Below are 72,089 nucleotides of genomic sequence, written 5' to 3'. Positions count from 1 at the left end.
GACATGTTTAGGATCATTATTAGTGATGAGCGAGCATGCTCGGCCGAATACCTGTTTGGCTCGAGCATCGCTATGCACGGTTCGCGGCTGCTAAGCAGCAAATAAACGTGCAGGTAAGTACTGCCATCACTGTAATGCCAGTAGCCATGTTGGCTGCTGGAATTACAGTGATTGGCTGGAAGGAACGCGTCATCGGGTGCTATATAGCACCCGATGATGCGGGTTCGGCTCCTTGCGAGTCAGGGAGAGCTGCGCTTAGGAAGGGGCAGATAGTGTAGGGAGATTGAGATCGCAATATATTCCAGTGAATAACGTTTCAAAGACCCAAAAGTCCTTTTAAGGACTACTGTGTGTGGTGGTAGCAATTTAATTGTGCAAAGTAGTACTCGATTTAGTTTTTTTATACTTTGCCAAATAGAGATTATTTTGCTATATAGAAGGTGTCTGCAGTGACTTGTGACATCTGTGCAGCAATATCTTCTGTGTGTCAGGGGCAGAGATAGGAAGAATATTAGTGAAAACAATAATTTTTTCACATAATCTGTCCACATTTTTGCTGTCAACGGTGTAATCCGTGAATTGTGTGATCTGTGCTTCAACACCTTGTGTGGTTGTCAGGCCCAGATATAGGGAAAAATAATAATACAGAAAACACTACTTTTCTCCCATGATCTACTGTATACACATTTTTGCTGTCAACGGTGTAAACCGTGAATTGTGTGATCTGCGCTTTAACACCTTGTTGTGTGGTTGTCAGGCCCAGATATAGGGAAAGAAATATAATACAGAAAACACAATTTTTTTCCCCATAATCTATCCACATTTTTGCTGTCAATGGTGTAATCCGTGAATTGCGTGATCTGTGCTTCAATAACTTGTGTGGTTGTCAGGCCCAGATATAGTGAAAAATATAAATATAAACTACATCAGAAAACAGTGTCTGTACTGCAGATTCCAATAATCTGGGCCTAAAATAGTGCCCATATTCTGTGGATTTCTGTGACATATACTGTCCTGCATCCGAGCACTAAGGGACGGGAAAGTGGGCGTCATGCTCATGGTGCACGCAGGGCCCAGTGCTGCCAGTGCACTAGAAAAATAAATCCACCGTACCCAGCTTCGTGTCCAACTTAGCTGGTCGGCACAGGACAACACTGTCCAAGTCGGACCAGTGCAAACAGTTGGTCGGTTGGATTGATGAAGATAATGCTTCCAGTCAGTTAAAGCACCACCTTCTCTTCCACCAAGTCCAGTCTCTGTAGCCAAGAGTCTGGTCAGCCGAATCCTCACTCTAATCATCCTTCCTCCCACCATGGAGAGGCTTGACAAACGAGTGATACCACACTCTGATATTCCGAGGAGCTCTTTCCAGCACCACTATTACATTTGGCCCTCACGCCCAGCACGCTTGAAGAGGGACCTGAGATATTGTGTCTTGATTCCAAACCTCTTGAGCCTTCACAGTCTCAAGAAGATGACGGTGGTGAACCGCAATCATTCATTCACGAGGTGGATGATGATGAGACACAGTTGTCAATCACTGAGGTTGTGGTTAGGTCAAGTCAGGAGGATGAGCAGAGTGAGGAAGTGGAAGAGGAGGTGGTTGATGATGAGGTCACTGACCCAACATGGGAAAGTGAAAAGCCGAGCGAGGACAGCAGTACAGAGGGGGAGGGATCTGCAGCACCGCAACAGGCTGGAAGAGGCAGTGAGGTTGCAAAAGGGAGAAGTCGACCCACACCAAACAGGCCCGCAACCGTTACACCGAGCACCCCTATGCATAAATCTACCTTGCCAAGGGGTAGGCGTTCTGCAGTATGGCGCTTTTTTGATGAAAGTGCAGATGACAAAAGAGTGGTAGTTTGCAACCTGTGCCGTACCAAAATGAGCCGGGGCGTGAACACTAGCAACATCACCAGCACCAGCATGATCCGCCACATGGCATCCAAACACCCTAATAAGTGGGCCGAACGCCTGGGTCACACCACTGCCTCCTCTTCCCCTGTGTTACGCACTGCTGGCCAATCCCCTGTAAAAGGCGCAGGCCCGGATGCCCCTCGCCCTGCACCTGGACCTTCGCATGAACCACCAGCAACAACATCCACTTCCCTGTCCCAGCGCAGCGTCCAAATGTCCATAACACAGTCATTTAAAAACAAGCGCAAATACCCACCCACCCACCCACAGGCCATAGCACTAAATGCGCAACTTTCGAAATTACTAGCCCTTGCAATGTTGCCATTTAGGCTTGTGGACACTGAGGCCTTCTGCAGTCTGATCTCGGCGGCCGTCCCTCGGTATGCAGTCCCCAGCCGCCACTATTTTTCACGGTGTGCCGTGCCCGCCTTACACCAGCATGTGTCCCAGAACATCACACATGCCCTGACCAACGCAGTTACTGGGAAGGTCCACTTAACCACAGACACATGGACAAGTGCTGGTGGCCAGGGACGCTACATTTCCCTGACCGCACACTGGGTGAATGTTGTGGAGGCTAGAAGTCGTACCCTGGGATGGCACAGGTGCTACCCACGGCTAGGATTGCGGGCCCTACATCCATCAGGGTCCTCACCAGCAGCTATGTTACTGGATCCAATCCCCACTTCTCCTCCTCCGCCACTTCCAACTCCCGCAGCAGTCAGCCATCAGTCGCTAGCTGGAAGCAGTGTAGCACTGATATGGGTAAGCGTCAACAGGCCGTGCTGAAGTTGATCTACTTAGGGGACAAACAGCACACCGCTGCAGAGATGTGGCAGGGTATAAGGGACCAGACCGAGCTGTGGCTCTCGCCACTCAACCTACAACCAGGTATGGTTGTGTCTGACAATGGCCGTAACTTGGTGGCAGCTTTGGAGCTCAGCAACCTGACACACATCCCATGCCTAGCCCACATCTTAAACTTAGTGGTTCAGCGGTTTATCAAAACCTACCCCAATTTGCCAGTGCTACTATTGAAGGCACGCCGCGTGTGCCCATTTTCGCGAATCGTCCACAGCTTCAGCCAGTCTGTCAACGCTGCAGCAGCGCTTGCGGCTTCCAGCTCACCGAATGTTGTGCTACGTGAGCGTGCGCTGGAACTCTACGTTCCACATGTTGGCCAGGCTTTGTGAGCAGCAGAGTGCAGTTGTGGAATACCAGCTGCAACATGGTCGTAGCCTTTCAAGTCAACTGCCACTATTCACAAGCGAGGAGTGGGCATTGATGTCAGACCTCTGTAAAGTTTAAAAAAAAATTGATGAATCCACACAGATGGTTAGTGGCGATAACACTATTATCAGCGTAACCATCCCACTGCTGTGTCTACTCAAACAATCCCTGCTCACAATTAAGGGCGACGATCTGAATGTGGCAGACAAGGAAATGGGGGAGGAAATTACACAGGGTGATAGCCAGACCACCCACAGTTCGTCTTCTCAGTACGAATTGGACCATTAAGAGGAGGAGAAGGAGCTGGAGACAGTTGCCTACAAAGGGTAGTACCCATGGAACTTTAATTCCATCTGTTCAGCGTGGATGGGCAGAGGAGGAGGATGAGGAGATGGAGAATCATCCTGATGTCGACATCGATGTCTTGCCTGTTGGTACTCTGACACACCTGGCTGACTTCATGTTAGGCTGCCCTTCCAGTGACGCTCGCGTTATACGCATTTTAGATAACACAGATTACTGGGTGTTCACCCTTTTTGACCCCCACTACAAAGAGAACTTCTCATCTCTCATTCCTGTGGTGGAGAGGACGAGTAAAACGGTGCAATACCAGAAGGTATTTGTTGAGAGATTGCTCCAAAATTTTCCATCTGACAACGAGGCCGGCAGAGTTCATACTTCCTTAGGCAACCGGGGAACACACAGCAGTTCCAACAAAGGCAGGGCAACACTCTCCAAGACATGGGACACTTTCATGACACCCCGCCAGCAACCTCACCCTGAAGCGTGGCCTAGTGCTACAAGGAGGGAAAAATTTTGGAAGATGGTGAAGGAATACATAGCAGACTGTGTCAGCGTCCTAAATGATCCCTCAGTGCCTTACAACTACTGGGTGTCCAAGCTGCACACGTGGCACGAACTTGCGTTCTACGCCTTGGAGGTGCTGGCCTGCCCTGCCGCCAGCATTTTGTCTGAGCATGTATTTAGTGATGCTGGTGGCATTATAACAGATAAGCGTATCCGCTTGTCCACTGGCAATGCTGACAGGTTGACTCAGATAAAAATAAACAAGGCCTGGGTTACCCCGGACTTCTCAACTCCACCAGAGGAGAGCTGAGCTGATGATGAACATAAAGGCAATTTCAATCTATCATTTCTAATGTACTCAATCTACTGTAGTGCATTCCCATGCACCTTTTACACCACAAAAAAAGAGTATATGGTTAAATCTTGTTTTCTCCTCCTCCTCATCCAGATTGTATATATTCCCTCTAATCTAATTTTTTTAATAGGGTCAGCTCAACTGCAGGCCCTCAACTCAAATTTTTTTATAGGGTCAGCTCAACTGCAGGCCCTCAACTCAAATTCTTTTATAGGGTCAGCTCAACTGCAGGCCCCCAACTCAAATTTTTTGATAGGGTCAGCTCAACTGCAGGTTCTTATCTTAATTTTTTTTATAGGGTCAGCTAAACAGCATGCACTAGCATATAATGTTTTAGAGCGTCAGCTCACCTGCAGGCACTCACATATAATGTTTTACAGCATCTGCTCAGCTGCAGGCACTAGCATATAATGTTTTAGAGCGTCAGCTCCCCAGCAAGCACTCGCATATAATGTTTTAGAGCGTCAGCTCCCCAGCAAGCACTCGCATATAATGTTTTAGAGTGTCAGCTCACCAGCAGGCACTCGCATATAATGTTTTAGAGCATCAGCTCAGCAGTAGGCCCTTGCATATAATGTTTTACAGGGTCAGCTCAACTGCAGACCCTCACCTAAAATCTTTTACAGGGTCAACTCACCTTCTGATGACGACAGCGAAGTCTTGCCTGTTGGTACTCTGGCACACATGGCTGACTTCATGTTAGACTGCCTTTCCCGCAACCCGCGCGTTATATGCATTTTAGACAACACGGATTACTGGTTGTTCACCCTTCTCGACCCCCGCTACAAAGAGAACTTGTCATCTCTCATTCCTCTGGTGCAGAGGATAAGCAAAACAGTGCTATACCAGAAGGTCCTTGTTGAAAAATTGCTCCAAAGTTGATAGGGCAGACATCCAAATGGATAGAGTCAACAAAGCAGCAGCAGGCCCTTACTTAGAAGTCCAGTCTCAGCAGCCAAGAGTCTGGTCAACACAATCCTCACCATGATGGCACACTGGGTGAACGTTGGGGAGGCCGGGAGCAAGTTGCCTGCTGGCACCAGACTTGCCCTCCAATGGATCCTCGTAAGTGTACTCATTCCAATAACAGGGCCGCTTAGGACTGCTGTATTGTTACTTATCTTCACTACCTCCTCGAGTCGGGAGTGGGTAATTACCGCGCGCCAGCTGCCTTCCTTTCATGCTTCTGCTTCAATAACTTGACCCACCCTCTCTGGGTGGTTCACAATTAGGAAAAAAAAGGGGCAAGGCAACAACAGCCAATCAGATTTCAGCCATTCACCTCCCTTGGATGTGGTATCCCTTTCTCAAACTCGGCATCGAACCCTGATTCCCCGTTACCCGTGATCACCATGGTAGGCGCAGAAAAGAAAATTGAAAGTTGATAGGGCAGAAATCCGAATCGATAGTCACCGTCACAGGGGTTATCTAGAGTCACCAATGCGGCAGTCTGTAAAAGTGACGTACTACTCAGACAACATGGTTCCAAGCAACTACCTGGGAGTCCAAGATGCATCCAGACATCGTCCCCATGCTGTTCCCTATCCATTTCGGTGGTGTTTCTGTCCCTTTCTGACCTTTTCCAATGGACCAGGCACCCTCCCCTCTTCAGAGCAGGGGGTGCCTGGTTGTCTCCCATTGACTTCCATTATACTCGGGTGCTCGGCCGAGCACACTAATATAGCAATGTGTTCGGGCCGAACACCTGAAAACTTTGGTGCTCAATCATCACTAATCGTTATCCATTTGTAGACGCCAAATGGAAAAGTCTTAGCAGTTAGCAGGTCGTTGGTGACTTCAGTAAGGGCAGTTTCAGTCGAGTGGTGGGATCGGAAGTTGGATTGTAGCTGGTAAAAATGGAGCAGGAAAAGGGGGGAGAGGACAGTTCTTTGATAACATGTTGTTCAAGTAGCTTGGAGTCATATGGGGCAATAGCTAGACAAAGAAAACTGGTCAATGGAAGGCTTTTTAAAGATTAGGTGTGATGGTAGCATGTTTAAAACAGGAGGGGAAGACACCAATAGTTATTGATATGTTGAAGAGATGAGTTACTGTAGGGCAGGAATAAACACTGTGTTGAGGTTGGGGGTGAGGTCAGATTGGATATGGTCAAGTGCACAGGTGGTGAGATGTTATCCGGAGATTAGGGTTGAAAGTTATTCTTCTTCGTCTTGCATGAACTGCTCTTTTGAGGTCTATCTGTAACATCCCAGAGTATGTCACTAAAACTCTTTTACCCTGCTTCATAATGTTAGGTGTACATGTGTATTTCCATCTGATGTGATATAACTGTGCATTGCCATTTCTATGCCTGTATTTTGTATATTTGCTGTAATTCTCAATGTACACCAGCAGGTGGCAGCAATATGTAAGCAGTCCATAGCTAGTTAATAGACCTAGACTGGAATAGTTCATTCCAGGCTAGCTTCCCCCTATCTGAGGAGGAGTGGAATGTTCCCATATCCTACTTCAGGGGGAGGAAGGAAAGTTCTAGGCAGTGTACCAGCCACCCCCTGTTGGGGTAGGCTGTGTGAATAGGAGCTCCCAGAAACAGGGACCCCAACCAGGGATCCAAGCCTCTGCTGAGGCCCAAGATTAACCTTCCCAGCCTTAATCCCTTACCTCAGCTGGTGGACAAGGAAGCAGCCAACTACAGAACTATCAGATCTCCAGGAAGCCACCATCATACCCTGCGAGCAGTCCTGTAAGTAAAGATTCCAAGACAAGGATAAGATAAGATAAGTACCTCCACAGCTAGTCAGACCCAAACCAAGCAGACTACAGACAGAGCAGAAGATAGATACCTGCCAGATTCTATAGGCGTATGTACCAGATGCAGAATAGATATAAATTCCTGCCACATATTGCCAATACCTGCTGGGACTCTAAGACTATTGCTGTAAATTGTATGGATCAAAAGCTGCATATCATAACATCAAGTAAAGACAAGTTGGACCCTATTATCTGTGTGGAATTCCATCATTCCTCATTTACTCCTATTAACAGCACTCATTTTGTTGCATGTGAGCCAGGATACAGGAGTCCAGCAGTACTACAGGTAGGAGACACCGTTGACACTATACAGAGACAATATCCCCCTCTGGCATTCCTCACCTGGTACGTAAGCTCATACCATCTTAAAGGGCCCTGCTACAGTACCTGCGCAAGCTGCAACTGGCGTCACAAACTTATACACACCTAAATCGGACCCACTGCATAGCATCCCCACTGACCCAGTGTCCTGCTCATTGCATATCCACAGATTTTCAGATGTTCAGATCAGGGGACTGTGAAGGCCATGGTAAAATCTTCAGCTTGTGCCTTTTGAGGTAGTCTATTATGGATTTTGAGACATGTTTAGGATCATTATTAGTGATGAGCGAGCATGCTCGGCCGAATACCTGTTTGGCTCGAGCATCGCTATGCACGGTTCGCGGCTGCTAAGCAGCAAATAAACGTGCAGGTAAGTACTGCCATCACTGTAATGCCAGTAGCCATGTTGGCTGCTGGAATTACAGTGATTGGCTGGAAGGAACGCGTCATCGGGTGCTATATAGCACCCGATGATGCGGGTTCGGCTCCTTGCGAGTCAGGGAGAGCTGCGCTTAGGAAGGGGCAGATAGTGTAGGGAGATTGAGATCGCAATATATTCCAGTGAATAACGTTTCAAAGACCCAAAAGTCCTTTTAAGGACTACTGTGTGTGGTGGTAGCAATTTAATTGTGCAAAGTAGTACTCGATTTAGTTTTTTTATACTTTGCCAAATAGAGATTATTTTGCTATATAGAAGGTGTCTGCAGTGACTTGTGACATCTGTGCAGCAATATCTTCTGTGTGTCAGGGGCAGAGATAGGAAGAATATTAGTGAAAACAATAATTTTTTCACATAATCTGTCCACATTTTTGCTGTCAACGGTGTAATCCGTGAATTGTGTGATCTGTGCTTCAACACCTTGTGTGGTTGTCAGGCCCAGATATAGGGAAAAATAATAATACAGAAAACACTACTTTTCTCCCATGATCTACTGTATACACATTTTTGCTGTCAACGGTGTAAACCGTGAATTGTGTGATCTGCGCTTTAACACCTTGTTGTGTGGTTGTCAGGCCCAGATATAGGGAAAGAAATATAATACAGAAAACACAATTTTTTTCCCCATAATCTATCCACATTTTTGCTGTCAATGGTGTAATCCGTGAATTGCGTGATCTGTGCTTCAATAACTTGTGTGGTTGTCAGGCCCAGATATAGTGAAAAATATAAATATAAACTACATCAGAAAACAGTGTCTGTACTGCAGATTCCAATAATCTGGGCCTAAAATAGTGCCCATATTCTGTGGATTTCTGTGACATATACTGTCCTGCATCCGAGCACTAAGGGACGGGAAAGTGGGCGTCATGCTCATGGTGCACGCAGGGCCCAGTGCTGCCAGTGCACTAGAAAAATAAATCCACCGTACCCAGCTTCGTGTCCAACTTAGCTGGTCGGCACAGGACAACACTGTCCAAGTCGGACCAGTGCAAACAGTTGGTCGGTTGGATTGATGAAGATAATGCTTCCAGTCAGTTAAAGCACCACCTTCTCTTCCACCAAGTCCAGTCTCTGTAGCCAAGAGTCTGGTCAGCCGAATCCTCACTCTAATCATCCTTCCTCCCACCATGGAGAGGCTTGACAAACGAGTGATACCACACTCTGATATTCCGAGGAGCTCTTTCCAGCACCACTATTACATTTGGCCCTCACGCCCAGCACGCTTGAAGAGGGACCTGAGATATTGTGTCTTGATTCCAAACCTCTTGAGCCTTCACAGTCTCAAGAAGATGACGGTGGTGAACCGCAATCATTCATTCACGAGGTGGATGATGATGAGACACAGTTGTCAATCACTGAGGTTGTGGTTAGGTCAAGTCAGGAGGATGAGCAGAGTGAGGAAGTGGAAGAGGAGGTGGTTGATGATGAGGTCACTGACCCAACATGGGAAAGTGAAAAGCCGAGCGAGGACAGCAGTACAGAGGGGGAGGGATCTGCAGCACCGCAACAGGCTGGAAGAGGCAGTGAGGTTGCAAAAGGGAGAAGTCGACCCACACCAAACAGGCCCGCAACCGTTACACCGAGCACCCCTATGCATAAATCTACCTTGCCAAGGGGTAGGCGTTCTGCAGTATGGCGCTTTTTTGATGAAAGTGCAGATGACAAAAGAGTGGTAGTTTGCAACCTGTGCCGTACCAAAATGAGCCGGGGCGTGAACACTAGCAACATCACCAGCACCAGCATGATCCGCCACATGGCATCCAAACACCCTAATAAGTGGGCCGAACGCCTGGGTCACACCACTGCCTCCTCTTCCCCTGTGTTACGCACTGCTGGCCAATCCCCTGTAAAAGGCGCAGGCCCGGATGCCCCTCGCCCTGCACCTGGACCTTCGCATGAACCACCAGCAACAACATCCACTTCCCTGTCCCAGCGCAGCGTCCAAATGTCCATAACACAGTCATTTAAAAACAAGCGCAAATACCCACCCACAGGCCATAGCACTAAATGCGCAACTTTCGAAATTACTAGCCCTTGCAATGTTGCCATTTAGGCTTGTGGACACTGAGGCCTTCTGCAGTCTGATCTCGGCGGCCGTCCCTCGGTATGCAGTCCCCAGCCGCCACTATTTTTCACGGTGTGCCGTGCCCGCCTTACACCAGCATGTGTCCCAGAACATCACACATGCCCTGACCAACGCAGTTACTGGGAAGGTCCACTTAACCACAGACACATGGACAAGTGCTGGTGGCCAGGGACGCTACATTTCCCTGACCGCACACTGGGTGAATGTTGTGGAGGCTAGAAGTCGTACCCTGGGATGGCACAGGTGCTACCCACGGCTAGGATTGCGGGCCCTACATCCATCAGGGTCCTCACCAGCAGCTATGTTACTGGATCCAATCCCCACTTCTCCTCCTCCGCCACTTCCAACTCCCGCAGCAGTCAGCCATCAGTCGCTAGCTGGAAGCAGTGTAGCACTGATATGGGTAAGCGTCAACAGGCCGTGCTGAAGTTGATCTACTTAGGGGACAAACAGCACACCGCTGCAGAGATGTGGCAGGGTATAAGGGACCAGACCGAGCTGTGGCTCTCGCCACTCAACCTACAACCAGGTATGGTTGTGTCTGACAATGGCCGTAACTTGGTGGCAGCTTTGGAGCTCAGCAACCTGACACACATCCCATGCCTAGCCCACATCTTAAACTTAGTGGTTCAGCGGTTTATCAAAACCTACCCCAATTTGCCAGTGCTACTATTGAAGGCACGCCGCGTGTGCCCATTTTCGCGAATCGTCCACAGCTTCAGCCAGTCTGTCAACGCTGCAGCAGCGCTTGCGGCTTCCAGCTCACCGAATGTTGTGCTACGTGAGCGTGCGCTGGAACTCTACGTTCCACATGTTGGCCAGGCTTTGTGAGCAGCAGAGTGCAGTTGTGGAATACCAGCTGCAACATGGTCGTAGCCTTTCAAGTCAACTGCCACTATTCACAAGCGAGGAGTGGGCATTGATGTCAGACCTCTGTAAAGTTTAAAAAAAAATTGATGAATCCACACAGATGGTTAGTGGCGATAACACTATTATCAGCGTAACCATCCCACTGCTGTGTCTACTCAAACAATCCCTGCTCACAATTAAGGGCGACGATCTGAATGTGGCAGACAAGGAAATGGGGGAGGAAATTACACAGGGTGATAGCCAGACCACCCACAGTTCGTCTTCTCAGTACGAATTGGACCATTAAGAGGAGGAGAAGGAGCTGGAGACAGTTGCCTACAAAGGGTAGTACCCATGGAACTTTAATTCCATCTGTTCAGCGTGGATGGGCAGAGGAGGAGGATGAGGAGATGGAGAATCATCCTGATGTCGACATCGATGTCTTGCCTGTTGGTACTCTGACACACCTGGCTGACTTCATGTTAGGCTGCCCTTCCAGTGACGCTCGCGTTATACGCATTTTAGATAACACAGATTACTGGGTGTTCACCCTTTTTGACCCCCACTACAAAGAGAACTTCTCATCTCTCATTCCTGTGGTGGAGAGGACGAGTAAAACGGTGCAATACCAGAAGGTATTTGTTGAGAGATTGCTCCAAAATTTTCCATCTGACAACGAGGCCGGCAGAGTTCATACTTCCTTAGGCAACCGGGGAACACACAGCAGTTCCAACAAAGGCAGGGCAACACTCTCCAAGACATGGGACACTTTCATGACACCCCGCAAGCAACCTCACCCTGAAGCGTGGCCTAGTGCTACAAGGAGGGAAAAATTTTGGAAGATGGTGAAGGAATACATAGCAGACTGTGTCAGCGTCCTAAATGATCCCTCAGTGCCTTACAACTACTGGGTGTCCAAGCTGCACACGTGGCACGAACTTGCGTTCTACGCCTTGAAGGTGCTGGCCTGCCCTGCCGCCAGCATTTTGTCTGAGCATGTATTTAGTGATGCTGGTGGCATTATAACAGATAAGCGTATCCGCTTGTCCACTGGCAATGCTGACAGGTTGACTCAGATAAAAATAAACAAGGCCTGGGTTACCCCGGACTTCTCAACTCCACCAGAGGAGAGCTGAGCTGATGATGAACATAAAGGCAATTTCAATCTATCATTTCTAATGTACTCAATCTACTGTAGTGCATTCCCATGCACCTTTTACACCACAAAAAAAGAGTATATGGTTAAATCTTGTTTTCTCCTCCTCCTCATCCAGATTGTATATATTCCCTCTAATCTAATTTTTTTAATAGGGTCAGCTCAACTGCAGGCCCTCAACTCAAATTTTTTTATAGGGTCAGCTCAACTGCAGGCCCTCAACTCAAATTCTTTTATAGGGTCAGCTCAACTGCAGGCCCCCAACTCAAATTTTTTGATAGGGTCAGCTCAACTGCAGGTTCTTATCTTAATTTTTTTTATAGGGTCAGCTAAACAGCATGCACTAGCATATAATGTTTTAGAGCGTCAGCTCACCTGCAGGCACTCACATATAATGTTTTACAGCATCTGCTCAGCTGCAGGCACTAGCATATAATGTTTTAGAGCGTCAGCTCCCCAGCAAGCACTCGCATATAATGTTTTAGAGCGTCAGCTCCCCAGCAAGCACTCGCATATAATGTTTTAGAGTGTCAGCTCACCAGCAGGCACTCGCATATAATGTTTTAGAGCATCAGCTCAGCAGTAGGCCCTTGCATATAATGTTTTACAGGGTCAGCTCAACTGCAGACCCTCACCTAAAATCTTTTACAGGGTCAACTCACCTTCTGATGACGACAGCGAAGTCTTGCCTGTTGGTACTCTGGCACACATGGCTGACTTCATGTTAGACTGCCTTTCCCGCAACCCGCGCGTTATATGCATTTTAGACAACACGGATTACTGGTTGTTCACCCTTCTCGACCCCCGCTACAAAGAGAACTTGTCATCTCTCATTCCTCTGGTGCAGAGGATAAGCAAAACAGTGCTATACCAGAAGGTCCTTGTTGAAAAATTGCTCCAAAGTTGATAGGGCAGACATCCAAATGGATAGAGTCAACAAAGCAGCAGCAGGCCCTTACTTAGAAGTCCAGTCTCAGCAGCCAAGAGTCTGGTCAACACAATCCTCACCATGATGGCACACTGGGTGAACGTTGGGGAGGCCGGGAGCAAGTTGCCTGCTGGCACCAGACTTGCCCTCCAATGGATCCTCGTAAGTGTACTCATTCCAATAACAGGGCCGCTTAGGACTGCTGTATTGTTACTTATCTTCACTACCTCCTCGAGTCGGGAGTGGGTAATTACCGCGCGCCAGCTGCCTTCCTTTCATGCTTCTGCTTCAATAACTTGACCCACCCTCTCTGGGTGGTTCACAATTAGGAAAAAAAAGGGGCAAGGCAACAACAGCCAATCAGATTTCAGCCATTCACCTCCCTTGGATGTGGTATCCCTTTCTCAAACTCGGCATCGAACCCTGATTCCCCGTTACCCGTGATCACCATGGTAGGCGCAGAAAAGAAAATTGAAAGTTGATAGGGCAGAAATCCGAATCGATAGTCACCGTCACAGGGGTTATCTAGAGTCACCAATGCGGCAGTCTGTAAAAGTGACGTACTACTCAGACAACATGGTTCCAAGCAACTACCTGGGAGTCCAAGATGCATCCAGACATCGTCCCCATGCTGTTCCCTATCCATTTCGGTGGTGTTTCTGTCCCTTTCTGACCTTTTCCAATGGACCAGGCACCCTCCCCTCTTCAGAGCAGGGGGTGCCTGGTTGTCTCCCATTGACTTCCATTATACTCGGGTGCTCGGCCGAGCACACTAATATAGCAATGTGTTCGGGCCGAACACCTGAAAACTTTGGTGCTCAATCATCACTAATCGTTATCCATTTGTAGACGCCAAATGGAAAAGTCTTAGCAGTTAGCAGGTCGTTGGTGACTTCAGTAAGGGCAGTTTCAGTCGAGTGGTGGGATCGGAAGTTGGATTGTAGCTGGTAAAAATGGAGCAGGAAAAGGGGGGAGAGGACAGTTCTTTGATAACATGTTGTTCAAGTAGCTTGGAGTCATATGGGGCAATAGCTAGACAAAGAAAACTGGTCAATGGAAGGCTTTTTAAAGATTAGGTGTGATGGTAGCATGTTTAAAACAGGAGGGGAAGACACCAATAGTTATTGATATGTTGAAGAGATGAGTTACTGTAGGGCAGGAATAAACACTGTGTTGAGGTTGGGGGTGAGGTCAGATTGGATATGGTCAAGTGCACAGGTGGTGAGATGTTATCCGGAGATTAGGGTTGAAAGTTATTCTTCTTCGTCTTGCATGAACTGCTCTTTTGAGGTCTATCTGTAACATCCCAGAGTATGTCACTAAAACTCTTTTACCCTGCTTCATAATGTTAGGTGTACATGTGTATTTCCATCTGATGTGATATAACTGTGCATTGCCATTTCTATGCCTGTATTTTGTATATTTGCTGTAATTCTCAATGTACACCAGCAGGTGGCTGCAATATGTAAGCAGTCCATAGCTAGTTAATAGACCTAGACTGGAATAGTTCATTCCAGGCTAGCTTCCCCCTATCTGAGGAGGAGTGGAATGTTCCCATATCCTACTTCAGGGGGAGGAAGGAAAGTTCTAGGCAGTGTACCAGCCACCCCCTGTTGGGGTAGGCTGTGTGAATAGGAGCTCCCAGAAACAGGGACCCCAACCAGGGATCCAAGCCTCTGCTGAGGCCCAAGATTAACCTTCCCAGCCTTAATCCCTTACCTCAGCTGGTGGACAAGGAAGCAGCCAACTACAGAACTATCAGATCTCCAGGAAGCCACCATCATACCCTGCGAGCAGTCCTGTAAGTAAAGATTCCAAGACAAGGAGAAGATAAGTACCTCCACAGCTAGTCAGACCCAAACCAAGCAGACTACAGACAGAGCAGAAGATAGATACCTGCCAGATTCTATAGGCGTATGTACCAGATGCAGAATAGATATAAATTCCTGCCACATATTGCCAATACCTGCTGGGACTCTAAGACTATTGCTGTAAATTGTATGGATCAAAAGCTGCATATCATAACATCAAGTAAAGACAAGTTGGACCCTATTATCTGTGTGGAATTCCATCATTCCTCATTTACTCCTATTAACAGCACTCATTTTGTTGCATGTGAGCCAGGATACAGGAGTCCAGCAGTACTACAGGTAGGAGACACCGTTGACACTATACAGAGACAATATCCCCCTCTGGCATTCCTCACCTGGTACGTAAGCTCATACCATCTTAAAGGGCCCTGCTACAGTACCTGCGCAAGCTGCAACTGGCGTCACAAACTTATACACACCTAAATCGGACCCACTGCATAGCATCCCCACTGACCCAGTGTCCTGCTCATTGCATATCCACAGATTTTCAGATGTTCAGATCAGTTGACTGTGAAGGCCATGGTGAAATCTTCAGCTTGTGCCTTTTGAGGTAGTCTATTATGGATTTTGAGACATGTTTAGGATCATTATTAGTGATGAGCGAGCATGCTCGGCCGAATACCTGTTTGGCTCGAGCATCGCTATGCACGGTTCGCGGCTGCTAAGCAGCAAATAAACGTGCAGGTAAGTACTGCCATCACTGTAATGCCAGTAGCCATGTTGGCTGCTGGAATTACAGTGATTGGCTGGAAGGAACGCGTCATCGGGTGCTATATAGCACCCGATGATGCGGGTTCGGCTCCTTGCGAGTCAGGGAGAGCTGCGCTTAGGAAGGGGCAGATAGTGTAGGGAGATTGAGATCGCAATATATTCCAGTGAATAACGTTTCAAAGACCCAAAAGTCCTTTTAAGGACTACTGTGTGTGGTGGTAGCAATTTAATTGTGCAAAGTAGTACTCGATTTAGTTTTTTTATACTTTGCCAAATAGAGATTATTTTGCTATATAGAAGGTGTCTGCAGTGACTTGTGACATCTGTGCAGCAATATCTTCTGTGTGTCAGGGGCAGAGATAGGAAGAATATTAGTGAAAACAATAATTTTTTCACATAATCTGTCCACATTTTTGCTGTCAACGGTGTAATCCGTGAATTGTGTGATCTGTGCTTCAACACCTTGTGTGGTTGTCAGGCCCAGATATAGGGAAAAATAATAATACAGAAAACACTACTTTTCTCCCATGATCTACTGTATACACATTTTTGCTGTCAACGGTGTAAACCGTGAATTGTGTGATCTGCGCTTTAACACCTTGTTGTGTGGTTGTCAGGCCCAGATATAGGGAAAGAAATATAATACAGAAAACACAATTTTTTTCCCCATAATCTATCCACATTTTTGCTGTCAATGGTGTAATCCGTGAATTGCGTGATCTGTGCTTCAATAACTTGTGTGGTTGTCAGGCCCAGATATAGTGAAAAATATAAATATAAACTACATCAGAAAACAGTGTCTGTACTGCAGATTCCAATAATCTGGGCCTAAAATAGTGCCCATATTCTGTGGATTTCTGTGACATATACTGTCCTGCATCCGAGCACTAAGGGACGGGAAAGTGGGCGTCATGCTCATGGTGCACGCAGGGCCCAGTGCTGCCAGTGCACTAGAAAAATAAATCCACCGTACCCAGCTTCGTGTCCAACTTAGCTGGTCGGCACAGGACAACACTGTCCAAGTCGGACCAGTGCAAACAGTTGGTCGGTTGGATTGATGAAGATAATGCTTCCAGTCAGTTAAAGCACCACCTTCTCTTCCACCAAGTCCAGTCTCTGTAGCCAAGAGTCTGGTCAGCCGAATCCTCACTCTAATCATCCTTCCTCCCACCATGGAGAGGCTTGACAAACGAGTGATACCACACTCTGATATTCCGAGGAGCTCTTTCCAGCACCACTATTACATTTGGCCCTCACGCCCAGCACGCTTGAAGAGGGACCTGAGATATTGTGTCTTGATTCCAAACCTCTTGAGCCTTCACAGTCTCAAGAAGATGACGTTGGTGAACCGCAATCATTCATTCACGAGGTGGATGATGATGAGACACAGTTGTCAATCACTGAGGTTGTGGTTAGGTCAAGTCAGGAGGATGAGCAGAGTGAGGAAGTGGAAGAGGAGGTGGTTGATGATGAGGTCACTGACCCAACATGGGAAAGTGAAAAGCCGAGCGAGGACAGCAGTACAGAGGGGGAGGGATCTGCAGCACCGCAACAGGCTGGAAGAGGCAGTGAGGTTGCAAAAGGGAGAAGTCGACCCACACCAAACAGGCCCGCAACCGTTACACCGAGCACCCCTATGCATAAATCTACCTTGCCAAGGGGTAGGCGTTCTGCAGTATGGCGCTTTTTTGATGAAAGTGCAGATGACAAAAGAGTGGTAGTTTGCAACCTGTGCCGTACCAAAATGAGCCGGGGCGTGAACACTAGCAACATCACCAGCACCAGCATGATCCGCCACATGGCATCCAAACACCCTAATAAGTGGGCCGAACGCCTGGGTCACACCACTGCCTCCTCTTCCCCTGTGTTACGCACTGCTGGCCAATCCCCTGTAAAAGGCGCAGGCCCGGATGCCCCTCGCCCTGCACCTGGACCTTCGCATGAACCACCAGCAACAACATCCACTTCCCTGTCCCAGCGCAGCGTCCAAATGTCCATAACACAGTCATTTAAAAACAAGCGCAAATACCCACCCACAGGCCATAGCACTAAATGCGCAACTTTCGAAATTACTAGCCCTTGCAATGTTGCCATTTAGGCTTGTGGACACTGAGGCCTTCTGCAGTCTGATCTCGGCGGCCGTCCCTCGGTATGCAGTCCCCAGCCGCCACTATTTTTCACGGTGTGCCGTGCCCGCCTTACACCAGCATGTGTCCCAGAACATCACACATGCCCTGACCAACGCAGTTACTGGGAAGGTCCACTTAACCACAGACACATGGACAAGTGCTGGTGGCCAGGGACGCTACATTTCCCTGACCGCACACTGGGTGAATGTTGTGGAGGCTAGAAGTCGTACCCTGGGATGGCACAGGTGCTACCCACGGCTAGGATTGCGGGCCCTACATCCATCAGGGTCCTCACCAGCAGCTATGTTACTGGATCCAATCCCCACTTCTCCTCCTCCGCCACTTCCAACTCCCGCAGCAGTCAGCCATCAGTCGCTAGCTGGAAGCAGTGTAGCACTGATATGGGTAAGCGTCAACAGGCCGTGCTGAAGTTGATCTACTTAGGGGACAAACAGCACACCGCTGCAGAGATGTGGCAGGGTATAAGGGACCAGACCGAGCTGTGGCTCTCGCCACTCAACCTACAACCAGGTATGGTTGTGTCTGACAATGGCCGTAACTTGGTGGCAGCTTTGGAGCTCAGCAACCTGACACACATCCCATGCCTAGCCCACATCTTAAACTTAGTGGTTCAGCGGTTTATCAAAACCTACCCCAATTTGCCAGTGCTACTATTGAAGGCACGCCGTGTGTGCCCATTTTCGCGAATCGTCCACAGCTTCAGCCAGTCTGTCAACGCTGCAGCAGCGCTTGCGGCTTCCAGCTCACCGAATGTTGTGCTACGTGAGCGTGCGCTGGAACTCTACGTTCCACATGTTGGCCAGGCTTTGTGAGCAGCAGAGTGCAGTTGTGGAATACCAGCTGCAACATGGTCGTAGCCTTTCAAGTCAACTGCCACTATTCACAAGCGAGGAGTGGGCATTGATGTCAGACCTCTGTAAAGTTTAAAAAAAAATTGATGAATCCACACAGATGGTTAGTGGCGATAACACTATTATCAGCGTAACCATCCCACTGCTGTGTCTACTCAAACAATCCCTGCTCACAATTAAGGGCGACGATCTGAATGTGGCAGACAAGGAAATGGGGGAGGAAATTACACAGGGTGATAGCCAGACCACCCACAGTTCGTCTTCTCAGTACGAATTGGACCATTAAGAGGAGGAGAAGGAGCTGGAGACAGTTGCCTACAAAGGGTAGTACCCATGGAACTTTAATTCCATCTGTTCAGCGTGGATGGGCAGAGGAGGAGGATGAGGAGATGGAGAATCATCCTGATGTCGACATCGATGTCTTGCCTGTTGGTACTCTGACACACCTGGCTGACTTCATGTTAGGCTGCCCTTCCAGTGACGCTCGCGTTATACGCATTTTAGATAACACAGATTACTGGGTGTTCACCCTTTTTGACCCCCACTACAAAGAGAACTTCTCATCTCTCATTCCTGTGGTGGAGAGGACGAGTAAAACGGTGCAATACCAGAAGGTATTTGTTGAGAGATTGCTCCAAAATTTTCCATCTGACAACGAGGCCGGCAGAGTTCATACTTCCTTAGGCAACCGGGGAACACACAGCAGTTCCAACAAAGGCAGGGCAACACTCTCCAAGACATGGGACACTTTCATGACACCCCGCCAGCAACCTCACCCTGAAGCGTGGCCTAGTGCTACAAGGAGGGAAAAATTTTGGAAGATGGTGAAGGAATACATAGCAGACTGTGTCAGCGTCCTAAATGATCCCTCAGTGCCTTACAACTACTGGGTGTCCAAGCTGCACACGTGGCACAAACTTGTGTTCTACGCCTTGGAGGTGCTGGCCTGCCCTGCCGCCAGCATTTTGTCTGAGCATGTATTTAGTGATGCTGGTGGCATTATAACAGATAAGCGTATCCGCTTGTCCACTGGCAATGCTGACAGGTTGACTCAGATAAAAATAAACAAGGCCTGGGTTACCCCGGGCTTCTCAACTCCACCAGAGGAGAGCTGAGCTGATGATGAACATAAAGGCAATTTCAATCTATCATTTCTAATGTACTCAATCTACTGTAGTGCATTCCCATGCACCTTTTACACCACAAAAAAAGAGTATATGGTTAAATCTTGTTTTCTCCTCCTCCTCATCCAGATTGTATATATTCCCTCTAATCTAATTTTTTTTAATAGGGTCAGCTCAACTGCAGGCCCTCAACTCAAATTTTTTTATAGGGTCAGCTCAACTGCAGGCCCTCAACTCAAATTCTTTTATAGGGTCAGCTCAACTGCAGGCCCCCAACTCAAATTTTTTGATAGGGTCAGCTCAACTGCAGGTTCTTATCTTAATTTTTTTTATAGGGTCAGCTAAACAGCATGCACTAGCATATAATGTTTTAGAGCGTCAGCTCACCTGCAGGCACTCACATATAATGTTTTACAGCATCTGCTCAGCTGCAGGCACTAGCATATAATGTTTTAGAGCGTCAGCTCCCCAGCAAGCACTCGCATATAATGTTTTAGAGCGTCAGCTCCCCAGCAAGCACTCGCATATAATGTTTTAGAGTGTCAGCTCACCAGCAGGCACTCGCATATAATGTTTTAGAGCATCAGCTCAGCAGTAGGCCCTTGCATATAATGTTTTACAGGGTCAGCTCAACTGCAGACCCTCACCTAAAATCTTTTACAGGGTCAACTCACCTTCTGATGACGACAGCGAAGTCTTGCCTGTTGGTACTCTGGCACACATGGCTGACTTCATGTTAGACTGCCTTTCCCGCAACCCGCGCGTTATATGCATTTTAGACAACACGGATTACTGGTTGTTCACCCTTCTCGACCCCCGCTACAAAGAGAACTTGTCATCTCTCATTCCTCTGGTGCAGAGGATAAGCAAAACAGTGCTATACCAGAAGGTCCTTGTTGAAAAATTGCTCCAAAGTTGATAGGGCAGACATCCAAATGGATAGAGTCAACAAAGCAGCAGCAGGCCCTTACTTAGAAGTCCAGTCTCAGCAGCCAAGAGTCTGGTCAACACAATCCTCACCATGATGGCACACTGGGTGAACGTTGGGGAGGCCGGGAGCAAGTTGCCTGCTGGCACCAGACTTGCCCTCCAATGGATCCTCGTAAGTGTACTCATTCCAATAACAGGGCCGCTTAGGACTGCTGTATTGTTACTTATCTTCACTACCTCCTCGAGTCGGGAGTGGGTAATTACCGCGCGCCAGCTGCCTTCCTTTCATGCTTCTGCTTCAATAACTTGACCCACCCTCTCTGGGTGGTTCACAATTAGGAAAAAAAAGGGGCAAGGCAACAACAGCCAATCAGATTTCAGCCATTCACCTCCCTTGGATGTGGTATCCCTTTCTCAAACTCGGCATCGAACCCTGATTCCCCGTTACCCGTGATCACCATGGTAGGCGCAGAAAAGAAAATTGAAAGTTGATAGGGCAGAAATCCGAATCGATAGTCACCGTCACAGGGGTTATCTAGAGTCACCAATGCGGCAGTCTGTAAAAGTGACGTACTACTCAGACAACATGGTTCCAAGCAACTACCTGGGAGTCCAAGATGCATCCAGACATCGTCCCCATGCTGTTCCCTATCCATTTCGGTGGTGTTTCTGTCCCTTTCTGACCTTTTCCAATGGACCAGGCACCCTCCCCTCTTCAGAGCAGGGGGTGCCTGGTTGTCTCCCATTGACTTCCATTATACTCGGGTGCTCGGCCGAGCACACTAATATAGCAATGTGTTCGGGCCGAACACCTGAAAACTTTGGTGCTCAATCATCACTAATCGTTATCCATTTGTAGACGCCAAATGGAAAAGTCTTAGCAGTTAGCAGGTCGTTGGTGACTTCAGTAAGGGCAGTTTCAGTCGAGTGGTGGGATCGGAAGTTGGATTGTAGCTGGTAAAAATGGAGCAGGAAAAGGGGGGAGAGGACAGTTCTTTGATAACATGTTGTTCAAGTAGCTTGGAGTCATATGGGGCAATAGCTAGACAAAGAAAACTGGTCAATGGAAGGCTTTTTAAAGATTAGGTGTGATGGTAGCATGTTTAAAACAGGAGGGGAAGACACCAATAGTTATTGATATGTTGAAGAGATGAGTTACTGTAGGGCAGGAATAAACACTGTGTTGAGGTTGGGGGTGAGGTCAGATTGGATATGGTCAAGTGCACAGGTGGTGAGATGTTATCCGGAGATTAGGGTTGAAAGTTATTCTTCTGTAACTTCTTGCATTAATGACGGTGTGGGGTCCTTGGAGTTGTTAGTAATTGTAGCTCTGGTATTGTGTGGAGGGAACCAAAAAGGTTCCGGGTTCTTCAAGTGCAAGAAAAAACTGTGTGATCTGCAGAGATCTGTCCAGGTTCTTTGGGCCATGGCCAATGGTTTGATTGTTCTGCCTCTGAGCTGGTGTTCATCGCCTACAGGTTATATTATAACAAGGTTCAAAAGGGCAAATTTTGTCAGATTTAGGGGCTCTAAGGACCCTCCCCTTTTTTATTTGTTGCACTCAGTGAAGGATTGTCATGCAGCCAGGGAGGCAAATGCAGTCTCGCCGGAAGCATGTCACCACGCAAAGATGTGTCTCGCATTCTCCCAGGGGGTCTCTGGCCCTCCGGCAGAACATCCCTCATCCCTCGCTGGCCACTAGGGGCGTGGTGTCACCTCCAGAGGCAGAGCTAATAAAGGTTTGCTCCTTAAGCGCGTGCGTCAGTCTGTGAGATCTATTCCAGATCTTGGTGCTGCTGGGAAATGGGATGCCGTCATGCCCAATGTTGACTCTGGTCAGAGGTCCCGGGATGCCAGAACCCCTAATGTCAGCTGTTGCCAGGGAACTTCTGTTGTCTTGTCTCCTGTGTTAGGTATGTGGTGGGAGGTTCCTTCCTCTGCACACTCTCAGCTTTCACCTGTGCTTCCCTGGTCTGAGGGTGGAGATTGGGTGTGACCTCAGCAGTGTCAGGTGATCTGTGGAGGGATGTTTACACCTGGTCTTTTCCCTCACTCACTGTTGATTATTCAGTTGCTTCCTTGGCTCTGGATCTGAAGCTATCTGGTGAGTGGTTTCTCTGGTTATTGACTCTGGTTTTGGTTGTCTTCTGGTTCTTGTGCCCTGCCTTAGGTTTACTGACCATTGTCATGTTTCCCTATTGAACATTGCCTTAGTGTCACGGTATTTACTCTTTTTTTTTGCCCAACTGCGGCCAGTGTGCCCAGCCACCAGCCGCCCTGCTATTTGACACCTGGGAGGGGTTCTGCCAATGTCCCTCTTCCTGCTGGAGGCGTGTGAATTGTACCCCGGCCCTCAAGGGTGTTCAGAGTGTGACGGCTTGTGCAAAGTGTGTCTGGTACACCGCTTTTGCTTGCCCTTAGTTTGGCTTTCCATTAAATTAGCATTACAAGGATGTTACCTTGTTCAATTGTTTTGCAGATTTTGGGTGGCCTCGTGGGTTAGAGGGCTGTATGTCATGTATATTATTTATGTTTATGTTTATTTATTAAATGGCTGCTGTGGCCAATTAAATCTACTCACTGGTGTTATGCTATTATTGGGTTTTGGATAGTATCATTTATTGGGGACTCAAGAATTGGTAGTGGCGAACAAGTCTACAATTCTCTATTCATGGAGAAAATTAGAAAGCCACTGATTTAAGTAGGAATGATGTTCTCACCCAGCAGAAGATAACAGTCCAATGGAGAACTAGAGTCTGTCGAGAATTAAGTTTGGATCTTGTCACGAATCAGAGGAGACAATCCAAATTCCTTCTCCCATGATTATTCAGGTGAATCTTTCCAATAACAAATCCAATTAGAGGTTGTAAAGTCCATGAGACAGAAAGTGAACCTCCGAACACGTCAAGTACACAGACTAATCAAACAGAAGCAGCTTTATTACTTTTGAAATCACGTAGACAGAGCAGGTTTCTCCGGTACAGCATAGCTGAGCTTTTCCTTGGCACAAAATCATGGCGTTATCATTATCGGCTACTTGGATATTTATTGGGACCCGCAAGAAAAGCTCGGGCTATACTGTGAATTTGGCCACTGTATTTCTGTTGAATTGCAAGGGGTGGTTGCAGCAACTTGGGAGCCGCACCATAACCAGTTTCACTTTTATTATGCTGCAAGTAGCATTACGATACTGTGATCTTTGGCTGCCGTGTATCCCTTGCCTACAGAAATATACAAAAATGCTTAAGGGGGTTATCCCATGACTAATGTGAAAAAAATGAAAATCAGGCATCATATACTGTACCATATTTTTTGACCTATAAGACATTTTTGTGTCAGTGGATCTTATGGAGCGAATACTAATGAGCGGTTCCATTATGGAAGGGCTCATTAGTACAGAAAACGGTCAATAGGGTCTTATTAATATGGGGGTCTGATTAGGGGTCCTAACATTGGGGGTCTGATTGGGGTCTTTTTAACATAGGGGTCTGATCTGAGGTCTGATTAGGTGTCTTAACATTAGGGGTATGATCTGAGGTCTGAATGGGGGTCTAATTAACGTGGGGGTCTGATATGAGGTCTGATTGGGGGTCTTATTAACATTGAGGGTCTGAGCTAAGGTCTGATTAGCATTGGGGGTCTCACTGGGGCTCTGAGCTGAGATCTGATGAAAAATATTTTTGCCGTATTTTCCTCCTCTAAAACCTAGGTGTTTCTTATGGGCAGGTGTTTTCTTATGGTAGTGCATGTCAATCTTGTTTTAACAAAGCTAGAAGCAGCCCTATACCTCACATAGATCCAGAGATCTCCCCTTTCATTGCTCTCTGATAGATTTATACTAAGCAGGCAGCTCAAGTGGCGTGTCCTTTCTGCTGCAGCTCTAGCACAACTCAGAAGGCAGTTAAAGGATGAAACTCAGCATGTGCGGCCATCTCAGTGAGCAGGACAAAGAAATAAGAAAAAACAAACAGCAGGTGGCGCCATATAGAACAATTCATTAAATAACTCAGTGGCTTTGCAGAATTGTTAATCACATGCAATTACAACAGTATTCAATTCCAGGTGCTGGTTTGAAAACTGTAGAATATTTTTCGACGGGGACAGCCCCTTTAACTAAATAATTCAGCTTGATATGATATTTTAAAACAAGGTGATACAGACCCGATCAACGACTGGATGTCAGATCCTCTACGTAAACAAATACTTAGGGGGAAATTTATCATTTCCCCATGCCAGTTTTCTGGAGTAAAAAAAAACCCTGTGTTTGTGACTTTTTAAATGCCCTTGTGACACAATTTTGTCGCAAGTGGCGTTTCAATGCCACCCATTCAAGTTTCCAAAAAAGGCGTTGGTGAGGGCAGGGTGGGCCCAGCATGTTTATCTTCATTCACAGCAGTTTTCTGGTAGACAGGAATCTAGAACAGCTATGAGGCTGCCATGGAGTTTAGTCTGGAGCATGGTCTGCTGGAAGATATGCCAAATCTAAGACGAGGCCTGCACCTCGCGATAAATTAGGTACATCCTCCGGCTGCAGAGAGGACATCATGACCAACCAAAAAAATTCCAGTCTTCATAAATGTCCCCCTGGTTTTTCCATGGTAACTGTAGTTTTTTTTTTTTTTATTTAAATAATTTTTATTTTATTTTAGAAGTCAAAATATTAATACATAAAAACAGTATTGAACACATTGACGTACAGTAATATATCAATCATATCATCATTATACATGGTAACTGTAGTTAACGGACCTTGTATTAGATGACAACAACCCATGACAACACTTCCTGCTCTAGCGATTTGACACTCCAAGTTTACCAAAAGAACTTTGATGATTATCTCTAGGAATTTTGGGACCCCAAACCCGAACCCGAACATTTCAGTAAAAGTTCGGGTTCGAGTTCGGTCTTCGGGAATTTAATGCCACTTTTTGAAAGGCTGCAGGGAAGCCAATCAACAAGCGTTTAATACGTGTGCCCTTAGAAGCCATCACAGCCATGCCTTCTAATGGCATGGCTGTGATTGGCCAGTGCAGCATGTGACCCAGCCTCTATATAAGCTGGAGTCATGTAGCGCCGCACGTCACTCTGCTGTGCTTAATGTAAGGATAGGATGTTGCTGCTGTGAGGGAGAGAATAGAAAAGAATCTATCTGATATCAGAACTTGCTGTTAACTCTACGATCTACAGCGATTATTATTATTATTTTTTGTGGGTGCAATGCAACATTCTTGTACCCTGCCCTGAGCCCAGTGCCACAGAAAAAGAAATTTTATCCGTCTGTTAGTTAGGTGGGAGTCGGTGGCCATTTTGTGCAAGTTCAGTGCACCAGCATACAGCATATGTGCCAGGGACAATAAGTTAATCCTGTTCTTTTAGTTCAGTGAGCGACATATACCCATTTTTTAAGTGCGCCTGCACTGCATATGTGCCAGGGGAAGGGAAAATAATATAGGTAATCCGTCTGTGAGTTCAGGGACCCAGGGGGTGACATATTCACATTTTTTTTTTTAAAGTACAATTCAAGTAAATCCATCTGTTAGATTCTGTGGGGACAAATTATTTTTTGCTAAAAAGTACATTTGCGCCCTGCATTGCATTTGTGACAGTGAAAGAAAATCAGTTAAATCCATCTGTTTAATTGTGGGTGAAAAAAAATCATATATTTTTTTCCATAAAGTACCTTTGCGGCCTGCACTGCAAATCTGATATTGAAATAAAATCAGCAAATCCATCTGTTTAACTGTGGGTAAAAAAAATATAATTTTTTTGGTCCAGAAAGTACCTTTGCGGCCTTTGCTGCATTTCTGACAGTTCAATACAAGCGTTAAATACTGCTGTTATATTCTGGTTTTAAAAAAACACCAATTTTGTGCTAAATACTACATTTGCGGCCTTTGCTGCACTTCTAACAGTCCAATACAACCATTGAATACTGCTGTTACATTGTTGGTTGACAAATTCAAATTTTTTGTGATCGTGAAGTAATTGTATAAAATTTGCCTGTCACACTGTTGTGTGACCTCAATAAATTTTTCCTCTTTATGACACCGGCACTGCCTTACTGTCAGTGAACTTAATTGTTGACTATTGGCGGTTACATTGTCGCTTGACATAAACCATCTGTTAGTTTGGTTGGTGAACGCAAAGAATGAGGAGAGCGTCATATAAGTGACGTGGCCCTGGTCGTGGTGCTGCTGGTGTTGGTGGAGCTCCTGTTGCAGGGAGAGGACATGGTCGATCTGTGCCAGCTACACGCCCAAGTGAAACACCTTCCTCAGGTGCGAGTAGGCGACAGAACCTTCAGCGGTATTTGGTCAGGCCGAATGCGGCTCTACGAATGGTGAGGCCAGAACAAGTACAGGCGATAGTAGATTGGGTTGCTGACAGTGCCTCCAGTTACTTCACATTGTCTCCCACCCAGTCTCCTGCTGAAAGATCAGAGTTGGCACCTGCAGCCAATGTCCATCAGTCTTTCACCTCACCCCCTTGTAAATCAGCCAAGCAGTCTGAGCTCTAAGTCATGCAGCAGTCTCTTCTGCTTTTTGATGACTCTGCTAGCAGGATTTTCCAGGGCCATCCACCTGGCCCTGCCCCAGAAGTGGAAGAGATTGAGTGCACCGATGCCCAACCACTTATGTTTCAAGATGAGTACATGGGAGGACCACCGCAGCACGTCTCGGATGATGACGAAACACAGGTGCCAACTGCTGGGGCTTTCTGCAGTGTGCAGACGGACAAGGAGGGCAGGAAAGAAGACTGGGTGAAAGATGATGTGAAGGATGATGAGGTCCTCGACCCTACATTGAATCAAGGTCATGCGAGTGACCTGTCTAGTTCGGAGAAATAGGCGGTGGTCGCACAGAGCCACCAGCACAGCAGAAGAGGGAGCAGGGTGCAAAAGAAGAGCGGCCGTCCCCTAGACAGTACGCCTGCTACTGCCCACTGCACCAAGGGACCAAGCACACCAAAGCCAGCTTAAAGGAGTTCCCTGGCGTGGCAGTTCTTCAGACAATGTGCTGACGACAAGTCACGAGAGCCTGAAGCGAGGCATAAACGTTCTAAACCTGAGCACAACATGCATGACCAGGCATCTAAGTGCAAAGCACGAGCTGCAGTGGAGTAGACACCTGAAAACAAAGAAAGGTCTCTGGCTCCTCCTGCTTCCTCTTCTGCTGCAGTCTCGGCCTCTTCATCCCCCTCTGGAGTGACAGTGGCACCTGCCACCCCGCAAACAGAGGATGTGCCAGCAACGCCACAACCTGGGTCACCAAGCATCTCCACAATGTCCCATGGAAGCGTTCAGCTGTCTATCTCCCAAACACTGGAGCGAAAGAGGAAGTACCCCCCTACCCACCCGCGATCCCTGGCCCTGAATGCCAGCATTTCAAAATTACTGGCCTTTGAAATGTTGTCATTCCTTCTGGTGGAGACGGAGATTTTTAAAAGCCTTATGGCGGTGGCGTAACATCTTCACCACCAACTTCAGCACAGCCAGGGGTAAACGACAGCAGGCAGTTTTAAAACTTATCTGTTTGGGGGACAAACCCCACACCCCGCAGAAGCTGTGGATGGGCCTTGAACAACAGACCAATAAGTGGTTGGTGCCAGTGAGCCTCAATCCCAACCTGGTGATGTGCGATAATGGACGAAATCTCGTAGCAGCTCTGGGCCTAGCCAGTTTGACGCACATCCCTTGCCTGGCGCATGTGCTGAATTTGGTGGTGCAGAAGTACATGAAAAATTACTCCAATATGTCAGAGCTGCTGCAGAAAGTGGTGACGGCTGTGCGCGCTTTCGGCGTTCTCACCCTGCTGCTATTCGCCTGTCAGAGCTGCAGCGTAACTTCGGCCTTCCCACTCACCGCCTCATATGCGACGTTCCCACAAGGTGGAACTCCACCTTGCACATGCTGGACAGACTGTGCGAGCAGCAGCAGGCCATAGTGGAGTTTCAGCTGCAGCACGCACGGGTGAGTCGCTCTGCGGAACAGCACCACTTCACCACCAATGAGTGGTCCTCCATGCGAGACCTGTGTGCCTTGTTGCACTGTTTCGAGTACTCCACCAACATGGCAAGTGCCGATGACGCCGTTCTCAGCGTTACTATCCCACTTCTATGCCTCCTTGAAAAAAACGCTTCAGGCGATGATGGAAGAGGATGTGCCACATAAGGAGGAGGAAGAGGGATCATTTCATAGGGTTTCAGGCCAGTCATTAACAAGTGGCTCCGAGGGTGGGTTCCTGCACCAACATATGCCAGGTACACAATTGTCTAGCCAGGGCACAGTTCTGGAGGATGAGGAGGTGGAGGATGAGGAGGAGGAGGAGATGGAGGAGGAGGAACCGTGTTCACAGCAGGGTGGCACCCAAACCAGCTCATGGCCATCACTGGTGCATTGATGGGGGGATACAGAGGACACAGACGATACACCTCCTACAGAGGAAAGCTTTTCATTGCCTCTGGGCAGCCTGGCACACATGAACGATTCCATGCTGCAGTGTCTCCGCAACGACCACATTCTAACTTGTGCTGATTACTGGGTGGCCACACTGCTGGATCCCCATTACAAGGACAATGTATCATTCTTAATTCCGTCACTGGAGCGTGATCGTAAGATGGACGAGTACAAGCGTAGGCTGGTAGACGCGCTGCTGGTGGCATTCCCACCTGACAGCGGGGGCACAATGGAAGCACACGGCGAAGGCAGAGGAGGAGGAAGAGGTCGCCAACGCAGCTGGGGCACCGCCAGCACCTCAGAAGGCAGGATTAGCATGGCCGAAATGTGGAAAAGCTTTGTCAGCACGCCACAACAACCAGCACCACCAGCTGATATGGAACATCTTAGCAGGAGGCAGCATTTCACCAACATGGTGGAGCAGTATGTGTGCACATGCCTACATGTACTGACTGATGCCTACATGTACTGACTGCCCCCTTCAACTTTTGGGTTTTCAAATTGGGCACATGGCCTGAGCTTGCCCTTTATGCCTTGGAGGTTCTGCCCTGCCCTGCAGCCAGTGTATTATCTGAATGTTTGTTTAGCATGGCAGGAGGGGGTTATCAAAGAGAAGTGCAGCCGCCTGTCCAAAGCCAATGTGGACAAGCTCACGATCATTAAAATGAACCAGGCATGGATCCCACAGGACTTGTCTGTACCTTGTGCAGAATAGACATGTATACCGGCCTCACCCAGCCATTGTTGTACTCCTGCGCACTTTCTCTTTGTTTTACTTTTTATATTTCCCAATGTTTTGGGGTCTACCCAAATTTGACCCCCAAAAATTTTATATATAAAACAAAAAAAAACTGTGTAGGCTACCTCCTCCTTCACCGCCGCTTCCACCTACACCGCCACATCCATCGCCTTCTCAACCTCCTACTCCATATGGACCTCCTCCTCCTAGATCAAGATATATTTATATTTTATGTATTTTATGCTATTTGAAGTCATTTCCCTATCCACATTTGTTTGCAGAGCACTTGCCATGCTCTCAACAACATTTTAATGCCATTTGCAGCCCTCTAGCCATTTCTATGACTTTTTTAGAGCCATTTTAGTGCTCCAAAGTTTGGGTCCCCATTGACTTCAATGGGGTTCGGGGTCAAGTTCGGGTCCCAAACTCGAACTTTTTTGCGAAGTTCGGCCGAACCCGGTGAACCCGAACATCCAGGTGTCCGCTCAACTCTAATTATGACAGGTGACATATAGACAGGTGCCGCACAGTTTTACTAATCCGCTACAACCCCTTTAAAACTTTATATATACTGTTTATTTTTATTTTGCAGTGATCAGCGAAATAACTTTAATATTCATCGAAATCTACTTCCAAACCGTCACATCCAGGCCTTCCATATTTTATATAATAATAGGTACAGACACATGCTTATCATTTTGATTTAGTTTTGTATTCCAACAATAAATGCATCAGAACTGAATGATTATTATGCCAATTGAGTACACAAATCAATCTACACATATTCCACCGTGTATGGAAGAAAAAACACAAAAAACAAGGCCAGACTTAAGATGCTTCAGAACAAAACAAAGGCATAAACTAAATAAGCAAAAATGACAGAACAAAAAGAGAACATTGATTTGTCGTAAACATTGTACTAGCCCTAAGAATATTGCCATGACAGCAGAATAAAAACTTTCACCAACAAACTTTTTTTATTTTACATTTTACTCTCATACAATAACTTAAGCTGAATGTAATGATACCTTTCACTTAGGCTAGTTTATCACATGTAGTAAATCTATTTGGCAGGCAGTCCTGGCAGAAGAAAAGCCTGCCCTCCGGCCTAGCCAGATACTGATGTGCACCGTTAGACCCCATTGACTATAATGACATCTAGCTGCTTTCCAGCTTGAGCATCACGTTTCGGCTGTAAAAAAAACTGGTGCACGCTCCGTTGAGACACGGCGTTCATTCCGAAAACCAGCCGAATCCTTGCTAGATCACATTATAGTCAAATGGGTGAACGGCAGTACCTCGTTAGTCCAGATACTGTGAACTCCGGGAAACTAGTCTTAGTGATCCATTGCTTCATTATAGAGAAAAAAGTACTTAGAATCCATATATAAATAAGCAGTTAAGGGCACCGAGGGCAGGTCCAGGCCATTCTGTGTATGCTTGCTCCTCCTTGTTCCCCTGCCAGTGCAGTGGCTGGGTTTGGGTGGCCCCAACGCTATACTGGGTCCCCCAGACATCATTGAGGTGTCACCATGTGTTGCTGCTCTCCAGAAGGGATAATAAGGTGTAGTGCTCCCCAATGGGAAATATGTTCAGAGAATCAGGGTCTGTAGTAAACCAGTAGGCTTCTTTATTGGAGGAATTCAGATGCAAAACAATACAGGCGAGACATAGGGCTGGCCTCTCCAGTCTCCTCTTTGGCTGGAGAAGGGTTTGAAGCTGAGAAAGGCCTGAGCTAGCTGTCCCTCTCTCTCTCTCAGAAGGCTGGTACCCTGGTCAAAGGCTGGAGGTCCATGGTCTGTATCTCAGTAGTCCAGGCGGCTCTTTGGTCACAGGGTTGGTGACCCATAGTCTGTGGCTCAGCTTCCCCATCTGAGCATCTTCTTCTGGTCACTCATGCAGACTGGCATGAGTCTCCCTCTCCTAGAATGGTGTCCCTAACTGCAGAACACTAGCGGCTCTGACTGCTCTCCTTATATACAGTTTCTAGCTGAGTGGGAGGGGTGGAGCACAAACATTTACAAAGTTACAGCTCCCGTCTGCAATAGACTTACGTTAGAGCTTCAATGATACTGAATGGCAATGACACAGCAAGTTTTCCAGATGCAAACAGGTTTTCAGACATAACTACAAAACTAAACCACACATTCAAAAGGTCAGTGTGTCTGGTTTTGGTGGTAAACAGGTCTGGCTTTTCCCCTCCAAAACATGCACTTCTTTAAACCCTGTGGTAGCTGTGGAAAATTACCAGTGTCTCATTCAAAGTCCCAAACGTCTCTCATTATTAATTAACCCTTTCCACAGTGCTGTGCGAATACAGTAAAAATGAACAGGATACATATCACAACATACATATAAAATGCAGTTACACAGTATTAAACAGTATAAGTTAATGCAAGTTAACCCTTTAAAGTGAAATTAAGTAAGAAGTTGCTGACTTTGTATAGGAAAAACAGGGCAAATGTTCACAAATGTCCAGACTTCAAAGTAACCCTGCTTCAGGAAACTACAACAGTCCCAGCACTTAAGTGACTCATACATGGCAAGGAACACTCTCCTGGACCTGCAGCGACAGAAAGGCCTGCAGCTACATTGCTTAATCTGTGACGTGCCAACTAATTGGAATTCAACATTGCACACGCTTAAATGTCTGTATGAGCAGTGGAAAGCTGTGAATAATTTTGTCATGCACTAGACAGCCTCAGCAGCAGGGAGCATGTGTTGCTTTGAGGTCAGACAGAGGCAGCTCATCTGAGACGTCTGTCGGGTGTTGCCTTCAAAGAGGCCAATAAGTTTGTCAGCAGGGACAACTGCAGCATGAACAACGTCATCCCTCTCATATTTACCTTGCAGCAGGGGATCAATGCGGAAGAATAGCAGATGACGCATCTTGCTGTCCACCCTATAGCTGTTGGAGACACACAAAGGGAATCTGCCATAGAGGAGGAGGATGATGAAGATGAGGTTGAGGAAGATGAGGATAAGGAGCTGCAACTGCAAGAGGAGGAGTTGGAGGTGGAGGAGTAAGAGGAGAATAATGAGGATGGCAACAGCCAAGACACCCAATCGTCTTAGTGGGGGGCTGAGAATTGGCTCCTCGGGCACACTGGCCAGAATGGTGACCTGTATGCTGGTTTGCTTACGCATAGGGTTGAGCCAGTGCAGCATGTGACCCAGCCTCTATATAAGCTAGGATGCTGCTGCTGTGAGGGAGAGAATAGGAAAGAATCTGTTATCAAAAGTGCTTGCTAACTCTGGGATCTACAGCGATTTTGTTTTGTGGGTGCAGTGCACCATTATTTTACCCTGCCCTGAGCCCAGTGACACAGAAAAATAACTTTTATCCATCTGTTAGGTAGGTGGGCGTTGGCGGCCATTTTGTGCAAATTCAGTGCACGAGCACAGCATATGTGCATTTGTGACAGTTAAATACAAGGTTTAAATACTGCAGTTATATTCTGGGTTTAAAAAAAACACCCATTTTTTGCAAGAACCTACATCTGGGTCCTTTGCTGAATTTGTGACAGTCAAATACAAACTTTTTGCATTTTTGGCAAGATAATACATTTGCGGCTTTTGTTGCATTTGTGACAGTCAAATACAAACTTTAAATACTGCTGTTATATTCTGGTTTTACAAAAACACCCATTTTGGGCAAGATAATACATTTGCAGCCTTTGCTGCATTTCTGGCAGTCCAATACAAGCGTTAGATACTGCTGTTATATTCTGGTAATAAAAAAACACACATTTTTTGCAAGATAATACATTTGAAACCTTTGCTGCATTTCTGACAGTCCATTTTTATTTTTTATGTGTTGATGTTTTTACCTAAGGCCTGTCTTCTATGTATACTTTTCAGATATGCATTATCCACTATCTTCTCCGGTTAACCCCTTTTTAAAAATCGTCTATTCATATCTATGCATTGCTCCCCAAATTCAACATCGTCTTTTACAATTCTGGCGAGGCGCGTGAATTGACCGTATGGGATTGCGGTTTTAATATGTGGCGGGTGGTAACTTGTATAATGTAGTAGTGCATTTGTGGATGTTGTTTTTCTGTAGATGGCAGGGTTTAATTGGCCATCTTTAACCCTTATTTTAAAATCAAGGAAATCCAGTTCCTCCATATTCATCTTATTTATGTCATTTAAGTAATCCACAAATGCACTAAACATATGTTCTTCTCCGGTCCAGACAATAAATATATCATCGATATATCTTAGAAAAACCTCTACCATCAAAAAAGTTATTTTAAATAACTGGCAAATGTTGCAGAGGGATGGTTCTCTGGCAGCCAAAGTGGACAATTATCATATTGTCAGCTTTCGTAGGAGCAAAACTATAGGGGATGCCATTGTCAGGAGCAACCTTCCCCGTCCAGTTGACAACTGGCTGGGCAGGAACACTCCATGTGTGAACATGTAGACAAACAGAAGAAGTTGGGAAACGTAAGACACGTAGTGAAGCAATTTATACACTGCAAGACCCAGTATGTAGTATATGCGATTTTTTTGCCCATGCGGGAGGTTTTATATTGGTAAGACACATAGGTGTTTGTATGTACGCTTTAGAAAGCATACAAGATCAATCACAACCAGAAGTGGAGCAACTAGGTTAATTGAACATGCTGAACATGCAGGGAGGAGTGAAGTTTTAAAATGTGCAGGTATCGTAGTAGTCCAAACCCCTATGAGAGGAGGGGAGAGAAAACGCATCCTCCTGCAGCGAGAAGCAGCATGGATAATTAAAATGCAACCCATAGAACCTTTAGGGTTAAATGACAAGAATGATTTAGCTGTTTTCATTTGATTTGGTTTTAAGTACATGTGTTTTGTATTTCACTTAAATGTAACCAGTGACGTACATGGGGTGGAGGCATTTATAGCCCCCTCTACATCACAGGAGGCTTGACAAAGCGCAACACAGTGCGAAATAGCTTGTAGCCGATCCATGCACCTGTGTTCAGTCCGCGTCCACTATCATTATATAACAATGGAATAAACCGCAACAGCAATTTGTGACCAGTGGTGAGTGCCGCGGTGCTTTTTTCATATTCAATATATAATTGTATAAAATTCGCCTGTCACACTGTTGTGTGACCTCAAGAATTTTTTTCTCTTTATGACACCGGCACTGCCTTACTGTCAGTGAACTTAATTGTGGCGGTTACATAGTCGTCTGACATAAACCATCTGTTAGTTTGGTGGGTGAATGCAAAGAATGAGGAGAGCGTAAAATATGGGATGTGGCCCCGGTCGTGGTGCTGCTGGTGGAGCTCCTGTTGCAGGGAGAGGACGTGGTCGATCTGTGCCAGCTACACGCACAAGTGAAACACCTTCCTCAGGTGCAAGTAGCCGACAGAACCTTCAGCGTTATTTGGTAGGCCCGAATGCGGCTCTACGAATGGTGAGGCCAGAACAAGTACAGGTGATAGTAGATTGGTTTGCTGACAGTGCCTCCAGTTCCTTAACATTGTCTCCCACCCAGTCTCCTGCTGAAGAATCAGAGTTGGCACCTGCAGCCGATGTCCATCAGTCTTTCACCTCACCGCCTTGCAAATCAGCCAAGCAGTCTGAGCCCCATGTCATGGAGAAGTCTCTTCTGCTTTTTGATGACTCTGCTAGCAGGGTTTCCCAGGGTCATCCACCTAGCCCTGCCCCAGAAGTGGAAGAGATTGAGTGCACCGATGCCCAACCACTTATGTTTCAGGATGAGTACATGGGAGGACCACCGCAGCACGTCTCGGATAATGACGAAACACAGGTGCCAACTGCTGTGGCTTTCTGCATTGTGCAGACCGACAAGGAGGCCAGAGGTTAAGACTGGGTGGAAGATGATGCGGAGGACCATGAGGTCCTCGACCCCACATGGAATGAAGGTCATGAGGCGGTGGTCGCACAAAGCCACCAGTACAGCAGAAGAGGGAGCAGGGTGCAAAAGCGGAGCGGCCGTCCTCTAGACAGTACGCCTGCTACTGCCCACTGCACCAAGGGACCGAGCACACCAAAGCCAGCTCCAAAGAGTTCCCTGGCGTGGCAGTTCTTCAGACAATGTGCTGACGACAAGACACGAGTGGTTTGCATGCTGTGCAATCAGATCCTGAAGCGAGGCATAAACGTTATCAACCTGAGCACAACCTGCATGACCAGCCATCTAAGCTGCAGTGGAGTAAACACCTCAAAAACAAAGAAAGGTCTCTGGCTCCTCCTGCTTAGTGTTGAGCGCGAAAATTCGAATAGCGAATATTATTTGCGAATATCGCAACTTTATATATAGCACTATAGCAAATATATTCATTTTTTAGAATATTCGTCTTTTTTTTTTTATCCTGTACAGTTGTTCCATCATACTCCTGTAGTGTACGGGGACTGTAATGCCCGTCACTACAGAAGGGTCACTTGTGTGCTGTCGTCCCCCTTATTTATGGGGAAGTTGGTATAAGTCGTCTTTATAAAATTTAATGTAATGTAATGCTATGTATTTCCCTGTTGCTGTAAAATGTGCATGTACAGGCCTGCTAGGGGTGTCATTCCAGCTCTTAGTCACTAGAGGGAGCTAGGGATCCCTAGTTTATATAAGGCCCAGTCAGGGAAGAAGAAGGGAGTCTAGAGTCTGGAGTTGGAGTCTGTAGTCCAATCTAACCAGAGATTAGACAATGTCAGAGTCAAGTCCAGGCCTGAAGCCTGTGGACCAGGAGAGGGTAATGCAGTCCCTGTAACCGGGTTCCAGATCCAAGGAAAAGGTTCCCCTCCTGAATATATATATGCAGAAGCAGGAACACCACAGCTAATGAGCCTGAGGACACTGAGAGAGACAGAGGCAAGCCCAGAAAAGCAAGAGGTACTCAAGACTACAGAGGAGGTACTTGATAGAGATAAAACCAAGGATATACGCCAGAGCTAGGGCATTGGGCCTTGGAGAAGAGTTTCTATGTTCCAGGATCAGTCAGGAATAGAGTGCAAGCTGCCTGTACTGCAAGTCCTGTGTTTAACACTCTAAAGTCACCTTGCTATACTGTATATATATATATTGCCTGCATCAACTGTATTGAAAATCAACTGTCTTCAAAGGAACTGCGCTTCCGTCAATGTCCCTATATGATGACTACTAAAGTTTGAATTCTGTTTTAACATCACGTGGTTCCTCAGTTATTCCTGCTATCAGCAAACGGCGTGCCACCGTTTAATTGGCACTGGCGTCACGAACATTTCTCATCATCACCTGCCCTTGCAGAGAGTCAGCCGTCTCAGGTTAGTGTCTATTGCACTACAACACCCAGGAACATTTCTAAACCTAACTTGAGTACGCTGCACTCCTCGCCAACAAGCATCCCCGTCACCATGGGAACGCCTGGTGGTTAGAACATACCATTGAATCTGAGTTTTCACAACCTCAGTGAGATCATGAAAACTCATATCCGATGGTATATTCTTACCATCATGCGTTCCCATGGTGACGGGGACGCTTGTCGAGGAGGAGTATGCAAATATAATGAGGCAGTAAGGTGCCCAGAGTGGCGTTATTTTCATTCAAAAGGTGCCCAGGAATGCCCTCGAGTGCACAGGTCCGCCCCCCCTACAGAGCCCAAGCACGCCTCTCTCCCCTCTTATACACTACGCCCCCAGCCTTGCCATTGCTGTCATGCCCCCCCATCCCGGTTACGTCGCTAGTAGCCGATAACCCCGTCTACCCTTTCCCTTCAGCTTCACCAACAGACACCTGTTATATCAAAAAACCATACCTCGTTAAAAAACCTAACACCGGCGCCTGCGTTCTTCCAATTTAACTGAGGGCATCAGCCACAACTGTTTCACTGGGCATGCCCCGAGCCCAGTGACGTTTTTGGCAAATGCCCAGTGAAACAGTTGAGGCTGATGCCCTCAGTTAAACTAGAAGAGCGCAGGCACCGGCACTGTTCAGTCCTGTTCCTGTTGTTGAAGCTGAAGGGAAAGGGTAGGCGGGGTTATTGGCTACTAGCGACGTAACCGGGATGGGGGGGGGGGGGCATGACAGCAATGGCAAGGCTGTTGGGGGTGTAGTGTATGAAAGGGGAGAGAGGCGTGCTTGGGCTCTGTAGGGGGGGGGGCAGACCTGGGCACTCAAGGGCGTTCCTGGGCACCTTTTAAATGAAAATAACACCCCTCCTGCACCTTACTGCCTCATTAAATTCACATACTCCTCCCCGACAAGCGTCCCCGTCACCATGGGAACGCCTGGTGGTTAGAATATACAGTCCTGATCAAAAGTTTAAGACCATTTGAAAAATGGCAAAAAATCATATTTTACATTGTTGGATCTTAACAAGGTTCCAAGTAGAGCTTCAGCATGCAACAATGAATTGAAAATAACGATTAAACTGAAACAGGCTGTTTTTCAGCTGATCCAAATTTTAGGACCACATGCCTTTAAAAGGCCAAATCTGTGCAAAGATGTGGATTCATTGTCATTTTCTGTCAGGTAGTCACACGTTGTGATGGCAAAGGCAAAAAAACTCTCACCTTTTGAACGTCGGGTTGTTGAACTGCAGAAGCAGGGTCTCTTACAGCGCGCCATCGCTGCTGAGGTGGGACGCAGTAAGACAGTCATTTGGAATTTCTTAAATGATCCTGAGTGTTATGGAACAAAAAAGTCAAGTGGAAGACCCAAAAAAATGTCATCAGCACTGAGCCAGAGGATCCAATTGGCTGTCCGTCAAGACACTGGACAATCCTCGACCCACATTAAGGCCCTTACTGGTGTTGACTGCAGCCCTATAACATCAGACGGCATCTGAGACTGAAGGGCTTCAAAAACAAAAAACGTTTTCAAAGACTTCGTCTCTTTGAACGCCACAGAACTGCTCGTTTGGACTTTGCAAGAGAGCACTAAACATGGGACATTCAAAGGTGGAAGAAAGTTTTATTCTCTGATGAGAATTTTTTTTACCTTGATGGTCCTGATGGTTTCGAACGTTACTAGCATGACAAGCAGATCCCACCTGAGATGTTTTCTACGCGCCACAGTGGAGGGGGCGCCATAATGGTCTGGGGTGCTTTTTCCTTCAGTGTTCCTTCAGTGGAGCTTCAGGAAGTGCAGGGGCATCAAACGGCCGCTGGCTATGGACAGATGTTGCAGAGAGCATTCCTCATGACTGAGGGCCCTAGTCTGTGTGGTAACGACTGGGTTTTTCAACAGGACAACGCTACAGTACACAATGCCCGCAGGACAAGGGACTTCTTCCAGGAGAATAACATCACTCTTTTGGCCCATCCTGCGTGTTCCCCTGATCTAAATCCAATTGAGAACCTTTGGGGATGGATGGCAAGGGAAGTTTACAAAAATGGACAACAGTTCCAGACAGTAGATGGCCTTCGTGCGGCCGTCTTCACCACTTGGAGAAATGTTCCCACTCACCTCATGGAAACGCTTGCATCAAGCATGGCGAAAAAAAAATTTGAAGTGAGAAACAATAACGGTGGAGCTACTAATTACTGTTTTGGGGGGGTTTCGTTTTTTTTTGGAGGTGTGGTCCTAAACTTTTGATCAGCTGAAAAACAGCCTGTTTCAGTTTATTTGTTGTTTTCATTAAATTGAATGCTCAAAAAATGTTTTGTCTCACTCCCATTTCTTCTTGTTGCATGTTGAAGCTCTACTTGGAACCTTGTTAAGATCCAGCCATGCTAAATAGGATTTTTTGCCATTTTTCAAGTGGTCTTAAACTTTTGATCAGGAGTGTACCATCGGATCAGAGTTTTCACGATCTCAGATCTGATGGTATATTCAAACCACTATGGTGACGGGGACGCTTCCGGGGAGGAGTATGCAGAAGTGGAACAACTGTACAGGTATAAAATAAGAGGAATATTCTAAAAAACAAATATATAGCACTATAGCGAATATATTAGTTTTTTAGAATATTTGTCTTTTTTTTTTAATCCTGTACAGTCGGGAAGTCTGGTGGTTAGAATATACCATCGGATTTAAGTTTTCACGATCTCACTGAGATCGTGAAAACTCAGATCTGATGGTATATTCTAAGCACCAGGCATTCCCTTAGTGTCGGGGACGCTTGTCGGGGAGGAGTATGCAGAAGTGGAACAACTGTACAGGTACTGTAGAAAAAAAAGACGAATATTCTAAAAAACAAATATATAGCACTATATCGAATATTCGCGAACCCTACCCACCCGCGATCCCTGGCCGGACGGTCAGGGACGTTATATCTCCATAACAGCACACTGGGTAAATGCAGTGGCGGCTGGGCCTGAGGCGGATAGCAGTTTGGCGCACTGTCCTTCCACCACCGAGGATTGCAGGGCGCTTCTTTTTGCCTCCTGTTGCTTCCTCCTCCTACTCCGCTTCCTCATCCTCTACCGCCTCCTGATCCGGTCAGCGTAACACCTTCACCACCAACTTCAGCACAGCCAGGGGTAAACTACAGCAGGCAGTTTTAAAACTTATCTGTCTTGGGGACAAACCACACACCCCGCAGGAGCTGTGGACGGGCATGGAACAACAGACTGATGAGTAGTTGGTGCCAGTGAGCCTCAAGCCCGGCCTGGTGGTGTGCGATAATGGGCAAAATCTCGTAGCAGCTCTGGGCCTAGCCGGTTTGACGCACATCCCTTGCCTGGCGCATGTGCTGAATTTGGTGGTGCAGAGGTTCCTTAAAAATTACCCTGATATGTCAGAGCTGCTGCAGAAAGTGTGAGCCTTCTGTCCGCGCTTTCGCTGTTCTCACCCTGTCAGCGCTGCAGCGTAACTTCGGCCCTCCCGCTCACCGTCTCATATGCGACGTGCCCACAAGGTGGAACTCCACCTTGCACATGCTGGCAAAACTGTGCGAGCAGCAGCAGGCGATAGTGGAGTTTCAGCTGCAGCACGCACGGGTGAATCGCTCGGCGGAACAGCACCACTTCGCCACCAATGAGTGGGCCTCCATACGAGACCTGTGTGCCTTGTTGCGCTGTTTTGAATACTCCACTAACATGGCAAGTGCCGATGATGCCGTTCTCAGCGTTACTATCCCACTTCTATGCCTCCTTGAAAAAACGATTCAGGCGATGATGGAAGAGGATGTGCCACAGGAGGAGGAGGAAGAGGGATCATTTCATAGGGTTTCAAGCCAGTCATTCACAAGTGGCTCCGAGGGTGGGTTCCTGCACCCACAAACGCCAGGTACATAATTGTCTAGCAAGGGCACAGTTCTGGAGGATGAGGAGGAGGAGGTAGAGGAGGAGGAACCATGTTCACAGCAGAGTGGCACCCAAACCAGCTCATGGCCATCACTGGTGCGTGGCTGGGGGGATACAGAGGACACAGATGATACATCTCCCACAGAGGACAGCTTGTCATTGCCTCTGGGCAGCCTGGCACGCATGAGCGATTACATGCTGCAGTGTCTCCGCAACGACCACTGAGTTGGCCACATTAACTTGTGCTGATTACTGGGTGGCCACGCTGCTGGATCCCCATTACAAGGACAACGTACCGTCCTTAATTCCGTCACCGGAGCGTGATCGCCAAATTTTGGCTGTCATATACCCCTGCTCTACCTAGTGGACAGGAAATACATTTCACTAATTCGTCTGTTACATTGTTAGGTGACAAATGCTCATCTTTTGCGCTAGAAAGTACATTTGCGGCCTACACTGCATTTAGGACAGTACGAATCAGGTGAGGCCAGAACAAGTACAGACTACAGTAGATTGGGGAGCTAACTGTGCCTACAGTTCCTTCGCATTGTCTCCCACCCAGTCCCCTGCTGAAAGATCAGAGTTGGCACCTACAGCCCATGGCCATCTGTCTTTCAACTCATCCCCTTGAAAATCAGGCAAGTAGTCTGAGCCCCAAGTCATGCAGCAGTCTGTTATGCTTTTTGATGACTCTGCTGGCAGGGTATCCGAGGGCCATCCACATAGCCCTGCACCAGAAGTGGAAGAGATTGAGTGCACTGATGCCCAACCACTTATGTTTCAGTGTGAGGACATGGGAAGACCACAGCAGCACGTCTCTGATGATGACAAAACACAGTTGCCAACTACTGAGGCTTTTTGCAGTATGCAGACTGACAAGGAGGGCAGCGGTAAAGAGTGGGTGGAAGATGATGTGGAGGATGATGAGATACTAGACCCACACATGAAATCAAGATCATGCAAGTGACCTGTCTAGTTCAGAGGAAGAGGCGGTGGTCGCACAGAGGCACCAGCACAGCAAAAGAAGGAGCAGGGTGCGAAAGTGTCTGTTACATTCTTAGGTGACATTTGACCATTTTTGCTGTGAATAAACACCTGCTCTGCATAGGTGACAGGGACATAAATTTTAAAAAAATCGTCTGTTACATTGTCAGGTGACCTAATTTTTGTAAAATTGTCTGTTCAATTGGTGGGTGACATTAACCCATTTTTTGCGAGGAAAAATTCTTGCTCTGCATAGGTGACAGGGACCTAAATTTCAAAAATTTGTCTTTAATTGATGCGCGCCACGTCCTTTCATTTGATCCTTCCGCTTTAATAACTTGTTTCACATTTCCGCTCGATCACATTTCAGCCATTGACCTCCTTTGGATGTGGTAACCCTTTCTCACGCTTCCTCTCCGGCGTGGAACCCTGATTCGCCGCTAACCGTGATCAACATGGTAGGCGCAAAAAAAGAACATCTAAAGTTGATAGAGAAGATTGGATCGTGGACATCACGGGGACGTGCGACATGGTTGAGCAGTATGTGTGCACACGCCTACACGTACTGACTGATGGGTCTGCCCCCTTCAACTTCTGGGTCTCCAAATTGGGCACATGGCCTGAGCTTGCCCTTTAAGCCTTGGAGGTGCTGGCCTGCCCTGCAGCCAGTATATTGTCTGAACGTTTGTTTAGCACGGCTGGAGGGGGTTATCACAGGTTATATTTCCCATTGTTTTGGGGTCTACCTAAATTTAAACAGAAAAATAATAAAATAAAATAAAAAACTAAAAGCAGTGTAGGCTACATCCTCCTCCTCCACCGCCGCTTCCACCTACAATGCCACATCCACCGCCTCCTCAACATCCTACTCCATATAGACCTCCTCCTCCTAGATCAAGATTATTATTTTTTATTTTTACGTAATTTATGTTATTTGAAGTCATTGACTTCAATGGGGTTCGGGTTCGGGGTCAAGTTCGGGTCAAGTTCGGACCCCGAACTCGAACTTTTTTGGGAAGTTAGGCTGCACCCGTCGAACCCGTACATCCAGGTGTCCGCTCAACTCTACTTACGCAGTGACAGGTGTCTCCTGTCTCCTTGACATCAAGCAGTCTGATGAATACGGGATAGCCATGCTTTTAGACCCTCACCACCAAGGCAAAATAGGGAAATGATTGCCTCTGGCAGAAATGGAGGATAAATTATGTTACTACCAGGAAACACTGTGTACGCAGCTTGCCGTAGCTTACGGCTGCCGTCAGTGTGTCTGAAAAGGAAGATCCCCCTCTGCACCCCGCAAAATCACCCCCTCTCACTTCCATGAGCAGAAGAAGTCACAGCATCAGCAGCAGCCATTTCAGTCTCTATCAACATGATAGAGCAGTTTTTTTACATACCACACCAGGCAGAGGCCAGTCAGCAAGCCAACAGCTCCTGTCTCAATGCCCAGGTTCAGGGCTACCTAAACTATGGCCAGTATTTGTTGCATACCCTGTTGCCTAACCCCATGTGCTGCCACCTGCCAACCAGCATCTTCCATAAGAATGCTGCTGCCTCCATCCTTTCTGCCAACATGTAGCATATGGCTGCGGGTGCCGCCGCTGCCTCAGCTGCCGCTGCTATTCACTGTTAATCCTCTACTGCCACCATCATTAACGGAAAGCATCCACTGCTATTGCTACTACTACTATTGCCACTTCTACCCATAGACAACGTTTTATGTTCCATGCTATACTACTTATTCTTCTTCCACTATTGCGGCCACATGCCTCTATACCCTTATCGTACCCTGTCCACATCCACACTGCACTGCTGCTGCTCCCAATTAGAATGGAGAATTTTTTTAAGCTCGTAAACAATGACACAGTTTTTCTTATGACTTTCAACACTTGTGCATGTCGTATGGGAAGGCATTCCGACCCTGTCAAGGCATAATTTTTGGACGTTTGGTCCCCCAAGCCACTTTTTTAATTTTTTCACCCCATAAGACCATGTGTGTTTAAACATCATCTGCCCCATGAGACATGTGCTGGTGCAGTGTGATTTCAAACATGCGTTTACCCACAGCTATGTATGTCAGTGTCACGCAGACATTATTTACTTTTGCTGTCATTGGGTTCCAAAGCTTGGGAAGTGGTGGGGTGGGGGCGAATACATAAAAAATGAACGAAAAGAGACAAGTTTTTCTAAAAAAAATGAGCCCTAGGAGGCTAGAGGGGGTTATATACCAATAGGGCAATTGGAGCAGCCTCGAACTGAACTTTTTCAAAAATCTGGCAAACCGGTCGCAAAATGAATCTCGAATGTTTCACTCATCTCTAGTCAAGGCCATGAATTTGTGGTGATTTTGTGATTTCTTTATGAGTTCCCAATATCCAGAGAAAGTGTTTCCATTTCAGTAAACGCTCTAATAAAACATTTCAGATAAATACAGTAAATTGTATGGACTCGTCCATCTTTCTGCAGCCTATAATCCCTTCCATAGCGAAAACCTGCAGCCTTCTCAGATTCCTGATGCTTTAATAACCAGCTGATTGGATTGCCATGACACAGAGTAAGCTCTTACAAAACCAGTGAAGGATTGCCATGGCAATGCATCATATGGCACTAGATCGCCATGGCAATACAACCAATTACCACTTCTTATAAGAAGAATGATATTCAATAGTGTTGATTATGGTGGCTTACATAGAGCTGGTCAAAGTGTTAATTCTATCTCAATTATGGAACGGTGGTGGCTATAGGAGAGCTTTTTATCGTTAAATGCAGTAATTGCATGCCATGCCATCTTTCTGGGATGGTGTTGAGATTTTCAAAGCTAATAACACCCTCTATCACTAACCAAAAATGAAATCTCCCTAAGGCTCATGAGCAACAACTGTGTGAAAAGTTTCTGTTCAACTCTCAGCCGTTTGCAATAAAGAATTTTTGATTTAGAGGCCAGGAGGTGATTGCCATATTTAAGTTTTATGGTGGGGGGGCTTCTTGGTTTCTCAGCCCTCTTAACTAGGTCTTGTTAGTCATTGTTCCTCCCTCCACTCCTCTTTCTGCCATTCATAGAGAGTTGCATGAAAGGTCCTGGGAGGCGTTTGGCAAAGTTGTTACAGAGTCTGCCAAAGTGGATGGCCCTAGATGGTGTAGAGGTAGTAGTCTCATCTAGGACCTTTGAGTGGTTCCAAAAACCCCTCTTCCAATTAGGATGATACCAGTATTTTAAAAAGGCACATGGTAGGTGCTGGTGGGATCTCAACTGTGACATATTTTCTTGGCTTTAGGGGTGCATTCCTTAAACATGTAATAAATGATTGTTGTTATTTGATATGAGCACTAATGACCGTGTGATGACTTCAGAAGTTTTATCAGTCAGTCAGCATTGTTAGAATATTTCCCCTTTAAATCTTCGTTCTGGATTCACCAAGATATATTCACTTGAATACAAAATAGCTGTCCCATTGAAGTGAAAGGCAAGGCACAGTTGTACAGTAATTACAAAACAGTGAAGAGAAGGCAGCGCTCATATACTGTAAGTGCTGTATTCTCTTCAAAGAGCTAATTGGCGTGGGTGTCGGGAGTTGGATCTCCGCCGATCTGATGTTGATGACCTATTCTGAGGATAGGTCATCAATATAAAAAAAAGCTGAGAAATCCTTTAAGAGAGAGATAAAGAAAAACACAACACAAAGTTATGGTTGGATCTGAGCTCAATAAGCTTCTCTACCAGCTTGTGACCTGTTTATTTTATGAAAACACTCTGCAAAAAATAACCAATCCTCATTATACATATCATACTGCGGAAAATCCTTGGCAATCACTATAATATGGTTAATTCTACATGTACAGTACAGACCAAAAGTTTGGACACACCTTCTCATTCAAAGTGTTTTCTTTATTTTCATGACTATGAAAATTGTAGATTCACACTGAAGGCATCAAAACTATGAATTAACACATGTGGAATTATATACAAAACAAACAAGTGTGAAACAACTGAAAATATGTCATATTCTAGGTTCTTCAAAGTAGCCACCTTTTGCTTTGATTACTGCTTCGCACACTCTTGGCATTCTCTTGATGAGCTTCAAGAGGTAGTCCCCTGAAATGGTTTTCACTTCACAGGTGTGCCCTGTCAGGTTTAATAAGTGGGATTTATTGCCTTATAAATGGGGTTGGGACCATCAGTTGCGTTGAGGAGAAGTCAGGTGGATACACAGCTGATAGTCCTACTGAATAGACTGTTAGAATTGGTATTATGGCAAGAAAAAAGCAGCTAAGTAAAGAAAAACGAGTGGCCATCATTACTTTAAGAAATGAAGGTCAGTCAGTCAGCCGAAAAATTGGGAAAACTTTGAAAGTAAGGGCTATTTGACCATGAAGGAGAGTGATGGGGTGCTGCGCCAGATGACCTGGCCTCCACAGTCACCGGACCTGAACCCAATCGAGATGGTTTGGGGTGAGCTGGACCGCAGAGTGAAGGCAAAAGGGCCAACAAGTGCTAAGCATCTCTGGGAACTCCTTCAAGACAGTTAGAAGACCATTTCAGGGGACTACCTCTTGAAGCTCATCAAGAGAATGCCAAGAGTGTGCAAAGCAGTAATCAAAGCAAAAGGTGGCTACTTTGAAGAACCTAGAATATGACATATTTTCAGTTGTTTCACACTTGTTTGTTTTGTATATAATTCCACATGTGTTAATTCATAGTTTTGATGCCTTCATAGTTATGAAAATAAAGAAAACTCTTTGAATGAGAAGGTGTGTCCAAACTTTTGGTCTGTACTGTACATCTGCTACTTTTAGCCTAAGTGCAAACTCGCATTTTGTGATCCAGTCTAGCCTTTTGCAGAATAGAATGTACCCATGTAACCTTTTCTGTTCTCTTGAATAACCCACCATTGCAGGCGATCAACTGCTTCCACAGCCAGAGGCATAACTGAAATTCCTGGGCCCAAATAAAAAATCTGTAACAATGCCCTTATATGCTACCTGTAAAACTAGTTTGCTATTATATAGTGGAGGAGCCTTGGACCCCCAAGGCTCAGGTGCCACTGCTACAACTGAAGAAGGGGTCTTTTTACCCTGAAACGCGTATGGTATTGACAGCGAGGGACCACCAAGAAAGAAGCGCTTCCAACTGCATGTCTCCATTTGGACTTAAATTAACTACGGAGCAAATCAGCTGCATTTAAGGAGATTCGAAATCCCCGCCTGGAAGCATAAATCACATGACCGCCTAGTGTACCACGTGGGACACCACACAGGTCCTGGCAGGTCATAGCGGTGGAATTAAGCTGCACTGCTACAATGAATACCTAAGAGCCTGGGAAATTTTACCTGCAGGTCCTTGCAGCTCACAACAGAGCACTGTATCAAAAGCTCCAGGTGCACAAGCGAACCTATGACAATAGAAGACGCAGAAGCGGTAAAGTACCCTATTATATGAGTATCGCTTGAGCACTGCTATATGAAAACCATCACGTATATTACAAATATATGACTCTTATGTTTAGCCTATTGCGACATACACTTGTATGAGACTCCGTTTTTTTTTGGGCCACAGACTCTGGGATGATTTATAAAAGTCACGGTTATAAAAATCATGGTGGTACAGCCCCATAGTGACATACATCTGCATGAGACTTCATCTCTCTGGGCCACAGACTTTGGAATCTATATAGGTGACGGTGATACAACCTCTTTTTTTGTACAATTGACTCAGTGCTATCCATCAATTTTATATATTGCTGTTTTTTATCTTTTGCTGTTTTTATTGTTTTTATGCAACATGTTATAATATGTGTGTGATGTAATTTACTTTTATATTATAAAATTTACTCTGCTATAACCCAACTTGGCTATATGTTTGCCTGATATTTGAGTGACGCCCAATCCAACTCTTTCCTCCTTTTTCACTGCTACAACTGCACTCACTGATCACAATAGTGGGACAATCTGTGTTTTACTTGTTTTTGGGGGGATAGAAAGGGATTGTAAAAGTACAGAATCGTAAGAGAAATAATTAGAATCAAGCATTTTTATATGTATTAAAATTTAAAATAATGATAAGTCTTCTATCAATGTAGCTCCGCTGCATAACGGAAAAAGGACGGATCCGTTATGCAGCCCATGGACTTCTATTATAACGGAATGCCTCTAAAGGCTTTCCGTAATGCATTCCGTCATAGAATTGCGTTATGGTCCGTGGTAAAGGAATCCATAACGCAGTTCACCTTTTACCACTAAACAAAGTGTAAACGAATTTCATAAGCGGAAATTCGCTCATCTCTAAGAGCCGGCAATACGTTCTACTCACCCTATTTTAATGTCTTCAGCATGCAGATAATGTGAACTAGTCTATCAATAGCGTACAGCTGCGTATGTCAGGGTCTAGTCGTTCGTTCCATGTCATCAGAGTTTTTTCGGTTTTTAGATCGGAATGTCTACTGCACTGAGCAGTCACAAAAGCATACATTTATCTCACTGCCTACGACAAGCAACCAGGCATGCTTCTATCTGTCTCTCTGTATCATACAGGCAGCATATAGAGATCCAACTACCTAAAACATGCAGTCAGGTATATATAAGACTAAACATACCACATCCAAGCACCCAAATAAGTTTAAACTGGTTCAGAGAAGCTTGCTCAGGCAACAGTGCTCGTCGTACGGCATGTATTTTCTATCTCTTGTACTGTCCCTAAACTTCACTTTCCCCAGGACACATATCTTACAAGGACCCTACGTGATTCCTATACTCACATCTCTTCAGGGATCAGGTTAGACAACTGTAATTCATATTTCAGACTGACAGCTTCACACCAGCATTATTACAAGCCCTGTGAGATGCTTAGATTCCCAGAGTTTAAATCTGCCCATCTGTTGAACGCCCACCATCTCCAGGCCAATAGGAGACAGAGGCATCTCCATTACACCGCACAACATCCAAATTGGCCCAAGGGAACCGATGGACTGGGAAGATTTCCCCTATGCCAGTTAGCACTAGCCAATGCTCCACCAGCATCAGTGACAGTACGTTACAAGTATCAAGAGGAGCCACTACAACGACACAACAGATGAAGGTAAGTAAAGATCGAGAAGTATGGTGCTAGTGTTGATCGAGCACCAAAGTTTTTTGGATGCACACACTTTACACTGGAGATGTGGCACAGCTAATGTCGCTGTCTGCAGCGGCCTAACTATTGTACTCTATTTAGCCCAGGATGCGCTAAAAATAGATATTGCTGCTGCCACACACAATAGTCCTTAGAAGGACTTTTGGGTCTGTAAAGCTTTAGCTATTTAGCGCAGGTTGCACTAAAAATATATGCAGCGTACTCAAGTTGTGTGTAGTAGGTGTTTCTGGGTGATGTAGTGCAATATACACTAACCTGGTACAGCTGACTCTCTGCAAGGGCAGGTATAGGTAAGGAATAGTTCGTGACGCCAGTGCCAAGTAAACGGTGGCACGCCGTTTGCGGATGCAGGAATAAATTGAGGAAACGTAGTCTTAAAACAGAACTCCAACTTTAGTGGTTTTGCAAGCAGAGACAATAATGGAAATGCAGTTCCTTAGCATACAGTCGATTTTGCAATTCGGTCGATGCAGGCAATTCAGTACAGCAGGGTAATTACAGAGTGTTGAACACAGGACTTGCAGCACAGGAGCTTGCACTCTATTTCTGTCTGATCCTGGAATACAGCAATTCTTCACCAAGGCCCATTAACCTAGTTCTGGCTTTATATCCTTGGCTATAGCTTTATAAGTACCTCCTCTGTCTTTCTGAGTACCTCTTGCTTTCCTGATCTTTGCCTCTGTCTCTCTCAGCTTCTGGAAACTTCCTCAGGCTCTTGATCTAACATATTCCTGTTTCTGCATATGGGAATTCAGGAGGGAATCTTCTCCTGGACAGCAGGCTTCAGGCCTGGACTTGTCTCAGACATTGTCTAATCTCCAACTGTAGATTACAGATACTAGACTCCGTCTGCCTTCTACTTCCCTGACTGGCCTTATATAAACTAGGGCTCCCTAGCTCCCTCTAGCGACTAGAAGCTGGAATGACACCCCTGCAGGCCTGTACATGCAAGTTTCATAGTAACAGGGAAACACATAGCATTGCATTACATGACATTTTATAAAACTGACATATACCAACTTCTCCATAGTTAAGGAGGGACGACAGCACACCAAGTGACACTTTGGTAGTGACGGGTATTACAGTTCCCGTACACTACATACCCCACTGCTTTAAGCTGAGTACGACCTCGTACTCCATCATGGGTCGCCCAACTGGAATCTCTACCTGAAATAGAAAATAGAGACATGCAGGCATACATACATGTAATTAATCTGCATTTACATTTACATCAGGTCCAATTGGCAAAAGTGAAGGGTAGTGACAAGGGGCGTCGTTCTCTTCTCTCAGGATAGTGAATGGAACGGGGGCGCTGACCTGGCACAGCGTAACATTATAACCAGGATAGTCCATGACAATGAATAAGTCCATGATAAAACAGTATAAAAGTTCTTGGAGGCTCAAATAACAAACATGAGTCCGTACCCAGGTTATTTCTCATTAAATCACAGAGGCTCTCATGCGGTGGAGTCCATCCCTGGGCACAATACTTTTAAAAGAGTAAGAATCTCGGAGGCTCAGGTACTTTTGAGTCTGTCTCCGGGCACGGTTCCTTAGTATGAAGTTGCACAACAAACGGACAGCAAAGACAAGTGCTGTAATACCCCTGATCAACCTGAAAAGGGGGTGAAGGGTAAAAGTGCAACAAAGGAACAGGCACAACTTGGCGTGGGGTAACAAAAGCAGGCAGGAGGTCCTGGAAACAAACGTGGCCTTGCTGACTTTGTAATTTCAGTGGTCAACACCTACCACTGAGCCGTGGACAAACTGGCAGCCGCAACAAAGGACCAGAAACATAGGACTCCTGTCCTGAAAGGGTTAACATCACTCCTGATGAAATCAATCAAAGGCCTAGCAGGCTGATTCACAGTGAAATATTGTAATTACTTGGCTCCGCTGGCAAGTATCGTCTGTAGTAGTCCTCTACAGGAGGATGGGCCCACATAACAGTGTCAGGGGGCAGCTGTAGAGTAAAGGGGCCCCTAATAGGTATTGGCCCCATAGGCCTAGGGGTGAACCCTCTGATGGACCGTGCCGGCCCTGGCATGATCACTGCAGGGTGTGACGTGCTTGGCACCGCCGCAGCAAGCGGTCCGGTGCTCTGGGTGCAGCAGTTTACGGCAATCGCGGGTCCGGTCTGGGGCACTGACGGAGCGGTGGCAACAGAAGGCGGTCGGCGGGTGGTGACAGGCACCCTTACCTCATCCTTCCTCGGCGGTGTCTGGATCCTGGCGGTGTATGTCTTGCGCAACTCCCGCAACTTCTCCTCCAGCCGGACGATCTGCTCACCGATGCTGTCTGTGTCGGAGTCGCTGTCCTCTGCTGGCGCCGCCGTCGCAGGTACAGTCACCGATGACGCGGTCTCGGCCTCTGCAGGTTCTGGCGATGCGTCTGGTCTCCGTCCCATCCGGATGTTCTGGAAGGTAGCACTAAGTCCTCTTAACTGCTCCAGCTCAGATATTGTCTTCTCCCGACGAGGCAGCTCGGGGGAAGGGTAAGGGCTCACCCATTTTTCCAACACGGTTGGCTGCCAGAAGACGTTTGGCCCAATGAAGGAGCTCCGCTCCTGAAAGGCGTGATGGGCCGGCTCTGGAGAGCGTTCCGGTTCTCGCTCGCAGCCAGAGTAGTCTTCTCTTTCTTCTGCCTCCCAGTCCTCAGGTGCTCACTTGGGACGGGTCACAGCAGTCGCATAAGGGCCGCGTAGGCTCTCGGCAGGGGTGTACTCCACTTCCTCTCCCTCGCGGAGGCTGTGCTGGTACGAAGGGAGGTAGTCTCTTTTGACAGACCTTCGATTAACATAGAGGTCTCTGCCAGTTAGATAGTCCTGAATAAACCCGTAGCCACGGGGTTTGTCAAACGATAGCACCACTCCCTTTCTCCTTTCCAGGCGGGGTTGGGTGTGCGTATGCTTCTCATGTATGGTCTTGGTTAGTTCCTCATAGACGATTTTAGTCTTTGCATTCCGCTTTATAGCGGCCTCTCGGATCTCCGCCATCAGGGAGGACCATTTAAAAGATGGTTGGAAAAAGTCCCTCCACGAGCCATAGTAGGGCTCGGGTTCTTTCTCCCTTGGGCGGCAGGCGGGTTGCTCCGGTCCCGGAGCGTAGGCCGGTGGAGCCTCCTCTAGCTCTACACCGATGTCAGTCATCTTTTCAATTTCAGGTGCGGACGCTGCAGCAACACTCTGCTCACAATCCAACATGCTCGATCCTTCTGAGGAGAGCGATAGGGTCGCGTCAATTAGAGTAGCCAGCTCCTCCCATTGCACTGGGAGGCCGCCCCCCAGGTATTCTAGTATAGGGAAGGCGGTGTCCATGCTGGCAGACATGCAAATGTCCAGATAAGCCGTGGCGCCTGCCCTTGACCTTCTTCCCGTTTTTTCCTCAGAAAGGCGCCAATTTTTCCCGCCTTTTCGGGATGAAGGTGACGCAGCAGTAAATTCAGCAAGCTCAGCGGCCATCTTTAGGTACAAACGCTGTCTATTCACTGACGGCAAGCAGGAATGTTTAAAGTCCACAAAACCACACTCCAATGCGGCGATTTTCTTCCTCTGTGCAGCGCAACACTTCACAGCGCTTTTTAGAGGTTTTTGGTACACTTTGGGTACGATTTTCAGTCCACAAAGTCCACTTGAATAAAACAGGAAAATTGTCACTTTGGTCACAGGGCAACTGTATAAGGCACAAAGTTCACGCTTCTTGCACTAGAAAGCGTGCGTATCCTGTTCGTGACGCCAAAAGAGAGGTGCAGCGTACTCAAGTTGTGTGTAGTAGGTGTTTCTGGGTGATGTAGTGCAATATACACTAACCTGGTACAGCTGACTCTCTGCAAGGGCAGGTATAGGTAAGGAATAGTTCGTGACGCCAGTGCCAAGTAAACGGTGGCACGCCGTTTGCGGATGCAGGAATAAATTGAGGAAACGTAGTCTTAAAACAGAACTCCAACTTTAGTGGTTTTGCAAGCAGAGACAATAATGGAAATGCAGTTCCTTAGCATACAGTCGATTTTGCAATTCGGTCGATGCAGGCAATTCAGTTATAGCAGGGTAATTACAGAGTGTTGAACACAGGACTTGCAGCACAGGAGCTTGCACTCTAATTCTGTCTGATCCTGGAATACAGCAATTCTTCACCAAGGCCCATTAACCTAGTTCTGGCTTTATATCCTTGGCTATAGCTTTATAAGTACCTCCTCTGTCTTTCTGAGTACCTCTTGCTTTCCTGATCTTTGCCTCTGTCTCTCTCAGCTTCTGAAAGGTTCCTCAGGCTCTTAGTCTAAGGTATTCCTGCTTCTGCATATGGGAATTCAGGAGGGAATCTTCTCCTGAACAACAGGCTTCAGGCCTGGACTTGTCTCGGACATTGTCTAATCTCCAACTGTAGATTACAGATACTAGACTCCGTCTGCCTTGTACTTCCCTGTCTGGCCTTATATAAACTAGGGCTCCCTAGCCCCCTCTAGCGACTAGAAGCTGGAATGACACCCCTGCAGGCCTGTACATGCAAGTTTCATAGTAACAGGGAAACACATAGCATTGCATTACATGACATTTTATAAAACTGACATATACCAACTTCTCCATAGTTAAGGAGGGACGACAGCACACCAAGTGACACTTTGGTAGTGACGGGTATTACAGTTCCCGTACACTACATATACATTGCTGCTGCCACACACAATAGTCCTTAAGAAGACTTTTGGGTCTCTGAAAATTTTGGGTGGTAATAATATTCTTAAATCACTCCCTACACTGTCTGTCCCTTGCTCAGCACAGCTCTCCCTAAGGAAGAATGATCTGAACATGCGTCATTGGGTGCGTTCCGGTCAGCCAATTACTGTGATGCTATCAGCCAACATGGCTACGGCATTACAGTGTGGGCATTGTGCGTAGCAGCCAAGAAACGTGCAGGGCGTAGACTCGAGCATTGCGCTCGAGCACATGCGGTATTCGGCTGAATACCGCCATGTGCCAAGCATGCTTGATCATCACTAGATGGTGCATAAACAGGAGGATCAATCATTCCAAATAGTATAGATGATTCCCAAACGGTAATGGAGAAGTACCAGTTTTAAGACAATTAGAACATACAAAAAGTATAAAACAGCCCAGATTAGTGTCTGGGAAGGGTTCAGAACTCTTAATATAAGTCATCCAAAGACAAAAACAATGGCTTTCCTTCCTAAGGCTACTTTCACACTTGCGGCAGGACGGATCCGACAGGCTGATTGGCGGGTGTCCCGGATGTCGGACCTCCACCGATCAGGTACTGATAACCTATCCAGGCTGCAGTAGGAGAGAACATGCACGATTGTCTCTTGAGAGCTACAGATGTAGCAGGTGTAACACACACACTCTTAACCACTTAAGGACCACAGGTTTATACCCCCCTAAAGACCAGGCCCTTTTTTACAAATCGGCACTACACTACTTTCACCGTTTATTGCTCGGTCATGCAACTTACCACCCAAATGAATTTTACCTCCTTTTCTTCTCACTAATAGAGCTTTCATTTGGTGGTATTTCATTGCTGCTGACATTTTTACTTTTTTTGTTATTAATCGAAATTTAACGATTTTTTTGCAAAAAAATGACATTTTTCACTTTCAGTTGTAAAATTTTGCAAAAAAAACGAGATCCATATAGAAATTTTGCTCTAAATTTATAGTTCTACATGTCTTTGATAAAAAAAAAATGTTTGGGTAAAAAAAAAATGGTTTGGGTAAAAGTTATAGCGTTTACAAACTATGGTACAAAAATGTGAATTTCCGCTTTTTGAAGCAGCTCTGACTTTCTGAGCACCTGTCATGTTTCCTGAGGTTCTACAATGCCCAGACAGTACAAACACCCCACAAATGACCCCATTTCGGAAAGTACACACCCTAAGGTATTCGCTGATGGGCATAGTGAGTTCATAGAACTTTTTATTTTTTGTCACAAGTTAGCGGAAAATGATGATTTTTTTTTATTTATTTTTTTTTCCTACAAAGTCTCATATTCCACTAACTTGTGACAAAAAATAAAAACTTCTATGAACTCACTATGCCCATCACGAAATACCTTGGGGTCTCTTCTTTCCAAAATGGGGTCACTTGTGGGGTAGTTATACTGCCCTGGCATTCTAGGGGCCCAAATGTGTGGTAAGGAGTTTGAAATCAAATTCTGTAAAAAATGACGAGTGAAATCCGAAAGGTGCTTTTGGAATGTGGGCCCCTTTGCCCACCTAGGCTGCAAAAAAGTGTCACACATCTGGTATCTACGTACTCAGGAGAAGTTGAGGAATGTGTTTTGGGGTGTCATTTTACATATACCCATGCTGGGTGAGATAAATATCTTGGTCAAATGCCAACTTTGTATAAAAAAATGGGAAAAGTTGTCTTTTGCCAAGATATTTCTCTCACCCAGCATGGGTATATGTAAAATGACACCCCAAAACACATTCCCCACCTTCTCCTGAGTACGGCAATACCAGATGTGTGACACTTTTTTGCAGCCTAGGTGGGCAAAGGGGCCCATATTCCAAAGAGCACCTTTCGGATTTCACAGGTCATTTTTTACAGAATTTGATTTCAAACTCCTTACCACACATTCGGGCCCCTAGAATGCCAGGGCAGTATAACTACCCCACAAGTGACCCCATTTTGGAAAGAAGACACCTCAAGGTATTCCGTGAGGGGCATGGCAAGTTCCTAGAATTTTTTATTTTTTGTCACAAGTTAGTGGAAAATGATGATTTTATTATTTTTATTTTTTTTCATACAAAGTCTCATATTCCACTAACTTGTGACAAAAAATAAAAACTTCCATGAACTCACTATGCCCATCAGCGAATACCTTGGGGTCTCTTCTTTCCAAAATGGGGTCACTTGTGGGGTAGTTATACTGCCCTGGCATTCTAGGGGCCCGAATGTGTGGTAAGGAGTTTGAAATCAAATTCTGTAAAAAATGACCTGTGAAATCCGAAAGGTGCTCTTTGGAATATGGGCCCCTTTGCCCACCTAGGCTGCAAAAAAGTGTCACACATCTGGTATCTCTGTATTCAGGAGAAGTTGAGGAATGTGTTTTGGGGTGTCTTTTTACATATACCCATGCTGGGTGAGATAAATATCTTGGTCAAATGCCAACTTTGTATAAAAAAATGGGAAAAGTTGTCTTTTGCCAAGATATTTCTCTCACCCAGCAGGGGTATATGTAAAATGACACCCCAAAACACATTCCCCACCTTCTCCTGAGTACGGGGATACCAGATGTGTGACACTTTTTTGCAGCCTAGGTGGGCAAAGGGGCCCATATTCCAAAGAGCACCTTTCGGATTTCACAGGTCATTTTTTACAGAATTTGATTTCAAACTCCTTACCACACATTTGGGCCCCTAGAATGCCAGGGCAGTATAACTACCCCACAAGTGACCCCATTTTGGAAAGAAGAGACCCCAAGGTATTCGCTGATGGGCATAGTGAGTTCATGGAAGTTTTTATTTTTTGTCACAAGTTAGTGGAATATGAGACTTTGTATGAAAAAAAAAATCAAAAAAAAAAAATCATCATTTTCCACTAACTTGTGACAAAAAATAAAAAATTCTAGGAACTTGCCATGCCCCTCACGGAATACCTTGGGGTGTCTTCTTTCCAAAATGGGGTCACTTGTGGGGTAGTTATACTGCCCTGGCATTTTCCAGGGGCCCTAATGTGTGGTAAGTAGGTAAATGACCTGTGAAATCCTAAAGGTGCTCTTTGGAATATGGGCCCCTTTGCCCACCTAGGCTGCAAAAAAGTGTCACACATGTGGTATCGCCGTATTCAGGAGAAGTTGGGGAATGTGTTTTGGGGTGTCATTTTACATATACCCTTGCTGGGTGAGAGAAATATCTTGGCAAAAGACAACTTTTACCATTTTTTTATACAAAGTTGGCATTTGACCAAGATATTTCTCTCACCCAGCATGGGTATATGTAAAATGACACCCCAAAACACATTCCCCAACTTCTCCTGAGTACGGCGATACCAGATGTGTGACACTTTATTGCAGCCTAGATGCGCAAAGGTGCCCAAATTCCTTTTAGGAGGGCATTTTTAGACATTTGGATACCAGACTTCTTCTCACGCTTTGGGGCCCCTAGAATGCCAGGGCAGTATAAATACCCCACATGTGACCCCATTTTGGAAAGAAGACACCCCAAGGTATTCAATGAGGGGCATGGAGAGTTCATAGAAATTTTTTTTTTTTGGCACAAGTTAGCGGAAATTGATATTTTTAATTTTTTTCTCACAAAGTCTCCCGTTCCGCTAACTTGGGACAAAAATTTCAATTTTTCATGGACTCAATATGCCCCTCACGGAATACCTGGGGGTGTCTTCTTTCCGAAATGGGGTCACATGTGGGGTATTTATACTGCCCTGGCATTCTAGGGGCCCTAAAGCGTGAGAAGAAGTCTGGAATATAAATGTCTAAAAAAATTTACGCATTTGGTTTCCGTGAGGGGTATGGTGAGTTCATGTGAGATTTTATTTTTTGACACAAGTTAGTGGAATATGAGACTTTGTAAGAAAAAAAAAATAAAAATTTCCGCTAACTTGGGCCAAAAAAATGTCTGAATGGAGCCTTACAGAGGGGTGATCAATGACAGGGGGGTGATCAATGACAGGGGGGTGATCAATGACAGGGGGGGTGATCAATGACAGGGGGGGTGATCAATGACAGGGGGGTGATCAGGGAGTCTATATGGGGTGATAACCACAGTCATTGATCACGCCCGTGTAAGGCTTCATTCAGACGTCTGGATGCGTTTTGCGGATCCGATCCATCTATCAGTGCATCCGTAAAAATCATGCGGACATCTGAATGGAGCTTTACAGGGGGGTAATCAATGACAGGGGGGTGATCAGGGAGTCTATATGGGGTGATCACCACAGTCATTGATCATGCCCCTGTAAGGCTTCATTCAGACGTCCGGATGCGTTTTGCGGATCCGATCCATCTATCAGTGGATCCGTAAAAATCTTGCGGACGTCTGAATGGAGCTTTACAGGGGGGTAATCAATGACAGGGGGGTGATCAGGGAGTCTATATGGGGTGATCACCACAGTCATTGATCACGCCCCTGTAAGGCTTCATTCAGACGTCCGGATGCGTTTTGCGGATCCGATCCATCTATCAGTGGATCCGTAAAAATCATGCGGACATCTGAATGGAGCTTTACAGGGGGGTGATCAATGACAGGGGTGTAATCAATGACAGGGGGGTGATCAGGGAGTCTATATGGGGTGATAACCACAGTCATTGATCACGCCCCTGTAAGGCTTCATTCAGACGTCCGGATGCGTTTTGCGGATCCGATCCATCTATCAGTGCATCCGTAAAAATCATGCGGACATCTGAATGGAGCTTTACAGGGGGGTAATCAATGACAGGGGGGTGATCACCACAGTCATTGATCATGCCCCTGTAAGGCTTCATTCAGACGTCCGGATGCGTTTTGCGGATCCGATCCATCTATCAGTGCATCCGTAAAAATCATGCGGACATCTGAATGGAGCTTTACAGGGGGGTAATCAATGACAGGGGGGTGATCACCACAGTCATTGATCATGCCCCTGTAAGGCTTCATTCAGACGTCCGGATGCGTTTTGCGGATCCGATCCATCTATCAGTGCATCCGTAAAAATCATGCGGACATCTGAATGGAGCTTTACGGGGGGGTAATCAATGACAGGGGGGTGATCACCACAGTCATTGATCATGCCCCTGTAAGGCTTCATTCTGACGTCCGTATGCGTTTTGCGGATCCGATCCATCTATCAGTGCATCCGTAAAAATCATGCGGACATCTGAATGGAGCTTTACAGGGGGGTGATCAATGACAGGGGGGTGATCAGGGAGTCTATATGGGGTGATCACCACAATCATTGATCATGCCCCTGTAAGGCTTCATTCAGACGTCCGGATGCGTTTTGCGGATCCGATCCATCTATCAGTGCATCCGTAAAAATCATGCGGACATCTGAATGGAGCTTTACAGGGGGGTGATCAGGGAGTCTATATGGGGTGATCACCACAGTCATTGATCACGCCCCTGTAAGGCTTCATTCAGACGTCCGGATGCGTTTTGCGGATCCGATCCATCTATTAGTGGATCCGTAAAAATCATGCGGACGTCTGAATGGAGCTTTACAGGGGGGTGATCAATGACAGGGGGGTGATCAATGACAGGGGGGTGATCAGGGAGTCTATATGGGGTGATCAGGGGCTAATAAGGGGTTAATAAGTGACGGGGGGGGGGTGTAGTGTAGTGTAGTGGTGCTTGGTGGGACTTTACTGAGCTACCTGTGTCCTCTGGTGGTCGATCCAAACAAAGGGGACCACCAGAGGACCAGGTAGCAGGTATATTAGACGCTGTTATCAAAACAGCGTCTAATATACCTGTTAGGGGTTAAAAAAAACACATCTCCAGCCTGCCAGCGAACGATCGCCGCTGGCAGGCTGGAGATCAACTCTCTTACCTTCCGTTCCTGTGAGCGCGCGCGCCTGTGTGCGCGCGTTCACAGGAAATCTCGGCTCACGCGAGATGACGCCTATTGGCGTTAGCGTAGCCTGGGGGAGCCGCCGCAATGACGCCTTTCGGCGTTACAGTTGCGGGAAGTGGTTAACTCAAATTTCTTAACTCATTGCGTTATCTTGAAACAAAAGCCATTGAAAAGCAATTGCTTAACGCATTTAGTTGCATTTAGTTTAGATAATATGTCTCATAAACCATGTGTGTTAACCCTGCTACATGCGTATAATGCTCACACTGCACTTCACTAGCTGACTTTTGTTGTAAAGTACCCAGGAAGAAGACAAGTGCAATATTATAAAGTTTATGAGATGATGAAACCACTGGGCGTTTTCCAATGTCAGACATAGTGCTGCATCTTTTTGACCAAGTTGTTATACTCACAGTACAAATGCTCCTCTGCGGGATGTGGAAATTTACACAGGTGATCAATTTGCATTGTGGGTGTATCTAGGCACCACTGGACTTTAAAATACTTGACAAACGACTATGGAGGCTAGAGATCCTCCACAGACTTCACCACGCATTCTCTTAGCGTCTGGCATACTCCTTTACAATATGACTGGAGCTGTCCTCCACACTTTGCTATCTCATGGGTATAACTCTGGCTGGTCCAATCGAGAGCAGGATTTAGCTAAAAAGGCTCCTATGTCCAGACTAGGCAGAGCTAGACTGACTGACTCGAATGTTCTCACTCCTCCTCTCTGTATAGAGACGGTGACACCAGCTCCATCTAATGGTGGCTGGAAGTTACAACCTCTTTACTCCATTTTGGACTTTTTATATATAAATGCATCAATGCACACCAGTTTTGACCTTACAACAGCGTGTAGGTACAAATGCATTTGAAACCCATTTTTGTGTACTACTGCCTTGTGGTAGGATGCTGTATATATATTTATATTTATTCAGGTACATGACCCCAGCATCCTTGCCTCTGACAAGAATTTGCTAAAGCTCCCTCTGATATTCTTTAGCTGCATTAACTGACACTTTTGTGGAGCATTCCTTATCCGAGAGGATTTGGTAGCACATCTCTGTATAGATGTTGTGATCCATGATTACATCATTCCCCCTTTGGCAGACTATTTAATGGCAATCAAAGTATCATCCTGTAAAGAACAGAAATAAAGAATTTACCCTTGGGTAAGATTACTAAGCTGAAAATACCCATCAGCCATGTGTTGTAGAGCCTTAGTCACTAACCCAGTAAAGAAGTCAATGTGTATAATTGCCGATTGGGGGTAACTTCCTACTGGGTGGATTTACTCTTCTAAATGGCCCATTAACTTCTGGCCATCATGATTGTTCAGACAGTTCTTCAAGAACATCTGATTCTTCCAGATCCATTTCCAGACACTGTTTTAAATGATTAATGAGGAAGAAACCGGCACTCCAATTTGCTGAATGATGCTTTCTTTATTGACTGTTGGTAATTCAGGGAGGGGAAAGGAGAACGACACCTCTGCCCGAAAGGGAGTGGCCCCTATTGTAACCAGAACTTGAATGAAAGAACACTTGGACAACAGGGTTAACCTTTAGCTGGGTGATGATCGGCCACAGCTTGTTTATTTTAACGGCAAAACCAAAGAACTGCAATCTTGGAGCTGTATGCCAACCGCCGGACTTCCGGCGGGCAAGTACGCCATCAGCTATCACCAACTCTCCGTTGTAACAAATGCCGCCACGGAGGAGAACCCGTTGCCTTAAACGGGGCTCCGACCACCACCCAGCAAAAACATAGCCTGTTCAATCCCGTCCTACAGGCCGGAAATAAAGATGTCAAGGCCAATTTCCGTGAGATGGACACCATCTGGCCTCATGAGAAACCTATTTTCACCTTCCAGTTGGCAATGACGCACAACAATCCCGCCATGGGACCGCACAAAGCGGGACATGCGGGAATTGACTGTTCTCCTACACTTCTCAGCAGCTTCAGCATCCCGGGCCCCATGCCAAACCACTCGGGGAATGATTTCCGACCACACTAAAACCATCTCAGCAAAAAAGGACGAGAACCTTTTAATATCAGAGCGCATGAGTGTCATGAGCTCTGCCAAACGTGAGAGGCATAGGTCGTTGCCCCCGGCATGAATCATGAGTATCACAGGGCCCCTAGAATGAAAACTGATGTCTACCACCTCCTTTAGAATCTGAGACCACTTAAGACCTCGGATCCCCCTCCAGGAGACATCCACTTCCCGAAATCCCAGCGTTCAACCTCCGGGCCTGCACACCGCTCCCTGAGTTGCCCAAAATATGTACGAGTGGCCAACCAACCAGACCGCAGGGCGTACCACACCTAAAAGAAAAAACAGTTAGCACAAATCCGATATGTAAATAAAGGCCACAAACATGCCAAACATACCCACATAATCTGCACGGAGACATACATAACTGAAAACATAAATCAACATCATTTACTTTTCTTTCTTTTTTTTTTTACAGCTACCTTAATTCTCATATTGTATTATTATGTCATCCTTTTATTATTATTTTACTTTTTTTTCTTTTTTTATCAAAATATCGGGCCTAATGTACCTGGCATAACAGGCAGATTGCCACCTGCCAATACGCATAACCTCAGCTTCTGGCAGGCCTGCCCTGGCTGCCTCCATAGCAGCTCCAATACGAAAAGAGTGGGTGCCGAACTCCTTCGGCTCAACCCCCACTCGCTCCAAGCAAGTGCGATAAACAGCTGTAAACTGGAATTTAGTCAGGGGGGAACCATCTTGATGAGTGAAGAAATTAGACCCCCCAGAACGCAGAGCGCTGTATTCTGTAACCAATCGAACTGGACAAGCCATACCAACAACTTGGTGGAGGGGAATCCACACCCCTCTGCCAAACTGATCCGTCTTAGATCTGCGAACCAAAACTCTGATTGCCCCATTACCAAAGACTACATCCTGAAACAGCAAACCCCCCGGTCTCTTACCAGAGGGAGGGAGCAACTCACCCACCCGAAGGGCAGCAAAAAAGGCCAAACTAAAACAGGCAGAGAACAATGCAGATTCAAAAGGCGAAACGCACACACCCGAACAAGCTTCGACCAGCCTGCATAACAGGCAGAACGAAGCGGGACGCCTACAGTCCCTAAGAACATATTCCTTCTTCCAACCCTTCAGAGCCTGCCTAATAATGAAATGTTTGGAGACATCAGGCCAACCACAAAGCTGGAAGTAAAAAGCCACCCCAGACAACCGGCGCTGGGCCACTGGCGCAGACACACCCATAGATTTCAACTTGAACAACCACTCAACCGTCACTTCTAACCGTCTTGCGCCGCTACATCCCTGGTACCCACGACAGACAACCAGTCAGCCCAGGCCTTACCGTGAGCCTGCCAAGTCACCGGAGCCACAGAAGAACCGATAAGGGACATCAGCTGCTGACCACCAAACTCCATAAGTGCTGCGGACATTCCTCCCCTATTTGCTCCGCCTCTGGAAGCAGTTCCCGAAAAACCTGCCAATGAAAACTGGAAAGAGCGTTAGCAATTCTGTTATCAACACCTGGAACGTGGCGAGCCCTGAAATAAATATTATGCTCCAAGAAGCGCAAAACCAAATGTTGCAAAAGCGCAATCACCGGCAAAGAAGAAGAAGACAGACGGTTAATACAATGAACTACCCCCAGGTTGTCAGACCAAAAACACACATGATGATCCGAGAGTTTCCGCCCCCAAATCTCAACTGCTACCACAATCGGGAATAATTCCAGCAACGTCAAATTTTTACAGAAACCCAGGGAGCGCCACGAATCCGGCCAAGGAGAAGAACACCATTCCTTACATAAAATAGTACCAAAGCCACAGGAACCGGAGGCATCCGAAAAAAGAGACAGAACCGAGTTTGGTACTTCCTCAGAGATAACACACGTGTGCCTGTTATAGGAGTGTAGAAAAGCCTGCCAAACACCCAAGTCAGCTTTGAGCGACCTTGTGAGGCGAATACGGTGATGTGGGGACTTAGCCCCGCGGGTAGCTAGCAACAGGCGCCTGGAAAAAACACGGCCCATGGGCATTACTCGACACGGAAAACAAAGCAGACCCAACAACGACTGCAACTGTTGAAGGGTAACCTTACGGGCCGCAAGAAAACCCTCAATTAAATATTGCAGCTTACAAACCTTCTCGCGGGGTAATCGAAAAACCATCTCAACAGAATCAATTTCAATGCCCAAAAAGGACAAACACGTGACCGGTCCCTCCGTCTTCTCAACTGATTTGGGAACCCCAAACCTTGCCATACGCGATAAGAATATGTTCAGGATGGTAATGCAACCATCCCCCGATCCCGGAGAAACAAACAAAAAGTAATCCAGATAGTGAATGACTGACGAGGATACGGCCTCATGCCTAACCACCCATTCCAAAAAACAACCAAACATCTTAAAATAGTGGCAGGAGATGGAACATCCTATGGGGAGACATGTGTCATAATAAAAACGGCCCTCAAAAGAACATCCCAGAAGGTGATGACAATCCGGGTGGACAGGCACAAGTCTAAAGGCCGATTCAATGTCTAATTTCGCCAGGAGAGCGCCTCTTCCCGCCTCCCTAACCAACGCCACCGCCCGATCGAAAGATACATAAGACACAGAGGCATCCTCAGGAAGAATGGCATCATTCACCGACGAACCCTTAGGGTAGGACAGGTGGTGTATGAGGTGAAACTTCCCCGACTCCTTCTTGGGAACAACCCCCAAAGGGACACTCTCAGGTTAGGAAAAGGAATAGACTGAAATGGCCCTTTAATTCTACCCAAGGAAACTTCCTTACCCAACTTCTCCCGTAGGACTTCGGTAAGCTCCCTATCATATCAGAGAACATCGGAAACCTGCTCAACACAAACGGTATGAAGAAACCAAATGTGAAACCAAAGCGAAGCTGAGAGGCAGACGACTTATTGGGGTAGATGTCTAGCCAGGGGGACATCTCGACTACGCTCACCGGGGTACTTTGGGTCGCCTGTGCCGGGCAGCTTAAAGTGTTTAACTGGGGGGCGAGTGCATCGGTTAGCAGCGTGGTTGCCACTGCAGGCCAAACATTCATGCTTGTAGTTGCACAACCCTGCGTATTTACAATGACCCTCATTGAAGAGCCAGCATGCCCCTGGGCGGCGAACGGCCACTGGTCCCTGCGCGGAAATTGTTCCGGGACCAGTGGCCGCACTTGGAAAGGGAGTCTGCCTCTGTGACATAATGAGGCGAAGCCAACCATCAGTGGCCTTGACCCCTCAACCCACCTCCGGATGCAACGCCAAGCGCCAACGGAATTCCTCATCATATGTCCACCACGCGCCACCGCCATGGGCTCTGTAAGTGCTATAAATAGTGTCCTGATAGAAGAACAATTCCGATCAGCGGTCAGGGTGGTGCTGACTCATGATGCAACCTAAGACAGAGAAAGCTTGTGCTGCAGCACTGCCCTGAGCACCCATAACTTGTATAGAACTTGCCTGCCACGGGCTGACTAGTTCCGGCGAGCAGGGAGAAGAAGAAGGCGGAAGGGGCAGGGCTAAAGCGCACTCAAGCGCAGTACTAATATGCCGGCCGGACGGAGCTGCGCATGCGGGAAGACCGAAGGGGAGTGGAGGGGGTAATGGGCGGGCTGTGACCTAAACGAGCGGGAGGGCGGGTATGCCGTGCGGACCGCCGGCCCCCTTGTGAAGCGACGAAGCTGCCTGCTGCCTGCAGCCTGCGGCAGCACCACCCATCCCCGGCAACAGAAGCAGAGGAGGAGGGCTGCTCAAAAAAGAATGCAGCCAGCCCTCCCCCCCTTCAGAATATCTCGCCAGAAGAGCATCCTTAAGGGAGGCATCCCTTGCGGTCATCTTGGAGTGGACAGAGCCAGACCTACCAAACTTGGCTTCCACGGACAAGAGTAATCTCTGCTGCTGGGGGAAGAGTTATATAACCTCCTTAGAGGGAGGGGTTAACGCCCCATCTCCACCCCTATGACACATCATCCAAGCCTATCTGCCTTTACCCTTAGCTGACCAGCCCATAATAGGGGCCAGATGACCCGCATAAACCTGGGGGTTGGGAAGGGAGGGGGACCACCAGTCCCTAAGCACCCTCCCTAACCTGCCGGGCGCTTGCCAGATCACTCATACATGCAGTAGTTACGCGTGTTTCGGCACATACATGTGCCTTTGTCAAACAGTGAGTGTACAGCTTATTGCAAAGATACAAAGTGAACAAGGATTTAAATAACCCGCCCCAAGTCACATGATCTAAGCGTCACACTGCCAGGGAAACAGTGAGCGGTAACAAAAAGGTATATGAGACAAGGTATATGATAATCCTGAAAGGTCATACGCATAAAACAAAAAGAAAAATAATCATAAAAAGCTTGTCACGGCATAATCACGATTTAACCCCTTTGGTGCCAATGTCTGCAAGCGATGAATCCAAAAGGCCTCTCTTTTGAGTAGCATCTCGGCTCTATTCCCCCCCACATCTGGGCAACAAGACCTCTTCAATTATTTGGAAACGTAGCAGCGTTATGTACCAATTGGTCAAAATGGGATGAAATAGGTAACAGTAAATTTTTGTTGCGTGTAGTGGACTTGTGCTTGCCAAAGCGGTCTTTCATGCGCATAGTGGTTTCCCCTACGTAACAAAAACCGCACGGGCATTTCAATAAGTACACAACAAATGTACCGTTACAGGTGAAATGTCCATTCACTGGGATCTGCTCCCCGGTATGTGGGGGTGAGAATACATGCTTTAATAACACTGGAACAGTGAACACAACTGAGACAGGGAAAGGTGCCTTTTTTTGCTGAAGAAAAAAAACATTTGTTTCAGGCTCCTTTTGTTCGTACCAATATCAGCTCTTATGACCTTGTCTCTTATATTACCTGCCTGTTTGTGACACATCATTTGGAGACTTTGAAATTCTGTCACCTGCGGGTAGGATCTTGTGACTATGTTCCAGTGTTTATTAATAATGGACTAACACAGTTAATTCATGGGTGGTATTTCACAAAGAAAGGGAGTCTTTTCTGTCGAGGTTTCACGATGCCTGTAAAAGATGTTTCAATTTTTAACCTTTGTTGCTGCAATAACTCCTCAGGATAGCCTCTCTGTCTCAACTTGTCAGTCATCTCATCTAAACGATCACTGCGGATGGATGGATCACTCACAATTCTATTCACCCTTTGAAATTGGGAGAAGGGTAGGGATTTTTTGATGGCAGGTGGATGGTTGCTCTCATATCTGAGCAGACTATTACGGTCCGTGCTCTTAGTGTAAAGATCTGTCGTACATCTGCCATCAATACCCTTAATAACCCAAGTGTCTAAAAAGGATATTTTTTCAAAATCCCAATGTAGGGTAAATTTCTGTTCAGATCGTACTCCGTTGATGAGGGCTGTAAAATCGAATAGGGTATGAATGTCGTATCGTAGATTCGCTAACAGGGATGTTAGCATATGCCAGAGACTTTTGTAAGTCTTTAGCTGACACTCTAGGATTCTTCTTCACTTCATTGAGCAGTCTGCGCTGTGCTCTTGCAGTCACCTTTACAGGACGGCCACTCCTAGGGAGAGTAGCAGCAGTGCTGAACTTTCTCCATTTATAGACAATTTGTCTTACAGTGGACTGATGAACAGCAAGGCTTTTGGAGATACTTTTATAACCTTTTCCAGCTTTATGCAAGTCAACAATTCTTAATCGTAGGTCTTCTGAGAGCTCTTTTGTGCGAGGCATCATTCAAATCAGGCAATGCTTCTTGTGAAAAGCAAACCCAGAACTGGTGTGTGTTTTTTATAGGGCAGGGCAGCTGTAACCAACACCTCCAATCTCATCTGATTGACTGGACTCCAGTTGGCTGACACCTCACTCCAATTAGCTCTTGGAGATGTCATTAGTCTAGGGGTTCACATACTTTTTCCACCTGCACTGTGAATGTTTACATGGTGTGTTCAATAAAAACATGGTAACATTTAATTCTTTGTGTGTTATTAGTTTAAGCAGACTGTGATTGTCTATTGTTGTGACTTAGATGAAGATCAGATCACATTTTATAACGAATTTGTGCAGAAATCCATATCATTCCAAAGGGTTCACATACTTTTTCTTGCAACTGTATGTGCCGAAACGCGCGTAACTACTGCATGTATGAGTGACCAATGAAGAAAGCATCATTCAGAAAATTGGAGTGCCGGTTTCTTCCTCATTGATTTACCTGGGATGACACCCGCTGACCGAGCACCCTCATCAAGCACAGTGAAGTCCGACATTCTTGTACAAGCAACAGTTTTAAATTATGTCTCTTAAAGTATTTTCTTCAATTTAGTTTCCTAGTAAACAGGTGAATGTCCCGAAGCAGTGGCGTACTTATCATATAGGCAGACCACGCAGCTGCTATGGGCCCCATGGCATGGGGGGGCCCGGAGCGCATGGAAGGCCCCGCCCCCTACATCTGCAGACAGTTTATCGGGCATTGAGGAAGCACGCCCACTTGTCCTCCGTTCAGTCCTGGCCGGGCCCTGCTTGCTTCCTCTATGCTCAGGGCCCCCTCCGAACCTCCCCCCCATTCTGTACACAATTGAGCACACTCTGCTGATGTCCTGACCCTCCGTGTCAGGCTCAAGCAGACAAAACTTCACCGGTCAGGACCACATCCATGAAGCCACGCCCCGTCACATGAAGCCACGCCCCCAACGCCCGTCGCGAAAAAATACTGCAGCAGGAAAGAATCTCGGTAGGAAACCAGCTGTCTGCCACCTCCCTCTAGCCTGCTGTTACCTATTATCTCCCTCCTGGCCCCCACAGAACCTCTCTTGTATGCCCCTCTACTACTCTCCCCACAGAATAGCTGCAAGCCTGCAAACATCTGTGGCCTCCCAGCCACTATCATCTCCTATGTTCCCTGAAGTCCCCAGAGACTCCTTGCCACCTTCTGTGACCCAAAGAACCTGTACCAGTTTCTGTGCCCCCTTCTCATAACAGAGTCCCTGCCACTTTTTGTATACCTTGTCACCACCACCCACTCACAAAGCCCATGGAACCCTCTGTCCTTCTCCAATCTCTTACTGTCCATCCATCAGTAACTGAGCCCCTATCACCTATTGGACTTGATGTGCCCAATCCGTTAGCACAAAGCCCTTGTCAACTTCAGCCCCCTGATCTAACAGAGTCCATGCCACCTGCTTCTTTCCCCTTTCATATAAAAGAGCCCATGCCAGCTGCTGCTCCCCTCCCTCTAATAACAGATCTTCTCCATCACCTTTTGTCTTTTATGTTCACTCTGTTCTGTCAGAATACTATTCCTTATCAGAATGCTGGTGGCCGCACCAGAAGTGACGAGAATCAGCTGGAGGAGGGGGTGTGCAAGCGCAGATCCACGGGTAAGTCAAAATTATAGCAGCGCCGCGGGAGAAGCGCCCACTTAACCCCTTAAGGACCGGGCTCATTTTCACCTTAAGGACCAGGCCATTTTTTGCAAATCTGACCAGTGTCACTTTAAGTGCTCATAACTTTAAAACGCTTTGACTTATCCAGGCCGTTCTGAGATTGTTTTTTCGTCACATATTGTACTTCATGACACTGGTAAAATGAAGTACAAAAATTTGCAAATTTCAAAGTTTCAGTTTCTCTACTTCTGTAATACATAGTAATACCCCAAAAAATTGTGATGACTTTACATTCCCCATATGTCTACTTCATGTTTGAATTGTTTTGGGAATGATATTTTATTTTTTGGGGATGTTACAAGGCTTAGAAGTTTAGAAGCAAATCTTGAAATTTTTCAGAAATTTACAAAAACTCAATTTTTAGGGACCACTACAGCTCTGAAGTCACTTTGCGAGGCTTACATAATAGAAACCACCCAAAAATGACCCCATCTAAGAAACTACACCCCTCAAGGTATTCAAAACTGATTTTGCATACATTGTTAACCCTTTAGGTGTTGCGCAAGAGTTATTGGCAAATGGGGAGGAAATTTGAGAATTTCATTCTTTTGTCTAATTTTTCATTTTAACCCATTTTTTCCACTAACAAAGCAAGGGTTAACAGCCAAACAAGACTGTATCTTTATTGCCCTGACTCTGCCGTTTACAGAAACACCCAATATGTGGCCGTAAACTACTGTACGGCCACACAGCGGGGCGTAGAGTGAAAAGTTCCCGTATGGTTTTTGGAAGGCTGATTTTTATGGACTGTTTTTTTGACACCATGTTCCATTTGAAGCCCCCTGATGCACCCCTAGAGGAGAAACTCCCCAAAAGCAACCCCATCTAAGAAACTACACCCCTCAAGGTATTCAAAACTGATTTTACATACGTCGTTAACCCTTTAGGTGTTGCACAGGAGTTATTGGCAAATGGGGATGAAATTTGAGAATATCATTTTTTTGCCTAATTTTCAATTTTAACCCATTTTTTCCACTAACAAAGCAAGGGTTAACAGCCAAACAAGACTGTATCTTTATTGCCCTGACTCTTCTGTTTACAGAAACACCCCATATGTGGCCGTAAACTACTGTACGGCCACACAGTAGGGCGTAGAGTGAAAGGTGCGCGGTTTGGTTTTTGGAAGGCAGGTTTTGCTGGACTGGTTTTTTGACACCATGTCCCATTTGAAGCCCCCTGATGCACCCCTAGAGTAGAAATTCCATAAAAGTGACCCCATCTAAGAAACTACACCCCTCAAGCTATTCAAAACTGATTTTACAAACGTTGTTAACCCTTTAGGTATTGCACAAGATTTAATGGAAAATAGAGACACAATTTCAAAATTTCACATTTTTGGCAGATTTTCCATTTTAATATTTTTTTTCCAGTTACAAAGCAAGGGTTAACAGCCAAACAAAACTCATTATTTATGGCCCTTATTCTGTAGTTTACAGAAACACCCCATATGTGGTCGTAAACCGCTGTACGGGCACACGGCAGGGCGCAGAAGGAAAGGAATGCCATACGGTTTTTGGAAGGCAGATTTTGCTGGACTGGTTTTTTGACACCATGTCCCATTTGAAGCCCCCTGATGCACCCCTAGAGTAGAAACTCCAAGAAAGTGACTCCATTTTAGAAACTACGGGATAGGGTGGCAGTTTTGCTGGTACTAGTTTAGGGTACATATGATTTTTGGTTGCTCTATATTACACTTTTTGTGCAGCAAGGTAACAAGAAATAGCTTTTTTGGCACTTTTTTTTTTTGTTATTTACAACATTCATCTGACAGGTTTTATCATGTGGTAATTTTATAGAGCAGGTTGTCACGGACGCGGCGATACCTAATATGTATACTATTTTTTTTATTTATGTAAGTTTTATACAATAACTTCATTTTTAAAACCAAAAAAATGTTTTAGTGTCTCCATAGTCTAAGAGCCATAGTTTTTTCAGTTTTTGGGCGATTATCTTGAGTAGGGTCTCATTTTCTGCGGGATGAGATGACGGTTTGATTGGCACTATTTTGGGGTGCATATGACTTTTTGATCGCTCGCTATTACACTTTTTGTGACATAAGATGGCAAAAAATGGCTTTTTTTACACCGTTTTTGTTTTTATTTTTTTACGGTGGTCACCTGAGGGGTTAGGTCATGTGATATTTTTATAGAGCCGGTCGATACGGACCCGGCGATACCTAATATGTATACTTTTTTTTTATTTATGTAAGTTTTACACAATGATTTCATTTTTGAAACAAAAAAAAATCATGTTTTAGTGTTTCCATAGTCTAAGAGCCATAGTTTTTTCAGTTTTTGGGCGATTATCTTGAGTAGGGTCTCATTTTTTGCGGGATGAGATGACGGTTTGATTGGTACTATTTTGGCGTACATGCAACTTTTTTGATCACTTTTATTACCTTTTTTGGGAAGTAAGGTGGGCAAAATTTCTATTTTCTCATAGTTTTTATTTTTTTATTTTTATGGCGTTCACCGTGCGGGGAAAGTAACATGACCGTTTTATAGATCAGGTCGTTACGGACGCGGCGATACCTAATATGTGTAGTGTATTTTATTTTTTAAATTTTTATTCAGTGATAAATGTTTTTTTTTATCTTAACTTTTTTCACTTTTTTTTACATTTTTGTGACCCAGACCCACTTGGTTTATGAATATCCAGTGGGTCTGATGTCTGTATAATACAGTACAGTACAATATATATTGTTCTGTATTGTATTTTACTTACACTGAACAGATCTATGCTTTCAGCATAGATCTGTTCAGCACCATGGACAGCAGGACGCCTGAGCAGGCGTCCTGTTGCCATGGGAACCTTCCCCGTCTGCTCAGAACTTCGCAGACGGGGAAGGGTGAGCACAGGGCTGAGGGGGGCTCTCTGGGGGCTCTCTCCCTCTCCATCGGGGGGCTGCAAAGGCACAGCAGCCCCCCGATGGAGAGGGAGCTCCCTGACCGATGACAGTTAACTTTTTCCATACAGCGGTCCGTACGGACCGCGGTATGGAAAGGGTTAAACGGCTGACATCTGCACAGATGTCAGCCGTTTATACCAGGGTGCCAGCAATGTGCTGGCACCCTGGTATAACCACTAGAAGCCAATGATCATTCATGGGGAGGCGGGCGGGGGATCGCG

The 72,089-nt window shown here is 46.3% G+C and overlaps 1 long non-coding RNA gene across 1 annotated transcript; it reads right to left on the bottom strand.

The window, feature by feature from the left end:
• Window positions 1-28,282: 28,282 nt before the first annotated feature.
• Window positions 28,283-40,541, bottom strand: LOC120991835. Its single transcript, XR_005776831.1, has 3 exons — window positions 40,419-40,541; window positions 36,704-36,707; window positions 28,283-28,314 (listed from the first exon to the last, which is right to left on the bottom strand). It is a non-coding gene; the product is annotated as an uncharacterized LOC120991835 (long non-coding RNA).
• Window positions 40,542-72,089: the final 31,548 nt, after the last annotated feature.

Source organism: Bufo bufo, chromosome 2 (assembly GCF_905171765.1).
Source record: "Bufo bufo chromosome 2, aBufBuf1.1, whole genome shotgun sequence".
In the NCBI taxonomy this organism is placed as follows: Eukaryota; Metazoa; Chordata; class Amphibia; order Anura; family Bufonidae; genus Bufo; species Bufo bufo.
This window is presented reverse-complemented; position numbering and strand designations above follow the sequence as displayed.